Raw genomic sequence first — 72089 nt, forward strand, 5'->3', positions numbered from 1 at the left:
CTTAAAACATTATAAGTCTTTTGTGAATAGTAAAGTCACTCTTATATATGCCTTATATTTTCGCTTGAGTACATAGTGTTCTAACTCTTAGAAATTCTAGATATTTCATAAGTTCCTACTAATTATACTAACTCACACTCTTATTGCTCTAAAATTTTGTGAGCTTAATGTTTTATTTCACACGAATGTTTGCTTTTAACCTGGCGGTATTTCACATGAATGTTTGCTTTTAACTTGGTGGTATTTTATTTCACTATGCAGTAGTTATTATATTTTGCTCGTACAGTCGTGCTGTTGGCATTTAGACTTTACTTTTCTTTGCTAACTTGAAAATTCTAAGTCTTTCTAGACTTAAAACATTATAAGTCTTTTGTGAATAGTAAAGTCACTCTTATATATGCCTTATATTTTCGCTTGAGTACTTAGTGTTCTAACTCTTAGAAATTCTAGATATTTCATAAGTTCCTACTAATTATACTAACTCACACTCTTATTGCTCTAAAATTTTGTGAGCTTAATGTTTTATTTCACACGAATGTTTGCTTTTAACCTGGTGGTATTTCACCTGAATGTTTGCTTTTAACTTGGTGGTATTTTATTTCACTATGCAGTAGTTATTATATTTTGCTCGTACAGTCGAGCTGTTGGCATTTAGACTTTACTTTTCTTTGCTAACTTGAAAATTCTAAGTCTTTCTAGACTTAAAACATTATAAGTCTTTTGTGAATAGTAAAGTCACTCTGATATATGCCTTATATTTTCGCTTGAGTACTTAGTGTTCTAACTCTTAGAAATTCTAGATATTTCATAAGTTCCTACTAATTATACTAACTCACACTCTTATTGCTCTAAAATTTTGTGAGCTTAATGTTTTATTTCACACGAATGTTTGCTTTTAACCTGGCGGTATTTCACATGAATGTTTGCTTTTAACTTGGTGGTATTTTATTTCACTATGCAGTAGTTATTATATTTTGCTCGTACAGTCGTGCTGTTGGCATTTAGACTTTACTTTTCTTTGCTAACTTGAAAATTCTAAGTCTTTCTAGACTTAAAACATTATAAGTCTTTTGTGAATAGTAAAGTCACTCTGATATATGCCTTATATTTTCGCTTGAGTACTTAGTGTTCTAACTCTTAGAAATTCTAGATATTTCATAAGTTCCTACAAATTATACTAACTCACACTCTTATTGCTCTAAAATTTTGTGAGCTTAATGTTTTATTTCACACGAATGTTTGCTTTTAACCTGGAGGTATTTCACATGAATGTTTGCTTTTAACTTGGTGGTATTTTATTTCACTATGCAGTAGTTATTATATTTTTCTCGTACAGTCGAGCTGTTGGCATTTAGACTTTACTTTTCTTTGCTAACTTGAAAATTCTAAGTCTTTCTAGACTTAAAACATTATAAGTCTTTTGTGAATAGTAACGTCACTCTTATATATGCCTTATATTTTCGCTTGAGTACTTAGTGTTCTAACTCTTAGAAATTCTAGATATTTCATAAGTTCCTACTAATTATACTAACTCACACTCTTATTGCTCTAAAATTTTATGAGCTTAATGTTTTATTTCACACGAATGTTCGCTTTTAACCTGGTGGTATTTCACATGAATGTTTGCTTTTAACTTGGGGGTATTTTATTTCACTATGCAGTAGTTATTATATTTTGCTCGTACAGTCGAGCTGTTGGCATTTAGACTTTACTTTTCTTTGCTAACTTGAAAATTCTAAGTCTTTCTAGACTTAAAACATTATAAGTCTTTTGTGAATAGTAAAGTCACTCTGATATATGCCTTATATTTTCCCTTGAGTACTTAGTGTTCTAACTCTTAGAAATTCTAGATATTTCATAAGTTCCTACTAATTATACTAACTCACACTCTTATTGCTCTAAAATTTTGTGAGCTTAATGTTTTATTTCACACGAATGTTTGCTTTTAACCTGGTGGTATTTCACATGAATGTTTGCTTTTAACTTGGTGGTATTTTATTTCACTATGCAGTAGTTATTATATTTTGCTCGTACAGTCGAGCTGTTGGCATTTAGACTTTACTTTTCTTTGCTAACTTGAAAATTCTAAGTCTTTCTAGACTTAAAACATTATAAGTCTTTTGTGAATAGTAAAGTCACTCTTATATATGCCTTATATTTTCGCTTGAGTACTTAGTGTTCTAACTCTTAGAAATTCTAGATATTTCATAAGTTCCTACTAATTATACTAACTCACACTCTTATTGCTCTAAAATTTTGTGAGCTTAATGTTTTATTTCACACGAATGTTTGCTTTTAACCTGGCGGTATTTCACATGAATGTTTGCTTTTAACTTGGTGGTATTTTATTTCACTATGCAGTAGTTATTATATTTTGCTCGTACAGTCGTGCTGTTGGCATTTAGACTTTACTTTTCTTTGCTAACTTGAAAATTCTAAGTCTTTCTAGACTTAAAACATTATAAGTCTTTTGTGAATAGTAAAGTCACTCTGATATATGCCTTATATTTTCGCTTGAGTACTTAGTGTTCTAACTCTTAGAAATTCTAGATATTTCATAAGTTCCTACTAATTATACTAACTCACACTCTTATTGCTCTAAAATTTTGTGAGCTTAATGTTTTATTTCACACGAATGTTTGCTTTTAACCTGGTGGTATTTCACATGAATGTTTGCTTTTAACTTGGTGGTATTTTATTTCACTATGCAGTAGTTATTATATTTTGCTCGTACAGTCGAGCTGTTGGCATTTAGACTTTACTTTTCTTTGCTAACTTGAAAATTCTAAGTCTTTCTAGACTTAAAACATTATAAGTCTTTTGTGAATAGTAAAGTCACTCTTATATATGCCTTATATTTTCGCTTGAGTACTTAGTGTTCTAACTCTTAGAAATTCTAGATATTTCATAAGTTCCTACTAATTATACTAACTCACACTCTTATTGCTCTAAAATTTTGTGAGCTTAATGTTTTATTTCACACGAATGTTTGCTTTTAACCTGGCGGTATTTCACATGAATGTTTGCTTTTAACTTGGTGGTATTTTATTTCACTATGCAGTAGTTATTATATTTTGCTCGTACAGTCGTGCTGTTGGCATTTAGACTTTACTTTTCTTTGCTAACTTGAAAATTCTAAGTCTTTCTAGACTTAAAACATTATAAGTCTTTTGTGAATAGTAAAGTCACTCTGATATATGCCTTATATTTTCGCTTGAGTACTTAGTGTTCTAACTCTTAGAAATTCTAGATATTTCATAAGTTCCTACTAATTATAATAACTCACACTCTTATTGCTCTAAAATTTTGTGAGCTTAATGTTTTATTTCACACGAATGTTTGCTTTTAACCTGGCGGTATTTCACATGAATGTTTGCTTTTAACTTGGTGGTATTTTATTTCACTATGCAGTAGTTATTATATTTTGCTCGTACAGTCGTGCTGTTGGCATTTAGACTTTACTTTTCTTTGCTAACTTGAAAATTCTAAGTCTTTCTAGACTTAAAACATTATAAGTCTTTTGTGAATAGTAAAGTCACTCTTATATATGCCTTATATTTTCGCTTGAGTACTTAGTGTTCTAACTCTTAGAAATTCTAGATATTTCATAAGTTCCTACTAATTATACTAACTCACACTCTTATTGCTCTAAAATTTTGTGAGCTTAATGTTTTATTTCACACGAATGTTTGCTTTTAACCTGGCGGTATTTCACATGAATGTTTGCTTTTAACTTGGTGGTATTTTATTTCACTATGCAGTAGTTATTATATTTTGCTTGTACAGTCGTGCTGTTGGCATTTAGACTTTACTTTTCTTTGCTAACTTGAAAATTCTAAGTCTTTCTAGACTTAAAACATTATAAGTCTTTTGTGAATAGTAAAGTCACTCTGATATATGCCTTATATTTTCGCTTGAGTACTTAGTGTTCTAACTCTTAGAAATTCTAGATATTTCATAAGTTCCTACTAATTATACTAACTCACACTCTTATTGCTCTAAAATTTTGTGAGCTTAATGTTTTATTTCACACGAATGTTTGCTTTTAACCTGGTGGTATTTCACCTGAATGTTTGCTTTTAACTTGGTGGTATTTTATTTCACTATGCAGTAGTTATTATATTTTGCTCGTACAGTCGAGCTGTTGGCATTTAGACTTTACTTTTCTTTGCTAACTTGAAAATTCTAAGTCTTTCTAGACTTAAAACATTATAAGTCTTTTGTGAATAGTAAAGTCACTCTGATATATGCCTTATATTTTCGCTTGAGTACTTAGTGTTCTAACTCTTAGAAATTCTAGATATTTCATAAGTTCCTACTAATTATACTAACTCACACTCTTATTGCTCTAAAATTTTGTGAGCTTAATGTTTTATTTCACACGAATGTTTGCTTTTAACCTGGCGGTATTTCACATGAATGTTTGCTTTTAACTTGGTGGTATTTTATTTCACTATGCAGTAGTTATTATATTTTGCTCGTACAGTCGTGCTGTTGGCATTTAGACTTTACTTTTCTTTGCTGACTTGAAAATTCTAAGTCTTTCTAGACTTACAACATTATAAGTCTTTTGTGAATAGTAAAGTCACTCTGATATATGCCTTATATTTTCGCTTGAGTACTTAGTGTTCTAACTCTTAGAAATTCTAAATATTTCATAAGTTCCTACTAATTATACTAACTCACACTCTTATTGCTCTAAAATTTTGTGAGCTTAATGTTTTATTTCACACGAATGTTTGCTTTTAACCTAGCGGTATTTCACAAGAATGTTTGCTTTTAACTTGGTGGTATTTTATTTCACTATGCAGTAGTTATTATATTTTGCTCGTACAGTCGTGCTGTTGGCATTTAGACTTTACTTTTCTTTGCTAACTTGAAAATTCTAAGTCTTTCTAGACTTAAAACATTATAAGTCTTTTGTGAATAGTAAAGTCACTCTTATATATGCCTTATATTTTCGCTTGAGTACATAGTGTTCTAACTCTTAGAAATTCTAGATATTTCATAAGTTCCTACTAATTATACTAACTCACACTCTTATTGCTCTAAAATTTTGTGAGCTTAATGTTTTATTTCACACGAATGTTTGCTTTTAACCTGGCGGTATTTCACATGAATGTTTGCTTTTAACTTGGTGGTATTTTATTTCACTATGCAGTAGTTATTATATTTTGCTCGTACAGTCGTGCTGTTGGCATTTAGACTTTACTTTTCTTTGCTAACTTGAAAATTCTAAGTCTTTCTAGACTTAAAACATTATAAGTCTTTTGTGAATAGTAAAGTCACTCTGATATATGCCTTATATTTTCGCTTGAGTACTTAGTGTTCTAACTCTTAGAAATTCTAAATATTTCATAAGTTCCTACTAATTATACTAACTCACACTCTTATTGCTCTAAAATTTTGTGAGCTTAATGTTTTATTTCACAGGAATGTTTGCTTTTAACCTGGCGGTATTTCACATGAATGTTTGCTTTTAACTTGGTGGTATTTTATTTCACTATGCAGTAGTTATTATATTTTGCTCGTACAGTCGTGCTGTTGGCATTTAGACTTTACTTTTCTTTGCTAACTTGAAAATTCTAAGTCTTTCTAGACTTAAAACATTATAAGTCTTTTGTGAATAGTAAAGTCACTCTGATATATGCCTTATATTTTCGCTTGAGTACTTAGTGTTCTAACTCTTAGAAATTCTAGATATTTCATAAGTTCCTACTAATTATACTAACTCACACTCTTATTGCTCTAAAATTTTGTGAGCTTAATGTTTTATTTCACACGAATGTTTGCTTTTAACCTGGCGGTATTTCACATGAATGTTTGCTTTTAACTTGGTGGTATTTTATTTCACTATGCAGTAGTTATTATATTTTGCTCGTACAGTCGTGCTGTTGGCATTTAGACTTTACTTTTCTTTGCTAACTTGAAAATTCTAAGTCTTTCTAGACTTAAAACATTATAAGTCTTTTGTGAATAGTAAAGTCACTCTGATATATGCCTTATATTTTCGCTTGAGTACTTAGTGTTCTAACTCTTAGAAATTCTAGATATTTCATAAGTTCCTACAAATTATACTAACTCACACTCTTATTGCTCTAAAATTTTGTGAGCTTAATGTTTTATTTCACACGAATGTTTGCTTTTAACCTGGAGGTATTTCACATGAATGTTTGCTTTTAACTTGGTGGTATTTTATTTCACTATGCAGTAGTTATTATATTTTTCTCGTACAGTCGAGCTGTTGGCATTTAGACTTTACTTTTCTTTGCTAACTTGAAAATTCTAAGTCTTTCTAGACTTAAAACATTATAAGTCTTTTGTGAATAGTAACGTCACTCTTATATATGCCTTATATTTTCGCTTGAGTACTTAGTGTTCTAACTCTTAGAAATTCTAGATATTTCATAAGTTCCTACTAATTATACTAACTCACACTCTTATTGCTCTAAAATTTTGTGAGCTTAATGTTTTATTTCACACGAATGTTTGCTTTTAACCTGGCGGTATTTCACATGAATGTTTGCTTTTAACTTGGTGGTATTTTATTTCACTATGCAGTAGTTATTATATTTTGCTCGTACAGTCGTGCTGTTGGCATTTAGACTTTACTTTTCTTTGCTAACTTGAAAATTCTAAGTCTTTCTAGACTTAAAACATTATAAGTCTTTTGTGAATAGTAAAGTCACTCTGATATATGCCTTATATTTTCGCTTGAGTACTTAGTGTTCTAACTCTTAGAAATTCTAAATATTTCATAAGTTCCTACTAATTATACTAACTCACACTCATATTGCTCTAAAATTTTGTGAGCTTAATGTTTTATTTCACACGAATGTTTGCTTTTAACCTAGCGGTATTTCACAAGAATGTTTGCTTTTAACTTGGTGGTATTTTATTTCACTATGCAGTAGTTATTATATTTTGCTCGTACAGTCGTGCTGTTGGCATTTAGACTTTACTTTTCTTTGCTAACTTGAAAATTCTAAGTCTTTCTAGACTTAAAACATTATAAGTCTTTTGTGAATAGTAAAGTCACTCTTATATATGCCTTATATTTTCGCTTGAGTACTTAGTGTTCTAACTCTTAGAAATTCTAGATATTTCATAAGTTCCTACTAATTATACTAACTCACACTCTTATTGCTCTAAAATTTTGTGAGCTTAATGTTTTATTTCACACGAATGTTTGCTTTTAACCTGGCGGTATTTCACATGAATGTTTGCTTTTAACTTGGTGGTATTTTATTTCACTATGCAGTAGTTATTATATTTTGCTCGTACAGTCGTGCTGTTGGCATTTAGACTTTACTTTTCTTTGCTAACTTGAAAATTCTAAGTCTTTCTAGACTTAAAACATTATAAGTCTTTTGTGAATAGTAAAGTCACTCTTATATATGCCTTATATTTTCGCTTGAGTACTTAGTGTTCTAACTCTTAGAAATTCTAGATATTTCATAAGTTCCTACTAATTATACTAACTCACACTCTTATTGCTCTAAAATTTTGTGAGCTTAATGTTTTATTTCACACGAATGTTTGCTTTTAACCTGGCGGTATTTCACATGAATGTTTGCTTTTAACTTGGTGGTATTTTATTTCACTATGCAGTAGTTATTATATTTTGCTCGTACAGTCGTGCTGTTGGCATTTAGACTTTACTTTTCTTTGCTAACTTGAAAATTCTAAGTCTTTCTAGACTTAAAACATTATAAGTCTTTTGTGAATAGTAAAGTCACTCTGATATATGCCTTATATTTTCGCTTGAGTACTTAGTGTTCTAACTCTTAGAAATTCTAAATATTTCATAAGTTCCTACTAATTATACTAACTCACACTCTTATTGCTCTAAAATTTTGTGAGCTTAATGTTTTATTTCACACGAATGTTTGCTTTTAACCTAGCGGTATTTCACAAGAATGTTTGCTTTTAACTTGGTGGTATTTTATTTCACTATGCAGTAGTTATTATATTTTGCTCGTACAGTCGTGCTGTTGGCATTTAGACTTTACTTTTCTTTGCTAACTTGAAAATTCTAAGTCTTTCTAGACTTAAAACATTATAAGTCTTTTGTGAATAGTAAAGTCACTCTTATATATGCCTTATATTTTCGCTTGAGTACATAGTGTTCTAACTCTTAGAAATTCTAGATATTTCATAAGTTCCTACTAATTATACTAACTCACACTCTTATTGCTCTAAAATTTTGTGAGCTTAATGTTTTATTTCACACGAATGTTTGCTTTTAACCTGGCGGTATTTCACATGAATGTTTGCTTTTAACTTGGTGGTATTTTATTTCACTATGCAGTAGTTATTATATTTTGCTCGTACAGTCGTGCTGTTGGCATTTAGACTTTACTTTTCTTTGCTAACTTGAAAATTCTAAGTCTTTCTAGACTTAAAACATTATAAGTCTTTTGTGAATAGTAAAGTCACTCTGATATATGCCTTATATTTTCGCTTGAGTACTTAGTGTTCTAACTCTTAGAAATTCTAAATATTTCATAAGTTCCTACTAATTATACTAACTCACACTCTTATTGCTCTAAAATTTTGTGAGCTTAATGTTTTATTTCACAGGAATGTTTGCTTTTAACCTGGCGGTATTTCACATGAATGTTTGCTTTTAACTTGGTGGTATTTTATTTCACTATGCAGTAGTTATTATATTTTGCTCGTACAGTCGTGCTGTTGGCATTTAAACTTTACTTTTCTTTGCTAACTTGAAAATTCTAAGTCTTTCTAGACTTAAAACATTATAAGTCTTTTGTGAATAGTAAAGTCACTCTGATATATGCCTTATATTTTCGCTTGAGTACTTAGTGTTCTAACTCTTAGAAATTCTAGATATTTCATAAGTTCCTACTAATTATACTAACTCACACTCTTATTGCTCTAAAATTTTGTGAGCTTAATGTTTTATTTCACACGAATGTTTGCTTTTAACCTGGCGGTATTTCACATGAATGTTTGCTTTTAACTTGGTGGTATTTTATTTCACTATGCAGTAGTTATTATATTTTGCTCGTACAGTCGTGCTGTTGGCATTTAGACTTTACTTTTCTTTGCTAACTTGAAAATTCTAAGTCTTTCTAGACTTAAAACATTATAAGTCTTTTGTGAATAGTAAAGTCACTCTGATATATGCCTTATATTTTCGCTTGAGTACTTAGTGTTCTAACTCTTAGAAATTCTAGATATTTCATAAGTTCCTACTAATTATACTAACTCACACTCTTATTGCTCTAAAATTTTGTGAGCTTAATGTTTTATTTCACACGAATGTTTGCTTTTAACCTGGAGGTATTTCACATGAATGTTTGCTTTTAACTTGGTGGTATTTTATTTCACTATGCAGTAGTTATTATATTTTTCTCGTACAGTCGAGCTGTTGGCATTTAGACTTTACTTTTCTTTGCTAACTTGAAAATTCTAAGTCTTTCTAGACTTAAAACATTATAAGTCTTTTGTGAATAGTAACGTCACTCTTATATATGCCTTATATTTTCGCTTGAGTACTTAGTGTTCTAACTCTTAGAAATTCTAGATATTTCATAAGTTCCTACTAATTATACTAACTCACACTCTTATTGCTCTAAAATTTTGTGAGCTTAATGTTTTATTTCACACGAATGTTTGCTTTTAACCTGGCGGTATTTCACATGAATGTTTGCTTTTAACTTGGTGGTATTTTATTTCACTATGCAGTAGTTATTATATTTTGCTCGTACAGTCGTGCTGTTGGCATTTAGACTTTACTTTTCTTTGCTAACTTGAAAATTCTAAGTCTTTCTAGACTTAAAACATTATAAGTCTTTTGTGAATAGTAAAGTCACTCTGATATATGCCTTATATTTTCGCTTGAGTACTTAGTGTTCTAACTCTTAGAAATTCTAAATATTTCATAAGTTCCTACTAATTATACTAACTCACACTCATATTGCTCTAAAATTTTGTGAGCTTAATGTTTTATTTCACACGAATGTTTGCTTTTAACCTAGCGGTATTTCACAAGAATGTTTGCTTTTAACTTGGTGGTATTTTATTTCACTATGCAGTAGTTATTATATTTTGCTCGTACAGTCGTGCTGTTGGCATTTAGACTTTACTTTTCTTTGCTAACTTGAAAATTCTAAGTCTTTCTAGACTTAAAACATTATAAGTCTTTTGTGAATAGTAAAGTCACTCTTATATATGCCTTATATTTTCGCTTGAGTACTTAGTGTTCTAACTCTTAGAAATTCTAGATATTTCATAAGTTCCTACTAATTATACTAACTCACACTCTTATTGCTCTAAAATTTTGTGAGCTTAATGTTTTATTTCACACGAATGTTTGCTTTTAACCTGGCGGTATTTCACATGAATGTTTGCTTTTAACTTGGTGGTATTTTATTTCACTATGCAGTAGTTATTATATTTTGCTCGTACAGTCGTGCTGTTGGCATTTAGACTTTACTTTTCTTTGCTAACTTGAAAATTCTAAGTCTTTCTAGACTTAAAACATTATAAGTCTTTTGTGAATAGTAAAGTCACTCTTATATATGCCTTATATTTTCGCTTGAGTACTTAGTGTTCTAACTCTAAGAAATTCTAGATATTTCATAAGTTCCTACTAATTATACTAACTCACACTCTTATTGCTCTAAAATTTTGTGAGCTTAATGTTTTATTTCACACGAATGTTTGCTTTTAACCTGGCGGTATTTCACATGAATGTTTGCTTTTAATTTGGTGGTATTTTATTTCACTATGCAGTAGTTATTATATTTTGCTCGTACAGTCGTGCTGTTGGCATTTAGACTTTACTTTTCTTTGCTAACTTGAAAATTCTAAGTCTTTCTAGACTTAAAACATTATAAGTCTTTTGTGAATAGTAAAGTCACTCTGATATATGCCTTATATTTTCGCTTGAGTACTTAGTGTTCTAACTCTTAGAAATTCTAGATATTTCATAAGTTCCTACTAATTATACTAACTCACACTCTTATTGCTCTAAAATTTTGTGAGCTTAATGTTTTATTTCACACGAATGTTTGCTTTTAACCTGGTGGTATTTCACCTGAATGTTTGCTTTTAACTTGGTGGTATTTTATTTCACTATGCAGTAGTTATTATATTTTGCTCGTACAGTCGAGCTGTTGGCATTTAGACTTTACTTTTCTTTGCTAACTTGAAAATTCTAAGTCTTTCTAGACTTAAAACATTATAAGTCTTTTGTGAATAGTAAAGTCACTCTGATATATGCCTTATATTTTCGCTTGAGTACTTAGTGTTCTAACTCTTAGAAATTCTAGATATTTCATAAGTTCCTACTAATTATACTAACTCACACTCTTATTGCTCTAAAATTTTGTGAGCTTAATGTTTTATTTCACACGAATGTTTGCTTTTAACCTGGCGGTATTTCACATGAATGTTTGCTTTTAACTTGGTGGTATTTTATTTCACTATGCAGTAGTTATTATATTTTGCTCGTACAGTCGTGCTGTTGGCATTTAGACTTTACTTTTCTTTGCTAACTTGAAAATTCTAAGTCTTTCTAGACTTAAAACATTATAAGTCTTTTGTGAATAGTAAAGTCACTCTGATATATGCCTTATATTTTCGCTTGAGTACTTAGTGTTCTAACTCTTAGAAATTCTAAATATTTCATAAGTTCCTACTAATTATACTAACTCACACTCTTATTGCTCTAAAATTTTGTGAGCTTAATGTTTTATTTCACACGAATGTTTGCTTTTAACCTAGCGGTATTTCACAAGAATGTTTGCTTTTAACTTGGTGGTATTTTATTTCACTATGCAGTAGTTATTATATTTTGCTCGTACAGTCGTGCTGTTGGCATTTAGACTTTACTTTTCTTTGCTAACTTGAAAATTCTAAGTCTTTCTAGACTTAAAACATTATAAGTCTTTTGTGAATAGTAAAGTCACTCTTATATATGCCTTATATTTTCGCTTGAGTACATAGTGTTCTAACTCTTAGAAATTCTAGATATTTCATAAGTTCCTACTAATTATACTAACTCACACTCTTATTGCTCTAAAATTTTGTGAGCTTAATGTTTTATTTCACACGAATGTTTGCTTTTAACCTGGCGGTATTTCACATGAATGTTTGCTTTTAACTTGGTGGTATTTTATTTCACTATGCAGTAGTTATTATATTTTGCTCGTACAGTCGTGCTGTTGGCATTTAGACTTTACTTTTCTTTGCTAACTTGAAAATTCTAAGTCTTTCTAGACTTAAAACATTATAAGTCTTTTGTGAATAGTAAAGTCACTCTTATATATGCCTTATATTTTCGCTTGAGTACATAGTGTTCTAACTCTTAGAAATTCTAGATATTTCATAAGTTCCTACTAATTATACTAACTCACACTCTTATTGCTCTAAAATTTTGTGAGCTTAATGTTTTATTTCACACGAATGTTTGCTTTTAACCTAGCGGTATTTCACAAGAATGTTTGCTTTTAACTTGGTGGTATTTTATTTCACTATGCAGTAGTTATTATATTTTGCTCGTACAGTCGTGCTGTTGGCATTTAGACTTTACTTTTCTTTGCTAACTTGAAAATTCTAAGTCTTTCTAGACTTAAAACATTATAAGTCTTTTGTGAATAGTAAAGTCACTCTTATATATGCCTTATATTTTCGCTTGAGTACATAGTGTTCTAACTCTTAGAAATTCTAGATATTTCATAAGTTCCTACTAATTATACTAACTCACACTCTTATTGCTCTAAAATTTTGTGAGCTTAATGTTTTATTTCACACGAATGTTTGCTTTTAACCTGGAGGTATTTCACATGAATGTTTGCTTTTAACTTGGTGGTATTTTATTTCACTATGCAGTAGTTATTATATTTTTCTCGTACAGTCGAGCTGTTGGCATTTAGACTTTACTTTTCTTTGCTAACTTGAAAATTCTAAGTCTTTCTAGACTTAAAACATTATAAGTCTTTTGTGAATAGTAAAGTCACTCTTATATATGCCTTATATTTTCGCTTGAGTACATAGTGTTCTAACTCTTAGAAATTCTAGATATTTCATAAGTTCCTACTAATTATACTAACTCACACTCTTATTGCTCTAAAATTTTGTGAGCTTAATGTTTTATTTCACACGAATGTTTGCTTTTAACCTGGTGGTATTTCACCTGAATGTTTGCTTTTAACTTGGTGGTATTTTATTTCACTATGCAGTAGTTATTATATTTTGCTCGTACAGTCGTGCTGTTGGCATTTAGACTTTACTTTTCTTTGCTAACTTGAAAATTCTAAGTCTTTCTAGACTTAAAACATTATAAGTCTTTTGTGAATAGTAAAGTCACTCTTATATATGCCTTATATTTTCGCTTGAGTACTTAGTGTTCTAACTCTTAGAAATTCTAGATATTTCATAAGTTCCTACTAATTATACTAACTCACACTCTTATTGCTCTAAAATTTTGTGAGCTTAATGTTTTATTTCACACGAATGTTTGCTTTTAACCTGGCGGTATTTCACATGAATGTTTGCTTTTAACTTGGTGGTATTTTATTTCACTATGCAGTAGTTATTATATTTTGCTCGTACAGTCGTGCTGTTGGCATTTAGACTTTACTTTTCTTTGCTAACTTGAAAATTCTAAGTCTTTCTAGACTTAAAACATTATAAGTCTTTTGTGAATAGTAAAGTCACTCTTATATATGCCTTATATTTTCGCTTGAGTACTTAGTGTTCTAACTCTAAGAAATTCTAGATATTTCATAAGTTCCTACTAATTATACTAACTCACACTCTTATTGCTCTAAAATTTTGTGAGCTTAATGTTTTATTTCACACGAATGTTTGCTTTTAACCTGGCGGTATTTCACATGAATGTTTGCTTTTAATTTGGTGGTATTTTATTTCACTATGCAGTAGTTATTATATTTTGCTCGTACAGTCGTGCTGTTGGCATTTAGACTTTACTTTTCTTTGCTAACTTGAAAATTCTAAGTCTTTCTAGACTTAAAACATTATAAGTCTTTTGTGAATAGTAAAGTCACTCTGATATATGCCTTATATTTTCGCTTGAGTACTTAGTGTTCTAACTCTTAGAAATTCTAGATATTTCATAAGTTCCTACTAATTATACTAACTCACACTCTTATTGCTCTAAAATTTTGTGAGCTTAATGTTTTATTTCACACGAATGTTTGCTTTTAACCTGGTGGTATTTCACCTGAATGTTTGCTTTTAACTTGGTGGTATTTTATTTCACTATGCAGTAGTTATTATATTTTGCTCGTACAGTCGAGCTGTTGGCATTTAGACTTTACTTTTCTTTGCTAACTTGAAAATTCTAAGTCTTTCTAGACTTAAAACATTATAAGTCTTTTGTGAATAGTAAAGTCACTCTGATATATGCCTTATATTTTCGCTTGAGTACTTAGTGTTCTAACTCTTAGAAATTCTAGATATTTCATAAGTTCCTACTAATTATACTAACTCACACTCTTATTGCTCTAAAATTTTGTGAGCTTAATGTTTTATTTCACACGAATGTTTGCTTTTAACCTGGCGGTATTTCACATGAATGTTTGCTTTTAACTTGGTGGTATTTTATTTCACTATGCAGTAGTTATTATATTTTGCTCGTACAGTCGTGCTGTTGGCATTTAGACTTTACTTTTCTTTGCTAACTTGAAAATTCTAAGTCTTTCTAGACTTAAAACATTATAAGTCTTTTGTGAATAGTAAAGTCACTCTGATATATGCCTTATATTTTCGCTTGAGTACTTAGTGTTCTAACTCTTAGAAATTCTAAATATTTCATAAGTTCCTACTAATTATACTAACTCACACTCTTATTGCTCTAAAATTTTGTGAGCTTAATGTTTTATTTCACACGAATGTTTGCTTTTAACCTAGCGGTATTTCACAAGAATGTTTGCTTTTAACTTGGTGGTATTTTATTTCACTATGCAGTAGTTATTATATTTTGCTCGTACAGTCGTGCTGTTGGCATTTAGACTTTACTTTTCTTTGCTAACTTGAAAATTCTAAGTCTTTCTAGACTTAAAACATTATAAGTCTTTTGTGAATAGTAAAGTCACTCTTATATATGCCTTATATTTTCGCTTGAGTACATAGTGTTCTAACTCTTAGAAATTCTAGATATTTCATAAGTTCCTACTAATTATACTAACTCACACTCTTATTGCTCTAAAATTTTGTGAGCTTAATGTTTTATTTCACACGAATGTTTGCTTTTAACCTGGCGGTATTTCACATGAATGTTTGCTTTTAACTTGGTGGTATTTTATTTCACTATGCAGTAGTTATTATATTTTGCTCGTACAGTCGTGCTGTTGGCATTTAGACTTTACTTTTCTTTGCTAACTTGAAAATTCTAAGTCTTTCTAGACTTAAAACATTATAAGTCTTTTGTGAATAGTAAAGTCACTCTTATATATGCCTTATATTTTCGCTTGAGTACATAGTGTTCTAACTCTTAGAAATTCTAGATATTTCATAAGTTCCTACTAATTATACTAACTCACACTCTTATTGCTCTAAAATTTTGTGAGCTTAATGTTTTATTTCACACGAATGTTTGCTTTTAACCTAGCGGTATTTCACAAGAATGTTTGCTTTTAACTTGGTGGTATTTTATTTCACTATGCAGTAGTTATTATATTTTGCTCGTACAGTCGTGCTGTTGGCATTTAGACTTTACTTTTCTTTGCTAACTTGAAAATTCTAAGTCTTTCTAGACTTAAAACATTATAAGTCTTTTGTGAATAGTAAAGTCACTCTTATATATGCCTTATATTTTCGCTTGAGTACATAGTGTTCTAACTCTTAGAAATTCTAGATATTTCATAAGTTCCTACTAATTATACTAACTCACACTCTTATTGCTCTAAAATTTTGTGAGCTTAATGTTTTATTTCACACGAATGTTTGCTTTTAACCTGGAGGTATTTCACATGAATGTTTGCTTTTAACTTGGTGGTATTTTATTTCACTATGCAGTAGTTATTATATTTTTCTCGTACAGTCGAGCTGTTGGCATTTAGACTTTACTTTTCTTTGCTAACTTGAAAATTCTAAGTCTTTCTAGACTTAAAACATTATAAGCCTTTTGTGAATAGTAACGTCACTCTTATATATGCCTTATATTTTCGCTTGAGTACTTAGTGTTCTAACTCTTAGAAATTCTAGATATTTCATAAGTTCCTACTAATTATACTAACTCACACTCTTATTGCTCTAAAATTTTGTGAGCTTAATGTTTTATTTCACACGAATGTTTGCTTTTAACCTGGCGGTATTTCACATGAATGTTTGCTTTTAACTTGGTGGTATTTTATTTCACTATGCAGTAGTTATTATATTTTGCTCGTACAGTCGTGCTGTTGGCATTTAGACTTTACTTTTCTTTGCTAACTTGAAAATTCTAAGTCTTTCTAGACTTAAAACATTATAAGTCTTTTGTGAATAGTAAAGTCACTCTGATATATGCCTTATATTTTCGCTTGAGTACTTAGTGTTCTAACTCTTAGAAATTCTAAATATTTCATAAGTTCCTACTAATTATACTAACTCACACTCTTATTGCTCTAAAATTTTGTGAGCTTAATGTTTTATTTCACACGAATGTTTGCTTTTAACCTGGCGGTATTTCACATGAATGTTTGCTTTTAACTTGGTGGTATTTTATTTCACTATGCAGTAGTTATTATATTTTGCTCGTACAGTCGTGCTGTTGGCATTTAGACTTTACTTTTCTTTGCTAACTTGAAAATTCTAAGTCTTTCTAGACTTAAAACATTATAAGTCTTTTGTGAATAGTAAAGTCACTCTGATATATGCCTTATATTTTCGCTTGAGTACTTAGTGTTCTAACTCTTAGAAATTCTAGATATTTCATAAGTTCCTACTAATTATACTAACTCACACTCTTATTGCTCTAAAATTTTGTGAGCTTAATGTTTTATTTCACACGAATGTTTGCTTTTAACCTGGCGGTATTTCACATGAATGTTTGCTTTTAACTTGGTGGTATTTTATTTCACTATGCAGTAGTTATTATATTTTGCTCGTACAGTCGTGCTGTTGGCATTTAGACTTTACTTTTCTTTGCTAACTTGAAAATTCTAAGTCTTTCTAGACTTAAAACATTATAAGTCTTTTGTGAATAGTAAAGTCACTCTGATATATGCCTTATATTTTCGCTTGAGTACTTAGTGTTCTAACTCTTAGAAATTCTAAATATTTCATAAGTTCCTACTAATTATACTAACTCACACTCTTATTGCTCTAAAATTTTGTGAGCTTAATGTTTTATTTCACACGAATGTTTGCTTTTAACCTGGCGGTATTTCACATGAATGTTTGCTTTTAACTTGGTGGTATTTTATTTCACTATGCAGTAGTTATTATATTTTGCTCGTACAGTCGTGCTGTTGGCATTTAGACTTTACTTTTCTTTGCTAACTTGAAAATTCTAAGTCTTTCTAGACTTAAAACATTATAAGTCTTTTGTGAATAGTAAAGTCACTCTGATATATGCCTTATATTTTCGCTTGAGTACTTAGTGTTCTAACTCTTAGAAATTCTAAATATTTCATAAGTTCCTACTAATTATACTAACTCACACTCTTATTGCTCTAAAATTTTGTGAGCTTAATGTTTTATTTCACACGAATGTTTGCTTTTAACCTAGCGGTATTTCACAAGAATGTTTGCTTTTAACTTGGTGGTATTTTATTTCACTATGCAGTAGTTATTATATTTTGCTCGTACAGTCGTGCTGTTGGCATTTAGACTTTACTTTTCTTTGCTAACTTGAAAATTCTAAGTCTTTCTAGACTTAAAACAATATAAGTCTTTTGTGAATAGTAAAGTCACTCTTATATATGCCTTATATTTTCGCTTGAGTACTTAGTGTTCTAACTCTTAGAAATTCTAGATATTTCATAAGTTCCTACTAATTATACTAACTCACAGTCTTATTGCTCTAAAATTTTGTGAGCTTAATGTTTTATTTCACACGAATGTTTGCTTTTAACCTGGCGGTATTTCACATGAATGTTTGCTTTTAACTTGGTGGTATTTTATTTCACTATGCAGTAGTTATTATATTTTGCTCGTACAGTCGTGCTGTTGGCATTTAGACTTTACTTTTCTTTGCTAACTTGAAAATTCTAAGTCTTTCTAGACTTAAAACATTATAAGTCTTTTGTGAATAGTAAAGTCACTCTGATATATGCCTTATATTTTCGCTTGAGTACTTAGTGTTCTAACTCTTAGAAATTCTAGATATTTCATAAGTTCCTACGAATTATACTAACTCACACTCTTATTGCTCTAAAATTTTGTGAGCTTAATGTTTTATTTCACACGAATGTTTGCTTTTAACCTGGTGGTATTTCACATGAATGTTTGCTTTTAACTTGGTGGTATTTTATTTCACTATGCAGTAGTTATTATATTTTGCTCGTACAGTCGAGCTGTTGGCATTTAGACTTTACTTTTCTTTGCTAACTTGAAAATTCTAAGTCTTTCTAGACTTAAAACATTATAAGTCTTTTGTGAATAGTAAAGTCACTCTGATATATGCCTTATATTTTCGCTTGAGTACTTAGTGTTCTAACTCTTAGAAATTCTAGATATTTCATAAGTTCCTACTAATTATACTAACTCACACTCTTATTGCTCTAAAATTTTGTGAGCTTAATGTTTTATTTCACACGAATGTTTGCTTTTAACCTGGCGGTATTTCACATGAATGTTTGCTTTTAACTTGGTGGTATTTTATTTCACTATGCAGTAGTTATTATATTTTGCTCGTACAGTCGTGCTGTTGGCATTTAGACTTTACTTTTCTTTGCTAACTTGAAAATTCTAAGTCTTTCTAGACTTAAAACATTATAAGTCTTTTGTGAATAGTAAAGTCACTCTGATATATGCCTTATATTTTCGCTTGAGTACTTAGTGTTCTAACTCTTAGAAATTCTAAATATTTCATAAGTTCCTACTAATTATACTAACTCACACTCTTATTGCTCTAAAATTTTGTGAGCTTAATGTTTTATTTCACACGAATGTTTGCTTTTAACCTAGCGGTATTTCACAAGAATGTTTGCTTTTAACTTGGTGGTATTTTATTTCACTATGCAGTAGTTATTATATTTTGCTCGTACAGTCGTGCTGTTGGCATTTAGACTTTACTTTTCTTTGCTAACTTGAAAATTCTAAGTCTTTCTAGACTTAAAACATTATAAGTCTTTTGTGAATAGTAAAGTCACTCTTATATATGCCTTATATTTTCGCTTGAGTACTTAGTGTTCTAACTCTTAGAAATTCTAGATATTTCATAAGTTCCTACTAATTATACTAACTCACACTCTTATTGCTCTAAAATTTTGTGAGCTTAATGTTTTATTTCACACGAATGTTTGCTTTTAACCTGGCGGTATTTCACATGAATGTTTGCTTTTAACTTGGTGGTATTTTATTTCACTATGCAGTAGTTATTATATTTTGCTCGTACAGTCGTGCTGTTGGCATTTAGACTTTACTTTTCTTTGCTAACTTGAAAATTCTAAGTCTTTCTAGACTTAAAACATTATAAGTCTTTTGTGAATAGTAAAGTCACTCTGATATATGCCTTATATTTTCGCTTGAGTACTTAGTGTTCTAACTCTTAGAAATTCTAGATATTTCATAAGTTCCTACTAATTATACTAACTCACACTCTTATTGCTCTAAAATTTTGTGAGCTTAATGTTTTATTTCACACGAATGTTTGCTTTTAACCTGGTGGTATTTCACATGAATGTTTGCTTTTAACTTGGTGGTATTTTATTTCACTATGCAGTAGTTATTATATTTTGCTCGTACAGTCGAGCTGTTGGCATTTAGACTTTACTTTTCTTTGCTAACTTGAAAATTCTAAGTCTTTCTAGACTTAAAACATTATAAGTCTTTTGTGAATAGTAAAGTCACTCTTATATATGCCTTATATTTTCGCTTGAGTACTTAGTGTTCTAACTCTTAGAAATTCTAGATATTTCATAAGTTCCTACTAATTATACTAACTCACACTCTTATTGCTCTAAAATTTTGTGAGCTTAATGTTTTATTTCACACGAATGTTTGCTTTTAACCTGGCGGTATTTCACATGAATGTTTGCTTTTAACTTGGTGGTATTTTATTTCACTATGCAGTAGTTATTATATTTTGCTCGTACAGTCGTGCTGTTGGCATTTAGACTTTACTTTTCTTTGCTAACTTGAAAATTCTAAGTCTTTCTAGACTTAAAACATTATAAGTCTTTTGTGAATAGTAAAGTCACTCTGATATATGCCTTATATTTTCGCTTGAGTACTTAGTGTTCTAACTCTTAGAAATTCTAAATATTTCATAAGTTCCTACTAATTATACTAACTCACACTCATATTGCTCTAAAATTTTGTGAGCTTAATGTTTTATTTCACACGAATGTTTGCTTTTAACCTAGCGGTATTTCACAAGAATGTTTGCTTTTAACTTGGTGGTATTTTATTTCACTATGCAGTAGTTATTATATTTTGCTCGTACAGTCGTGCTGTTGGCATTTAGACTTTACTTTTCTTTGCTAACTTGAAAATTCTAAGTCTTTCTAGACTTAAAACATTATAAGTCTTTTGTGAATAGTAAAGTCACTCTTATATATGCCTTATATTTTCGCTTGAGTACTTAGTGTTCTAACTCTTAGAAATTCTAGATATTTCATAAGTTCCTACTAATTATACTAACTCACACTCTTATTGCTCTAAAATTTTGTGAGCTTAATGTTTTATTTCACACGAATGTTTGCTTTTAACCTGGCGGTATTTCACATGAATGTTTGCTTTTAACTTGGTGGTATTTTATTTCACTATGCAGTAGTTATTATATTTTGCTCGTACAGTCGTGCTGTTGGCATTTAGACTTTACTTTTCTTTGCTAACTTGAAAATTCTAAGTCTTTCTAGACTTAAAACATTATAAGTCTTTTGTGAATAGTAAAGTCACTCTGATATATGCCTTATATTTTCGCTTGAGTACTTAGTGTTCTAACTCTTAGAAATTCTAGATATTTCATAAGTTCCTACTAATTATACTAACTCACACTCTTATTGCTCTAAAATTTTGTGAGCTTAATGTTTTATTTCACACGAATGTTTGCTTTTAACCTGGTGGTATTTCACCTGAATGTTTGCTTTTAACTTGGTGGTATTTTATTTCACTATGCAGTAGTTATTATATTTTGCTCGTACAGTCGAGCTGTTGGCATTTAGACTTTACTTTTCTTTGCTAACTTGAAAATTCTAAGTCTTTCTAGACTTAAAACATTATAAGTCTTTTGTGAATAGTAAAGTCACTCTGATATATGCCTTATATTTTCGCTTGAGTACTTAGTGTTCTAACTCTTAGAAATTCTAGATATTTCATAAGTTCCTACTAATTATACTAACTCACACTCTTATTGCTCTAAAATTTTGTGAGCTTAATGTTTTATTTCACACGAATGTTTGCTTTTAACCTGGCGGTATTTCACATGAATGTTTGCTTTTAACTTGGTGGTATTTTATTTCACTATGCAGTAGTTATTATATTTTGCTCGTACAGTCGTGCTGTTGGCATTTAGACTTTACTTTTCTTTGCTAACTTGAAAATTCTAAGTCTTTCTAGACTTAAAACATTATAAGTCTTTTGTGAATAGTAAAGTCACTCTGATATATGCCTTATATTTTCGCTTGAGTACTTAGTGTTCTAACTCTTAGAAATTCTAAATATTTCATAAGTTCCTACTAATTATACTAACTCACACTCTTATTGCTCTAAAATTTTGTGAGCTTAATGTTTTATTTCACACGAATGTTTGCTTTTAACCTAGCGGTATTTCACAAGAATGTTTGCTTTTAACTTGGTGGTATTTTATTTCACTATGCAGTAGTTATTATATTTTGCTCGTACAGTCGTGCTGTTGGCATTTAGACTTTACTTTTCTTTGCTAACTTGAAAATTCTAAGTCTTTCTAGACTTAAAACATTATAAGTCTTTTGTGAATAGTAAAGTCACTCTTATATATGCCTTATATTTTCGCTTGAGTACTTAGTGTTCTAACTCTTAGAAATTCTAGATATTTCATAAGTTCCTACTAATTATACTAACTCACACTCTTATTGCTCTAAAATTTTGTGAGCTTAATGTTTTATTTCACACGAATGTTTGCTTTTAACCTGGCGGTATTTCACATGAATGTTTGCTTTTAACTTGGTGGTTTTTTATTTCACTATGCAGTAGTTATTATATTTTGCTCGTACAGTCGTGCTGTTGGCATTTAGACTTTACTTTTCTTTGCTAACTTGAAAATTCTAAGTCTTTCTAGACTTAAAACATTATAAGTCTTTTGTGAATAGTAAAGTCACTCTGATATATGCCTTATATTTTCGCTTGAGTACTTAGTGTTCTAACTCTTAGAAATTCTAGATATTTCATAAGTTCCTACTAATTATACTAACTCACACTCTTATTGCTCTAAAATTTTGTGAGCTTAATGTTTTATTTCACACGAATGTTTGCTTTTAACCTGGTGGTATTTCACATGAATGTTTGCTTTTAACTTGGTGGTATTTTATTTCACTATGCAGTAGTTATTATATTTTGCTCGGACAGTCGAGCTGTTGGCATTTAGACTTTACTTTTCTTTGCTAACTTGAAAATTCTAAGTCTTTCTAGACTTAAAACATTATAAGTCTTTTGTGAATAGTAAAGTCACTCTGATATATGCCTTATATTTTCGCTTGAGTACTTAATGTTCTAACTCTTAGAAATTCTAGACATTTCATAAGTTCCTACTAATTATACTAACTCACACTCTTATTGCTCTAAAATTTTATGAGCTTAATGTTTTATTTCACAGAAATGTTTGCTTTTAACTTGGTGGTATTTTAAAAGATGCCAAGTTACTTAAGCTTTGATAAACAAATTATCTTATTGGCCATTTTCGACATCAAAAACTTACAAGTCAACCTAAAAGCAAATATCTTAATTCATGTTCTCATTGCATGTGTTGAATTAATTACCAGTATACCCTAAGTTATCCCCAAATATTTATAATTGGATAGACACGTGTCAGTTGATAACACATTGTGTTGACTAAAGAAATGAGAAAGGTTGAGACCAAAAATGTTTCATGCCTGACCAAGGATGAAACATGGCCGACCAGAGGTTTGTTCACTACACCAAAATAGGACTACCACAACATTAAATTCTAACAGTAATGAAAAAGTGTTATGCTAAATGTGTTAAAATTATAAGCGGGTTCACTCAAATTTTGGGCGCCATATGTTTCCTTTTTCATTTCTTTTTCTGCCAAGTTTAAAAGATTTATTTATCATTTTATTTAATTTTCTCTACATACTTCATCTTCCTCTGAGACCCATCTCTCTCGGTCTCTCACTCCCCTCCAGGAAAGATAAATCCCATTTAGAATACTTGTAAACAACGATTCAAAGAAATATGAGAAGGCTACAAAGGGACCAAGCCAAAGCAAATCTTCTCATTACGTCAACCATTGCTCCAATCTCTCTCTTCCTGGTACTTTTGACCCTTTTCTCACAAACCCATTTCTCTTCATCCTTCAGGGTCCTCATATTGAACTCTGACCATCCATTCACTCCCGTCCTATCATCAATCTCAGACGTCCACGACCTCCTCCCCAAATTTGGTCTCCCAAAGGGTCTCCTCCCCGATTTCCAATCTTACTCTCTCTCAGGTGATGATAGTTTCGAGGTCGAGCTCAGAAGCCCTTGCTATGTGTACTACGATAAGAAGATTATAGGGAAATTGAGTTATGGGTCAGTTTCTGATGTGACTGGAATTGAAGCCAAGATGCTCCTTTTGTGGGTCTCTGTGACTAAGATTCATACCGATAAGGGCTCAGATAGCATCAGATTCTATGTTGGATCTTTGTCTGAGGATCTTCCAGCCTCAAAATTTGAACATGTTCCTGACTGTAAGAGTAAGGCTTGCAAATCGACCAACCCAAAATCCATTTGAGTCTTGAGGTATATTCATTATTCACACACACACATATATATACTATTGCTTTCTTTTCTAATGATTTCAAGACTATTTCTCTACCAAGTTTGGTAATTTGACTGTGATGATGGGATAACTTTGTTTGATTGGTTCATATTTTGTGTTAGACATTGATTGTCGGTTTACTCAGTAATGAGATTATTTGGTTCCAATATGATAATTATAAGATTATTTCTCTACCAAGTTTAGGAATTTGATAGGGGATTATTTTATTTGGTTTGTCCAGGCACTAAGAACCCAACAGTAGCCACCCATCAATCCCTCCCTCTACACTTTTACTGTCCATCTCTTGAACGTTCCGCTCATTGGCCGTCCATTTCTCCAACACTACCCCTCTCTCAGTCTCGTCCTCTATTTCTCTGGAAACCCAGCAATGACTAACAATCTCTCCTTCCATATATTTCTTAAACCCTCTTTTTTGTTTCAGGTTATTAGTTTTGTATTAATATTTTTGAGTTTATTTTCAATGGTAAATGAATCTATCTTTTTCTCATTTATGATTTTTAATTTATTTCATGAGAGAGTAGTATTTCTCTTCATGTATATGTATTTGTGGCCTCTTATAACCCAATATTTTTATTGAAATTGCTTCAATCTTTTAAATTTCTCTATTCGTCATATTTCAAACTTGCTAGTCAAATTATATTGAATATATAGTTGATTCTTATGAAGCTCACCATTAAGATACAATATCATACAGTATGCATAAAGAGGCATTAATTGTTTAATTGCTCTGGTTTCTTTTCCAAACTATTGCAGTAAACAGGAATTTACTCTCCAAGATAAAGAATCCACAAAATGATACCATTGAAGTTGGGCCTAGAGATTATAAGCTGACCTTTTCGTCTACCTCAGGACAACTAAAACAGATGTACAGTTCTAAAATTGAGGTAAGTTGTTTAATTTCAAAAAGTAACCATGCAAAAATTTCTTAACCCAGTAGTTACATATTATAAAATCAGGCAAGCCAACCATAAATGGGCACCAAAAATGGAATGCTAACTTAAGTTTATATGTAAATTTTACATCTGTAAGGAACTTTTTTATGTCTTTTCTCTAACTTGACAAAAAAAATTGCATGCTAAAATAATGCTCATTTGATTGTCATATATTACAAGGTTGATGTGCTAATACAACAGAGCTATCTCTGGTATGGTTCAAGCACTAGTGATTCTGATTCTCAGGTAAGCACTTCATGTGCTATGGTTGTTGAGTTATTCAAGTCCCAAATTTTTCCAAGCGATGCCTTCAGTACTTAAAATGATCTGTCTTGCAGGCTTCAGGGGCATATATTTTCTGGCCTAATGGGGCACCTCCAATTGTTGTTTCAAGATCAGTATGCACTTTCTTGCAGTTCAATGTATATATATGTTATTATTTATTTTCTATAAAAAAAATTATAAGACCAATTTATGATAATAAGCTTTGAAAACAGCAAATTAACCAAGAGCTTCTAATGGTTTTGACTTCTGATCTATTATATAATTTAATGCATTTTATAGGTTCCACTAAAAGTCATTCGTGGAGCTTCAGTTGATGAGATTCACCAAGAGTTTAATTCATGGATCTATCAGGTTATTAGCATATTTTCGGGTTTAACATTTTAGGCCATAATGTAAGAACCAGAACTTGTTCTCTTATAATAGAATCAAACAAAAATGAAACACAATCAGATTGCAATTTTCTGGTCTTGGGAACTATCAGACCATTCACAAAATATAATTTCATTTTTAAACCTTCATTTGGTAACCATAACTTTTCGGTTTATGTCATATTAGGTTACCAGGCTTTACAAGGACAAAGAACATGCTGAAGTTGAATTCACAGTGAGTACAAACATACCAGACCAAGAAAATATATATAAATAGATCAAACAAATAATGAGACATATAGACTTAGTGTGTGTAGTTCTGACAACTCTTTATTTTGAAAGATTGGTCCAATCCCCGTAGATGATGGTGTTGGGAAAGAGGTCATCACGTGATTGGCAACGAATATGGAAACGAACAAAGTTTTCTACACTGATTCGAATGGAAGGGATTTTCTGAAACGAGTAAGTATTTCTTATAAACATAAGTTATTGGTTTTGCTATCTTGATATATATGATCACTGACAATGGTTTCTCAGGTTCGAGATTATAGAGAAGATTGGTCTCTTTCAGTTACTCAACCTGTAACAGGAAACTATTACCCAGTAAATTTTCTTAACCACTGCTCCATATGATACTAACAAGTATTACCATTTTCTTGAAACAACAAGAACAACTACTAACTTAAATGAACTCTTATATTTCTACTAATAGTAGTAATAATCTTCTATAACCTCTGGCTTTCCACTTTCTTTAGCTTAATCTTGGAATTTTCATGGTGGATAAGAAATCTGAATTATCGGTATTAGTTGATTGTGCCACTGGGGGAGCCAGCATTGCAGATGGACAACTAGAGCTGATGCTGCACAGGTAAAAATTTCCACATATTCATATTCTCAGCAACTAAAGCTGAGGTGTTCACATTATACATATATGGATTAATTATCTATTACTTAATAACACTATTCTAATATCTCTTAGCTTTCCTTATATTGTTTTTTTCTTTTCCTAAAAGACTTTCTTATATTCCTTATCAAGATTTTTTAATTGTTGTTACATATTTTGTTCATAGAATGCAAGGCTTTCTTTTGAGTGTGGTGTTTAATCAATTACTTGGTTATTGATTCAACAGTAACAATTATTTTATTTATGTGCTTGAATGTTGTAGAAACCTCTTACTTGATTATGGATTTTGTGTTTATTTTTATATTTTTCTTTCCTTTTTTGTGATGCAAACCAAGTGTGTGTGAAAATGCCTCAATGGACTAAGATTGTGAAATTTAGTGAATGATTCTTCTATAGGCTAATGTAGTTGTTGCTTATTGTTCTCTAGGCCTTTTTTTTATTTCAGTTTTAAATTTGGTAGTATATATTATGGAATGACCTAAATAGTTGATTCTTTGAAGAGGAATTTTTTAGATAATATTTTTAAACATTTTATTCCTAAAGATGATATGAATCTTAATTTTTATTTTGTTGCTCCTTAATGTTAAATTGAGGCACCTAGCCATTATGAAGGAAAGTATATAGAATAATTTATTGGAGTATTTCATATATATTTCAAATATTTTAACTATGCCAGTGAAGCTTAAAGAGATTGTTTGGGCTTTATATAATTTTATGCAGATAAGTATAGTCTTTTTAGGGGAATAAATGATGTGTTTAAGACATATATTTTTAATAATGTACAATATTGAACAATATTTGATTATGATGGGTATATGTTTTGATTTATTTCTGTATTGATTGATTTGTGAATTAAATCTAATGAAAGAGGAGGCTAGATGAGATAGAGGCCGATGTGGAAGTGCTGATGTATTAGAAGAGTTGGGGATAGTTATCGACCTGGAACTTGAGGTTGGTGCTGTAAATTTATGTTTTAGATGAATAAGCTGGTAGATTAATAAGATGCTAAACCAATTATAAATTTGTCAATGTCTTTGTCAGCAACAGCTTCTCATCTTGTAAGAGTGTAACTGAACTAATTATCATATGGTAAATTTATCTCCTGATAACAGGGAGTTTCAAGCTATGTGAAAGAAGCAGGCATTGGATTTATGATGCCTCCAACATATCATCCAGCAATGAAGGTTGTCCGCTCAGTCGGGAAAAAGCTGAAAGTAAAAACTGTATTTAATATATTGGGTCCTATGTTAAACCCAGCAAGAGTACCATATGCTATTGTGGGGGTCTATGCAGAAGATTTGGTAAGTTTTTTGTCAGATTTTTATAATTTTAAACTTTACTTCTACCTATTTTGTTGAATTGTGGTCTACATATGATGTTCATGGTGACTAGCAAATATGACTTGCATATCTAAGGCTTTTACAATATATATTGAAAATTTCTGGACCTTCCTTTCTATTGAAAATTGTACAATATATATTCTTTCATTTCTATTGAAACTTGTGCATGAATATACTTTTTTTTTATGTTTGCATATTTTAGGACCTTGATCAAGACTCCAAATGCAGCTCACGGATAGGGCTATGGACGGGGTTGGAGGGCTCGAGCTTTCGGAGGGCCGTGGATGGCTCGGTCTCACGAAGAGGTCATGGGTCAAAACTTGAAAAGCAGGAAAACCTCGCTGAACCCATTATTTTCATGTTGCTGGTATGTTCTATAAATTTCTGGCTGTCTTTGTTCGTGTGATGTCTAAATAAACACAAGTGTGAAAAGTACAAAGTATATTTGATTAAATATTTGCACTCTAGTCATGTTGACTGTGATATACGAAATGGGGAGTCTTATGCAGGATTAAATCAATACTTAGAGTTCTCAACTGTAACTTTAATGAAATTTATTTGGAAAAAAAAAAGATGAATTTTTTAGCTGTTGTTTTCAATTTTGATCCACTTAGAGAAAACCTAAATATTGAATTCTTATAACTGTTTGTTGGAGTTTGCATATCATGTTATTACTTTGTATATGATTTTCTCTTTTTATTAAAGTTACTCTCTTGCATCTCTTGTTTATAATCAACTTTTTTTTTATATCTCTCCCCTTAGAACACTGGGCAATATATATAATAATTACTTAGTATGCCTAGTACATTTCTTATAATCCTATTGGACATATATTTAGCCAATAATAATAGGCCTAATTAGTAACTAGTTCTTTTTATTTTTTATGGAATAATTAAACCTCAAAGAAGGCCTAATATTCTTATCATCTGTCTTGTTATAAGTAGTTGTGTGTCACGATAAAACTTTGTTATTGCGCTAGTTCTTTGTCACTCACTGAATTAGCTTACATAACTAACTCTTGAACTCTCTTTAAATAATCTTCACAGTTGCTACTTTATCATTCCATTAATAGAAGATTTATTTAATTCTTCCTGCTGAAAATTACAATGTCCAAGTAGTGCTTGAACTTTGAGAGAGTTGGAGATTTTTCAGCATAAATATCTGTTGTATGAACTTACTTATGTCAATATGATCTTATGCTTTAGTGGCAGCTATGATTATGGCAGTGAAAACATTTGATAACTACTGAATTTAAATTGGATTGATTCTCATATTGAAGATTGCATTCCCCAGTTTTAACCTGTTCCTGAATTTTGGTTTTAGTCTCTCTAGCTCTTAATTTCCATCTCTCAGAACTATAGTACTAAATTTCTAATTCAAATTATTTAGAACCAGTTGTAATGATAGTAGAATTCTTCTATGGTGTATAATTTCATTAAACTTCTGTTGATGAAGAAGTTTATCAAAATTATCCACCATAGAAGTTTAGACTATTAGAAAAGTATTATAATAACTAATCAAATAAAGTCATATGAGTTTGATATGTTCTGACTTTATATGGATTTGTTCTATTTCCTTGTGGACAGCCCTTTGAGTTCCCACTCTGCAATTTAATGAAACTCCTATGCAAAATTCATCTTTTCTTCAATTCAGTTGTTCTTTTGACAGATTTTCACTTAATTAATATTGTAAATTTTTCTTTTTCTCCACATTTAGTGCCACATCAGGGGGTATTCTATACAGAGCTGTTGAAGAAGAGGATAAGAAACATGGAGATATTCTAAGACTGGTAAATTTTATTCTTCTTCTACATTGTACCCTTGGTGCAAAACATTGTCAATTCAGTTTGGTATTTTTTTTTCAATAACTCATAAAGGCAAATATTTACAATGTTGTGAGCAGGACCATTTCAGCTCAAGATCTGTCCCATTTTTCAGGTTTGTATTTTTTTTCTACATTTTTATTTCTGCTCTCTTTGTCTCTCTCAGCTCCCTCTCTCACTCATCTCTTTTTTGCATTTCTTAAATATTTCTACCAGCAAGTTTCAGAATAATACTTAGGGGGGAAGTTGTGGAACATCAAAATATCGCTAATGATCTCAAATTTCCACAATTTATTGTGTATAAACCTCAGAATGAAAGAGCTGTTGAGGTTTGTTATATTGTGTTGTTTCAGTTGTCTTCATCATGTTTCAATGATTTCCAAGATGCTATTAGTTCATAATTTCTGTTGGTACTTGCAGCTCTTTGGTTTAACTTGAACTTCTTTCTCTCATTATTCACGGTCAAATTATAAAAAACTATTGGGTTTCTTAACAACTTCTTTCTGTTGGTACTTGATGCAAAGGTTTTTGATCCTTCTTACCCAAAAATCTCTGACTGAGTTGATGGGAAAGTCTTCTATTTTGCTTATCAATGGAAGCTTGCAAAGGAGAATCCATGGACTAGTGGGTGGCTTCTTTAAATCTCCACAGCTCAAGGCTCAAATCACCAGAGACATGTACAAGTATGTCCAAGAATCTATGAAAAATTGGAGCCATGGCCGATCCATCTACATTTAGGATGAAACCAAAAATGTAAGCTTTCTTTCTCACACATCTTGATCTTGGGGAATGAGTTGTGAGGATATTCTTTAATATTTGAAGTTTAGAAAGGAAAAATAAAAAATAAAGACTATTACTTGGTTCATCTGAGTTTAGTTTTTTTGGGAAGAGTTTAAAGTAGACACAGCAAAAAACAAAAGATGCCTTCTATCTTTAAAGTTTAAACCTTTGGCCTTTTTTGTGTGGTTAAGATATTTTTAGGGGGTGATTTATTTATATTCATAAATATTTATTTGTTTGGGGGGATAAAGAATATGTCTGTGAAACAGTGAAAGTAATAATTATTGATTTTTGAAATACCCCATCTCAGGCTTCTACTCAGGTTTGAAAATGATTTGCTAAATAGAAAAGGTGAACCAGTTGTTATGGGGTTCAAAATAAGTTTGTTTGAATAATTGTCTTTCAAAACAGATTCACAATTATTATGTTTAATGGTACTTTTTAAAAGTTAATAACACATATAAGACTAAACCCCCTTTTGGTCTCTCTCTCAGATTGCATTTCAAGTACTAGTTAAGGAATTGATTAATTTGGATCGTGGTGAGGAAATGGAGTCTCTAAGAAAACAATTTCAAGAATTTATGGCAGGCCTCATGTCATTACCAATAAACATTCTGGGAACTAGGCTTCACAGATCATTACAGGTAAGTTAGTTATTATTAATCTATTAACTCAAGATGTAACTTTGGTTATGGTATTTATTTTTCTTGAATAACTTTTATTCGAGTCCCAATTGTGCCTTGTTGATATTTAAATTTGGTTATGGTATTTATTTTTATTCACAATAGATGTCTGTGCATATGATTGGAGCAGAAAAAACAGGGTACATTTGTTGTTTAGTTTGTGTAGATAACCAACCTTAATGCAATTATAGTGTCTCAAATTACTTGGGATTGCAATATGCATGAATATAACAGCAGTCTGAAATCACATTCCCCGTAAAACCAACCATCTAGGGGACTCAGGAACAAAATGTAGACCAACCAGTAAGACAATGCATGGAACTAGTCCTTCAGATAAAAAAATAAAAAAAAACTCAGAAGTCAGTCCCTTAAATTCTTGTATTGAACTCAAGTGCAATACCAATCTTTCAAAATCCTGATATTTCTATGCAATTTATGGTATTGAACTTGGTTTGGTCACATTTTTAGTCTTACTAAACCATTTTCTCTAGTTCAGACATGATATGGACTAGTCCTTTATGAATGATGAATGGACATTTGACCATATGGTCCCCATGCATTTTTCTGTTGAAATATGTTTTACTGTACATTGGCTTTAAGGTCTGATAACTATTTTTTGCACTTTGGAATTGGCACAAATGGGAATCTTCAATTTGTTGTGTTTTGATTATTTAAAAATTTGCCAAGAGTTTCTTTTCTTGATAGGCTTGTTTGATTTTTCTATAAATTTTTTGGTTTACCTTGTTCTTTCTATTGATATTTTTTTTCTTTATGCTCTAGGCGGTGTGTTTTGCTTTAATGGGCATTGGCAGCCCATTTCATGCTAAAAAAGCTGCTGTGAGTGGGTAATTGGAGAGTCGAGTGTGTAAATATTGTTCTTTTCCTGTGTACTGTGTTATGTTTGGGGTCATTTGGGACATGTTACTTTCTGATTCTTTTGAGATCTGCATGTAAAATCCTCAACTTATCTATTTGCATACATTTGTTGAAAACATCAGGTTCTGGCCTTCGGGTACTGTGTGACTTCAGGCCATCAACTACAGAGGTTAACATAACAATAAAGCTTTTACTTGTGTTGCTTTTCTCGACAATGGAGTTTTGTTGTCTCAGTTCACGTTTTGGTGGCATGATAGACATGGAATCTGTCGAGGATGTGGCTAATATTTCTAATGTGTCTGGGATTACTACCCATTCTTTGCAACTGTACAGTCATTGCTGACCATTGGACCGTCTCCCTGCAACTGTACAGTCATTGCAACTGTTGTTTATTTCTTTGTGTTGAAAGTAGTAACTTTTAACTATGTTGAATATTTAAGACTCCTTGAATACTTAAAGAACATTTTGTTGTTGATGACAGTGTTGAATGTTTTAAACTAATTTGTGGATTGTTAATACAATGTTGAATGTTCAACTATTTGTTATTTGAAAATCAAGTTCATTTGATGATGCTAGTATATATTAGAAAGCTAATTTTAATTATATAAAAAAAATTAAAATATAATAGAATAAATTAGTGTTATATAAATAAAATATATAATGAGAATTTAAACTTATCTAAATATTAAAATAATACAAAAAATTGTGTTATAATATCTATTACAATAACACTTTTTATGCAAAGAATTGTGTTATGCAAACTTCATTATATAACACAAATAATGTGTTATACTAAAGTCTAGTATAACAGAAAAAATGTGTTATACTAAAGTATAGTATAACACAAAAAATGTGTTATACTAAAGTGTAGTATAACACAAATTTATAAGTATTGAAATGTGTTATATAATCGACTATAAATAGCATAATTAAACACTTATCTATATATTAAAATAACACAGAAAATGTGTTATCATTGACAGTATAATAATACATCTGTATAACAATGATAAAGTGTTATGTAAAGTACCCTGACCTACGATAACATAGTCGGTCTTAACACATCAGAAAGTGTTATGATATCTTTTGATAACACATTTTCAGTGTTATTAAAAGCATTTTTTCTTGTAGTGGTTTGCCTTAGCCGACCAGTGTGTTCCATGCCAAACCCTATGCCCATGCCGACCAGAGTATTCCATGCCGACTAGTGACGTTCTTTGGTATGTTTGGCGTTGTCTTAGCCGAACAGTTATCTCAGAAGTTATCACCTAGGTGACTCTTCGGTAAAGCCTCAGTAACAGCTTCAACCCGGATCATTCGCAACTGCAGCGGGAATATCTAAAACATCCCGGAATAATAGCTATATTGATGTAATTTATTTATTATTCATTAATTAAAGTTGTTGAAACAATCAAGGACCCCGTCAAAGCGGGATATTTCTCATGTACGATCCATGAGCCAATAAATAAATGGCTCATGGAATTATTGAAGGGGATTCGATTCTGGGAATATTTTTACTGAAAGTTTCAAGAGAGAAACATTGTATCTTTTCACTTGCACTTGAGAAACTTAGTTGACTCAGGCTCATCTGATCTCAAGTGTAGGCCAAATATATTATAACTCTAAGTGGATTAGGCTATTGCCAACGAATTGGGGCTGAACCACTATAAAATTACTTGTGTTATTTATCTTCTATTCAAGGTTCATCGTAGTTTTTTGCGTCTACTCGTAGTTGGCCAAAATGGTGGTCAACATTTGGATTAATATAGAGAGACATTAATAATTATCTTATTATTATATATTTATCATAAGATATTTATCTATTTAAAACTAATATTTTATGATAAAGTTAATTTTTGAATTAACTGATATTTATTTTGGGGTAAATATATTATCTTAAATATTAATTAAATAAACAAATGAGAAAATTAAGGAAATCCCTACATGTGGCTCACAACACACTCACTGTACAGTGAGTGTGTGTAATATCTGTGGGATTTGAATTTTAAATTTTACATTTATTTGTTTATTTAATTATTATTTTAAAATATGATTTAAATTAAATAATTAAATAAGTTGTAACTAGTCAGTTTTATTTTAAATAAAGTAAAGATTAATTAAATTAGTTAATTATATTTATAAACCTAAAACAAACGATACTTTCAGTAGAAGAAAAAGAAGTTAGTTTTTACTATCAGACTCTCTCAAGATGGAAACAATAGAATTTCCTAAACATCAAATTCTAGAAATTTTTATAGCCTCTCTCTTCTCAATCCTCTCTAGATCTCATGTGTTGAGTACATCTAGAGTCTAAATTAACCTTTAAATCCTACGTGCCCACACACGCCGTTGTGTGTTTGAGGATTGACTTTGAAGGCTAAGCTATGAGCTTTCATAATAAGGATAGGAAGATAGTTGATTTATACAAAATGATTCAAGGATACTTAATAGGCTTCAAGATGTAATCTTTTATCTATTTGTATGTGATTTAATATATCTATATATGTATGATCCTGGTGGTATTAATAAAATTTTAAAAGATCTCATTCGGGTGCATATTTTGATTTTCATATTTAATACCAATAATAGGATATCATCAACGCGCCTGTTGGCATGAGCGTGCTGGCTCCTGAAGTCAGCATTCTCTTGTTCAACCAAACCTATATAAAATAGATTTTCACGATGGCGCCGTGACGATGAACTGTCGGTTTCCTTGTTGTTTCTGGTTTAACTACCTCTTTGAATCTTCTTCACGTGCTGGTCTTCAGTTCTGGGCTGCCACCATGATTGCTGAGAGAGTTTTAGGATGAAAAAGTTGTAAGCCTAATTTTCCTCTCAATGTAAGAACAAATTTGTTGACGCATTTTTTCGGCAACAGTGAATTAAGAAATTTGATATGGAAATTAGGATATATATTTAAACCGTATAATAATAAAGAAAAACACCAAGAACTTTTTTGTGGTTCAGTGGTTAAAATCTACCTAGTCCACAAGTCTTTATTATCTCTTAAGAAATTGTTTATGGCGATTTCGGCAGAGCTTCAGCATACAAGATATCGGTCCCTTGATCTATCAATTCTCCCTCTATTTATAGGGGTTCACTTGACAGATTCGAGAGTCGTTTGATACGTTGTAATGTACAAGTTTGAGTTATTTGTCAAATGTATAATTGTATACACTTTAAGACATAAACTGCCTGTCATTATACGTTTAACACGCAGGAGTTACAAGTCAATAATTAAGTGTTTAAAGTCTTCAGGAATTCAATGGTGTGTATTCCATGCGTTGACAATGAGCTAAATGCATTCTACGCAATCTAAAGATTTCTAAACTTTCACGAGCTCGAACATTAAGAGATGCTCGAGCTCCTTATTATGCGACCTGGAGATCTAGCTGGGTGATCACCTTATTATCTGGTTGGATAGGTCTTGACTCGAGCTAGTGATTTCATGGAACTTGTTTCGTATTTTCGGAGCTATGAATAACTTCATTAAATTCTTGACACCTGTACCATGAACAAGACACGTCAGCTCGTGATTTTCAAGTAAAACAAGAATACTTCGGTACATCAAAGGTACAACAAACTATGGATTGTTTTATTCATCTTCTAACAATTATGAGATAGTTAGATATAGTAATAGCGATAAGAGTTGTGACTTGGATGATAGAAAGAGCACCACTGGATTTGTGTTTTTCATGGGAACAATTGCTTTTACTTGGATGTCAAAGACGCAACCAATCGCCGCACTATCAACTTGTGAAGTTGAATATGTTGCTGCAACTTTATTTGTTTGTCATGCTATTTGGCTAAGAAACTTGTTGAAAGATTTAAATGTGCCACAAGAGGAGCCTATCGAGATTCGTGTTGACAACAAATCACCACTCGCTCTAGTAAAGAATCTTGTCTTTCATGAAAGAAGAAAGCACATTGACACTCGTTATCATTACATACGAGAATGTCTTTGGAAGAAAAGAAGTGAGTTCGGAGTTCGTTAAGTCTCAAGACCAAGCAGCAGACATCTTTACCAAGCCACTCAAGGGAGAAACCTTCGCCAAGTTACGAAGTATTCTTGCAGTCACAAATCAAGTTTAAGGGGGGATGTTGAAATCTTAAAATTTATTTATTATGGTTGTTTCTAGAACTTTCATGAATTTAGAGTTTCTAAAGTTTCCAAGTATTTACTAGAGTTTTTAGTGTCTTCATGTATTTACAAGAGTTTCTAGAATGTTCCACTACAACAAAATAGGCATTTAATGGCTATATGGGGGAGACATTGTAGACATTTAATGTCTCCCCCTAGGGGAGACGTTGTTGCAGGAGCCATCTAAAGTGGCCCTATGACGTCTCCCATGGGGAGACTTTGTAGACTTCCAACGTCTCCCCCTGGGAGACGTTATTGGTTTTTGTAAATTTTTTTAAAAAATAATTAAATAATTATTTTCAGTATATTAATTAATAGAATTAAATATATTAATTTTTTTTGAAATAGAATTAAATATATTAATTAAAAAATCTAAATTATATGCAAATTTAAATTGTGAATTTTCATTAATAAAACCGAAATGTGTATATAATATGTTTTTGCTAGCTAAATATACAAAATTGTAATATTTGTTGTTAAACATACAAAATTAATAAATATTACTTTAGCTAGCTAGACATATGGTAAGAAATAAAATGTAAAAAAAAAACTAATATGTGGGACGATGACTTTGAATTATCGGTAACATATGGTTCGCCCAGTGTTGTCGCAGTTCATTAATCTGTGCTGGTGTATATGGCGTAGTGTTTAGCTACAAAAAAAAATACAAAGTAAAATATATTAGTTAATTATTATTTAATTATATATACTTTAATAATAAATTAATTGTTAACTTTGTATAAATTTATATATACATACCACTTTATTCAAGTAATGTCCAGGTCGTGGATGTTCAATGTAATCCTTCAACGTTCTCATCACATAATATCCAAATGTCACTTGTCTGGTTGGTGTGGACACTAATATTTAACTAAAAATACTTAATATAAAGAATATTAGTAAAATTCAACTATAGATTGTCAAAATAATTGAAATTGTAGTTAGTTACTTTAGGTTGCACAATTTATATATTATTTGGAATCTCGAGATGTTTTGGTAGACTGGTCAGAAAAATGTTGACCCCGTTATTATATTCCACGGATAACCTATTCGTTGACATTCATTTTCTATCCATATCATCTCCTATGTCTATGAAAAATTAAAGTAAAAAAAAATACTAAATAAGCATACGAAAAATTGGGCAGCATTTCCCCTATATTAGTAACCTAACCATCTGTCAATCTAATCAAATCCAATCGAATAAGCACAACACAATACAAATATAATAATAGAATAATAAAATACATAATTCTAGACAAAATCGAGCAGCATTTCCCCTATAATAGTGATCTAACCATCTGTGAACAACAAGTCAAAAAATTCAAATAACACACAATAAGTTTCTTCCTTATAGCTCCGTAGCACACAATTTTTTTTTTCCAGAACCTACTTCACTAAAACACACAGTTCTCAACCTTCTATTATCACCGAAACACACAATTTTAATCTCAGAACCTACTTCACTATGGATGAATATTTAAGATATTTAAACCCCTCTAACAAAAGTTTAATAATACTAAAACAAGGAAGAAGATAATGTATGTACCACTTGCAATTAATAGTCATTGCTAACAAATTTACTTCACTTTGTAAAGAGCGCACTTTGCTATTAAATTCACAACTTACAAAACTAAATTAATTAATAAATAAAATATTAATAAACAAACTTCATTAAATAATTAGATTAACAATAATTTATTATTGAAATTTTAGAAACTTAAAAATCTCAAATGTGTGCTTGAAATCGAAAATTTGAGGCAAAAATCTCAGTTAAAACCACAACTTAAAAATTTAAATTAATTAATTAATAAAAAATTACTAAATCAATAAAATAACATAACTATATATAAATAACCTAGTTAAATTTTAATAAAGATTACAAATATATATAATTTTCTAATTAAATAATAATATAAATTAAAAAAAATTACAAACATTATAAACTCAAATTACTATTTTTTATGTAAAATTAAAATTAAATTATTTTTCTTATTTTAGACAATTATTAAATACATTTTAGCAAAACATATTTACATATATATGCTTAACAAATATTAAAAATTAATTAAAAAATGTATAATTTTCGGATTACATAGTAATAAAAATTTTAAAATAGTAAATAATGTGGTATCATCTTAAAATTAAACAATATAGTATCTCAAATATACATAAAAATTATTTTTCATACTTTAAATTAATATTTCTAATAAAACCCACAAATCATATAAAAAAATCCACAAAAATAATTTTTTCTACCATTATAACTATAATACATTGTTTAATCTTGAAATCCTACCTCAAATATGCTTTAAATCCACTTTGTTGAGCCAAAAATCACCAAAAACCGTAACTCATAAACCCTAAAATCTCAATATCAATTCCTTAATAACTAGAGACAATAAGCATGAAAATTATCCTAACTATTATACAACACTTATAAATAATAAAAACTTACCTTAAATGAGATTTCATAGCCTAAAATCGGCCAAAATCGTCAAAAAATGGCCCTGAAATCGGCCAGAAAATTGCCCTTCTCCGCCTCTGGTTCATGCGCTCGGGGAATAAGAAAGAAAGGCTGAATATATATATTAGGTCAAACATTTAACGTCTCTCCTGGGAAGACGTGCCAAACATCTAACGTCTCCCCTGGGGAGACGTCCCATGTGGCACGTCTCCCCAGGGGAGACGTTAGATGTCTGGCACGTCTTCCCAAGGGAGACATCAGATGCTCTTATATGTCTGATATTTTATAAATAAATAATTTTATATTTATTTTTTTAAATTAACGTCTCCCACCACTTTTAATGACTTACCTTAGTAGTCATCAACAAGAACTTTTAATGATTTACACCATTAGACTTTAAATATCCCTGAATACTTTTAATGACTTACACTATTGTTGTAAGTCATTATAGAGAGTCATTAAAAGTGAAAATTGTTGTAGTGTTCATATATTTACTAGGATTTATTGAGTACTTTAATATTCTAGAACTCTTCTTTATTAGTTAGCAGAGATTAGAATTATCTAGAATAATCTACTAGCTAATAATTTAATTGTATTTCTTTTCTTAGACTCCTATAAATAGAAATGTATTCTAACCATTTTGTATTAAGCGAAAATATAAGTTGAGTTCTATAATAAAAAAAACTTCTTTCATCATAATATTCTCTTCCATATTCACCTTAGTTTTCAACAAAGTCTCAAATTGTCTCCCATATTATCCTTAATTTTCAACATATTCATGTTACATCAAAAAGAAATATTGATGACTTGTTCACCGAACCTCTCTTTCCTTCAAAAATTAAAGAACTGTTGTCCAAGAAGAGAGTCAGCAATTTGTACACCCTCATCTAGAGGGGGAGTTTTAGATATTATTTAGTTAGCCTTGTTTTTTAATACGGTTATTCAGTTATGTTTGTTAGCTGAGCTTCTGTTTATGATTTGTTACTAGCCTCATATATACAAATATATATAATGTTCTTGGCCTCTATTTGTAAAAGCTGGATCATTTTTTACTATTATTAATACAATAGCTTTCTTTCTATATTTCCGAGTACTTGCAAACGTTAGAAAAGGTTAATATATCAACTGTAAAAATTTATTGAAAAAAAAAATGTTGTAGTAGTGTAGTGCATTATTGGGAGTACCCCGAATATGTAAATAAGTTGTAATAGCTCAAAATAATAAGTAAAAGTTACATCCACGACAGATCGTCCCATTGCAATTTCCAAACAAGGTACCAGCTGATCAATGTGTATGACAAGGGGAATTTTTAACAGACATATAATATGTGATCACAATATAGTAACAATGTGGGGAAATATTTTTAATGGTCCCATGCATATAAAAAAATAAATATAATTTGTGACAATAACCAATGATGAAAGAACAAACAAAATAATAATTATCATAATATATAATTGACAAAATTCTCACCCTACCAAAAACATCAATTGAATTGCATGAGCTTTGGAGCAAACCTCAACAGCCTGTCCAATGTATTAGGCAAGAATTTTCTTGCAAACAAATGGCAAACGTCGGTGCGTTTTCCATTGTACTCGCATTTGCCTCCATGCCTCAACCTGTTAAAGAGGTCAGTAGTGACATCTTGTCTTATAAACCTAGTTGGATGGGGTCCACCTCTAGTCCAGTCAACCCAAGTCAACGTCCTATTGGAATTTCTCCTCCAAAATCTGATGCTGACAAATGTGGGCAGGTAGTGTTCATCTGTGTAACATGAGCCATGGCAGAACCTCTTAAAGACTGGGAAATATTTTTGGTCGGCGACCACCTCGAGTGCTAAGGCCCTGTCCATTTGGAACCACTGTGAGCCCTTCCGCCATTGCTGGATCCTAATTTGTGGCCTCATTCGGGTGTTGTAGCGGCCACGGTTCACGGCCCCAGGAAGGTCGTAGGCCTCTACAAAGGTCTTGGTCGAGCCCATGAGATAGTTATACACTGTGGAGAAATTGAATAGAGGAATGCATGACTCGGAGATTAGAACAAATCGTTGGTTTGAAAAGTCAAGCAAGGCATTCGCTAATAAGCGTCTCTCTGCGTCCATCATGTTGGGATCTCCCCATCTCACATTCTGCACCAATGAAAAGAAATTCATTAATATAAATATACTTGGATATGCTCTCTGTATAATATACATGGGCAGTTTCTAATTAAGCTTCTTTCCTATTGTTTTCTTCTTTTTCTGAAGATGCTTTTTTCTAATTTAGAGTAGTGGTAAAAAATACTTTATTTCCCATCCACTTTTGCATTTTTTAATACAAAATATTAAAATATTATACGATTATTCAGTGAAAGAGTGAAAAAATAAGAGTCAGTGCTAGGATTAGGACCCATTAACCCAAAAGCTCCCATTTATCAAATTTTAATTAAATTATATATAAAAAAAATTGTACAATTGTATATAATTAAAAAATTAAAGACCCCTAAATAAAATTTAAGGGGTCTCAGAAAATGTTAGAGCTGGCAACTGTCCACTTGTTAAGTAAATATCTGTCATTTTCATAATTAAGAACAGGTATTATAGGTGGACAAAAAATGGGCCCCTACATATGAGTTGAAATTAAGATCTTAAAATACATTCTTTTATGTTTTTGAGGGTGTAATATTATTTTATCTGTGCTCAAGATTCTAGTTACTGTTTCTAAAAGTGGAACTTTTTCTATTGCTTTCTTTCTTTAGTATTCCGAGAGAGAGAGAGCACGAAGAAAGGAATGAATCAAAGCTTTTCTGGAACGTGAAAAAGGATGACATGAGGAAGAAGAGAGTCATCTTAAAGTTAATTAAAAAAGAGTAGAATCCAAGCAATGCATCACCAGGGATCAATTCCACCTTAAAACTATGTTTGGTACGGAGGAACCAAATTAAGAGAGAAGGAAAAATACGGAGAGAAAGAAAATATAAAGGAAAGAAAAAATATGTTTTTCTTATATGTTGTTTGGTAAACAAGAAGGAAATAATATATTGTGTTATGAAAATTACTATTTTATTTATATAATTTTAATTTTGATAATTATTAGTAAGGGTAATTTGGTATTTCAATAAGATACTTTTTTGTCTTTTCTATTTTCTCTCCACTTTTGGAAAGATAAATTTTGGTGGGTTCTACTACTATTTTTTTCCATTCACTTTTCTTTTCCACCTATTTTTCTCTCGTACCAAACACACTCATTTTAACATTCTCTCCATTTTTCTCTCTTAAATTTTCTCTCCTCTCAATTTTCAACCATACCAAACATATTATAAAAGTCTTTACTACCTTTATTCTCGAGTTACTTCCTTCAAGTTATAAGATAGTTTTTGGATTTTGTGTTATTTGGAGTTTAGGCTTAAATAATTTTTACTTTAAAACTAAGCCAGTTAATTTTCCGTAAAAAGGACAAAAAGACAGCCCTTCAGTATATAAGGGAAAGATATGAATATAAAAGACTTAGTCCAGGTACATCTTTCTCTTTACTGGCTTCAAGAATCTAACTAAATAAAATCTATGAATAATAATTTCCCAGATTTCGAATACATACATATATAATATTATAATCAATATTGACCTGGAATATCAATAGCTTATCTCTAGCTAATCAACCAGACACAATTATATTTACTAATATATAATCTAATAAATAAACAAGTTTTATTGATAATCCACCTACGTGCATGACTTCCAAATTATTGGTTTTAGTATGGTGCAACTAAAGAAACAGACATTTAGATTCTATACAAAGGACTATTTTGCCTGAAATTAAACTCTATTAGATCGAAGGCTTGCTACATGGGAAACAATTTCAACAACAACAATAATAATAATAATAAAAGAAGAAGAAACAGAAGATAAAATTCAAAATCCAATTAATGCTCAATATTGTGTCGCGCTATTTTTGTCATACATGTGCACACATGTATTGATATCCCATACTATCATAAGGTTATCTTTGAACATCAACTCTCCCTTTCAAAACAAAAAAACTCCAATCTTATAAAAAAAATTTAACAAGCAATCAAACTCACATTTAAGTATGACATCAAAAAATATAATAATAATAATACATAACAAAATATATCATAATGTAGTTTTATATGACCAAAAGCACTGATTAATTTGTCACTCTCACTAGCCAAAACATCATGGCCATATATCAAAGTTTTTGACGGTTCAAATTCATGTAGGCAGGTACGGAGGTATGTAGTAATTGAGGAAAGAGATATATACTTCAATACTTGGATTCAACAACATTATTGAAAGTCAAGCTTTAGAAAATGGATGTCGAGTTGCGACATATTCAGTATAACCAATGCACCATGCCACCGGCCCCAGATTGACCCTTGGACTGGTCATATATGATATATATATATTACATATTTTAATGAATATTTAATATGGACAGAGGATTTCTAAGGTTCATACTATACGTGAAGTGTGTACGTGTATTGCTATTTGTATAATTAAGAGAGAGAAATATGAGCTACATGAATCTATATACATAATTTCTCTAATCTCTATTAAGGCCCTTCCACTAGATGAGGCGTATTATATGTGCAGGCGTGGGTCATAATTTTATAATTTTATTCTTCTTTGGTTCGTAAATGATATCTCAACATGTGCACAAAATGAAAAATATATTCCACTCTTCGTAAAAGGTTTATGACCCAAACCTGGAAGGTATATTATATTAAATATATAAATTTGGAATATTTCTTTGGAAAGAAAGGCATTTTAAAATATATACCTTTTTCCGTTTCAAAAAAAGTTAATAATAACCCCTTCAATATGAACCTTATTATATAAAAACTAGTGTTCCGTTAATATTATTGGTGCTAAGAGTACCGTACGTTTCATCACGAATGTGGTGCTATATTGGTTATATTTGAGATTCAGTATCACTCTCATCTTAAAAAATAATTAAGAACGAACCCAAACTACATTAGTTGATATCAATAATATATAATTAATATTTAAAATATATATATATAAGTAAGAGCGCTAGAAACATAGAAAGAGTAGGATATATAATTGGGTGGGTAACCACACTAGGGGGACTAATTCAACCACAAATATCATAGTTTTGAGAGCACATCCGTTTACCAAAATATATATAGTAAAAAACAATAAAAAAATTAAAAAAAGTACAAATAAATCCTTTCCTCTTTTTTTTTTTTTGTATGGAATTTTTTTTATATATTTGCTTTGTGAAATATTTTAACAATTTATTAATATAAAGACACATAGAAGGAAGAAATAATTAAGTTGCAATATGTACTGACCTTACTAGGGATCCATCTCTCATAGAAGGCGGAGTTTTGAGGCACTGTGTCGTTGAAAGAAGGATCGGAATGAACATAAACGGAGTAAATCCCTTCATGTCCTTTAAAGAACGTATCCCAAAAGGGAGCCAGCGCCAAGGCTCCTCTGGTCAAGAACATGAAAGCGATTTTCGGGGTAAAATCGAAAGGAGTTTTGTTCAATTTTTGGACCATGGAAGCTCTCCAAAACAACTCCTTGTCATCCATATCATGCCTCACATTCGGCGGTTTCAAGTACTCCGTCAACCCTATTCGAGTAGTGGTATTACGAGTAGTATTCGAAACTACAGTTTGGTTGGGTAATAGGAGAGATGGTAGTGGAGGAGGCGAAGAAAACAAAGATGACCTTGGTTTTGATAAAGGAGGAGGAGGAGCTGTTGCGATGTTGGAGTGGAGCATGAGTGGTTTTTGGTGTTGGAAATTGATGAGTGGAGAATCCTTGAGGTAGAAACTGAGAGTTATGCCGAGGGCTAAACCGGAACCGAAGATGAGAAAGTGAGAGATGAGTCCGGGAAGGTGCATTTGGAGACTAAAGTGCTTCGGAAATGAGGCTACACTGTAGTCTTTCTGCTTAGTCCACATTTTTTTATGAAAGAATGATAAATGGAGGAAAGAGAAATGGTTGTTAGACACAAACAAATTAATCTAAGGTTATTCCATTTAAAGGGGTTTCTTGAGTTGAAGAAGTATGGAGAGAGAATGTGTGATTCTGACAAAGCTGTCTTCCGGGCTTGTCTTTTCTCTACCCAAAAGATTATTAAATTAATTTATACGTATATTAGTAAACTAGGTTGTATTTATATGATATTCTTCTTGTTAACATATGTGTATAAGGGGCTGCATTAAATATCATACTATGTAAGCACATATAAATACATTTTATAAGGTCTTCTAAATCCTTTTGTTTTTTTTTTCTTTTGCAAAAGTATTCTAAAACTTTTGATCTATAAATATATATGTACATTAATATTAAGTGCCATTTTATATATGTTTTTCAGAAAAAAATTAATGTGACGATATATTAAAAATATATAATATTACACTCATAAGTTTAGTATTATTTTCAAATTATTATTCTTACTATTCCCACAACAAGGCCCTCTACAGAGTACATATACAGCATTCACAAACGCTACAAGATTATGCTGTAGCGATCCACCTCTAATTTTTTTTTTGGGATCCACCTCTAAATTTGTTTATTCTTATACTTATGTTTCTTTGTTTAAAAAAAAAAAGAGAAAAATACAAAAAAAAAAAAAATCATTTAAATTGTTTTTCTACAAAAGGTATTTATTAGTGGTAAACCAAATTGATGAGATATTTTAAAGTTGCTTTTCCAATGTGACTCTTACTGTCCACACGCGTTTCCTTTAATATATATTGAAGCAAATGCAATCATCTAATGGCCTCGTAAGAAAACTTTCCTTAAATGTGAACTTATTACATATATTAACGGTTCCATATGGAATCCAGAAATGCAGGTCAAAATAATTTTTCCCCAGTATACATTCCTTGAATTTATCAGATTTACTATATGTATTTTTTTTATTGAGAATGAACCCGTTCTATGATTTCCATATTATTTTTTTTTACTAATGCATTCTCACAATCATCATCAAAAGTCTAGTAAAGAATACAATAATTTTCAAATGAACTATTTGCCAGTTACAGCAACTCCACCCTCACGAGTAGGGTATTATCTGTTGAATTAAGGTTTACGATAAAGTGAAGGCCAAAGTATACCCAAGTCAAGTATAAGGCGGAGTACAAGTGTATACCCTGCCTACAATCCTATCATATCATGTTGATTATATATTTCTAATTATTTTACATCTATATATTTAATTTAAAATTATAAAATATATTAGAAATTATTTTATACTCATTTATTGGACATGATGACGTGTCAAGGAGTAATGATGATTAGCATCTCACACAAGACCTTTAAGATTGAAGTACGAGGATCTGAATGCCATTTCTTTCAAAGAAATGATGATCACCATTATGACAATGGTCTAAGGAAACAACGTACAAACCCCATTTAAATAGCATTCTTGTTCGCTCATAGCACGTTGCCATATGCCAACAGGCAAGCTTAATTGCCACCTCCTGTTCACTCATAGCAGGTTGGCATATGCGAACAGGCAAGCCTAGTCGCCTATTCATGTTAGTCTAATCTTATTTGTTCATAGCAGGTTACCATACACTAACAGTGAAGATTGCCCGCTATATACATTCAAGGGTAGTCACGGAAGACGGATGTTAGCCTAAGAAAGGCTCTCAAGAGAGGGGCTCGGTTAATGGAATTCACAATTTTTGCAGAAATTTAAAACTCAACTATCTATTTCTAGGAAAGTACGTAGTGAAACTATATGCAGTAATTAAATAGACAATAATGTAAAGTAGAAAGTAAATGATTTTAGGCAAACTCTTGTTTTTACAAGGTTCAGTAGAACTAAAACCAATTAGGTCCTTGGTCTTCAAAGTGACAAGCATTGAGTTCTAATAGCCGACTAGGATAAAGACTTAATCAATCCTTTATAAATGGGGTAGTTTTCCACCAAGGTGTTATCCAAACCTCTTACACAAATTGTTGTTCAGTGCCAATCTCACCAATACTGAGTTGTGTAGAATCCACTGCCAACCTTACTTATGTCGGGTTATTGCATAATCTAGTGCCAACCTCACCTCTTCTATGGATTGTTGAAGTGGTGCCAATCATACCTTTATTGAATTATTGTGGTGTTAATCCCACACTTACCGGATTGGTGAAGTGTCGATCTCACTCTTACTGAGTTGTTGATAAACTATTGCCAATCACACCTTTACCAAATTATTGAAATTCCAATCTCACTTTTACAAAGATCGATGAATAGTTAAAGTACAATGATTTACACTCTCACTAAAGATGATAAAATACAAGGTAAAAACCTATAAAGAGATGCACACACTCACAAATGAATAATCACAAATTTGGCTTAAGTGTGAAAAATATTTAAGAATGATTTACACAAGGTAAGGGCTTAGAATACTTTAGAAGGCTTAATATACTATGATATATAACTCATATTAGGTTAGTAGTAAGCTCAGAAATAAGTCTATATATAGACAAGTGGGAAAAATAGTCGTTTATAGTCATAAGAAGCGCACTAGAAAAATTCACACTTTTATTCTAAGCACAACCGATCGACCCATTAGCGGAAATAATGTTTACATGCACTATAAGAAAAAGACTCTACAGCGACGACATCTATTGCGACGACCCCAGAGTCGTCGCTGTATGTAGTCGAAATCCACGAAAAGTTCTTTTTTCTTAATGTATTAAAAAAAAAAGCTACAGCGACTACATGTCATCGCTATAGGGTAATCAACAACGCATGACCAGAACCTCCAAATTCCTGGTACCCTATGTCATCACTGTAGGGTATCAAGAATTTGGAGGGAACAAGAGGTGAGAACTGACTCTACGGCGACGACACTCCATCGCCATTGGGTCTTTGTAGAAAAGAATAGGGAAATATGTTTGGCTATAGCGACGACATATCGTCACTGTAAGATGGAGAGAGAACTCAACCACCCCGAGTTGGTTGCCTATTTGCACCCCATATAGCGATGACTTGCCATCGCTGTAGAGTCATCGTGGAAAAAAAAGGAGGAAAATATGTTATTCTAAAGCGACGACATGTCGTCGTTGTAGGACAGGGAGGGAACTTAACCGCCAAGAGTTGGTGTCCTATTTTTCACTGTTGTCACTATAGAGTCCGGTTTAATCCACTGGTCAATTATTTTGTATTCTATAGCGACGACATGTCGTCGCATAGGTTCAAAAATAACGTGGGAATGTGAGCGACCAAAAAATTTAAGTCAACTTTTCACTGCCTATGTCGTCGCTATAGGTCACAGCGATATAACCCCCAGGCAGAGGCTTTCTTCCTTATTCTGCTCTGTTTTTAAAAAAAAAAAACAAACAGAGAAACTCTCTATATTTCTCTGCCTCCCAACGTCACCCAACACTGTCCAACCTCGTTTTGGCCAATTTCTCCCAAGTTTTGGTAGTCTAAACCCATTATCTTGCTATTATATCCTTTAATACATATTTTTTTCTTAATATGTGTGTCTATTTTGTATTTGGTGGAAATGAGTTTTGACATTTTTTTGTTTTCTTTTTCAGATTTGGGTATTGGATCATCATCCCAAGCCTTTGCCTTTGGTTAATCCCCCAGCCTGAGCCTTGGGTAATTTTTTTAAAAAATATTGTGTGATTGATTAATTGTTAAATTATGTTTTTAATTGTGTAATTGGTTTTTTTAGATAGTGTTGAATTTTTTTTTTCATTTTAGGAATTTGTATCGTTAATTTAATTATATTTGTGATTTTTAATTTTGTTAATTTTGTTAATTTAATGTAATTAAATGTTCTATTAAAAAAAATGCATGATAGGTTAAATATATATAAGTATATGTATATAAATGTGATTATGTGAATATGTTTATATGTATATAAATGTGAATGTAAAATATATTTTTAAATTGTGTGGTAGGTTAGATTAATATGATTAGATGTTTATTATAATTTTTTGTTTTCAATTGTATATATGTTAGTTTAAATAAAAATTTTGTTTTGAATTATATATAAGTTCTGTTATATAAATAATATGTTGATTTGTGAATATGTTTATAATATGTTTTTGTTGTTTATTTGTGAATTCAAATGATTGTATTAAATTTTATGAATGTTCTGGAATTGATTTATATGTTTTTATGCAGATTTTAAATTTTGGGATAATCTAGATTACAGTCTAATGCTATGGAAATTTTGTACATTTAGAAAAACTAAGTATTACAAAGTAGTTTTAAAACTAGTGTGATTAAAATTTTTAATTAATAAATTTTAAAGCAATTAATAAAAATGAATTAAAAAAATTATAAAGTGTAAATTAAAATAATAATTTTACAAGTATAAAACTTTATTAATATTTTTTTTTAAAATAAGTAGAAATTAAAATAATAATCTTTAATGGTAAATTTATAATTAAATATTTATTTATTTAATTAATTTTATAATATATTCATAAAATTTTATAATATATATAGATAAAATAGGTAATTAAGTTAACTTTAATCTTAAAATTTAGTTAACATTAAAATAATAATTCTAAAATAATACAAAATTATTTTTATTTTTTTTAAATAAAAAGTGAAAATTATATTAAGTATTTGATAATTATTAAATAACATAATAATAATAATAATTATTAAATATTTGATTATATAACGAAACTTTATAATACATTCATAACTAACAATAATATATATTCATAAAATTTGATAATATATATTCATAAAATTTAATAATTTATTCATAAGATCTCACAATTTACTTGCAAAAATTAGTGCTTTGGTGACAAAAAAATTATTAGCCAAAAAGGTAATTTTTTTTTATTATCACATTGTGATTATTTATTTTCCACTTGAATTAGTTATGACGATTAACAATAGTTGAATAACTAATAAACGATGTAACTCTCATGAGTTTTGGAATGGTCTTCGAGAATTTATACAAATGGCTAAGAATTATGTGAATGCTTCGGGAGAAATCAGATGCTCATGCGTTCAGTGTGTCCATATGCTGAATTAGAAACTAGATGTGGTGGAGGCTCACATACACAGATATGGGTTTCTACAACGATACGTAAAGTGGACCTACCATGGTGAAGTTGATATGCCTCCTGTAGTGGACGACGGGGCTCCAGTGACTGATGAGATGATTGACATCATCAATGATGTTATTGGTGAACAAGACACTAACGAAGAAGGTGTAATTGAAGGAATTTCAGATGGTGGTGGCAATAGTGCGGAGAATCAATTTGATGACCTGTTTCAAGAGGTCGAAGCTGAGTTATACCCTGGTTGTACTTGATTGTCTTCCTTGAACTTCTTGGCGAAGATCATGCACATGAAGGTTATGAATAAATGGACAAATAGTTCATTTGATGAACTTTTGAAGTTTATGAAATTTTCATTCCCAAAGGAGAATAACATTCTAGCTTCATTCTATGAGTCTAAGAAAAAAAATAAGGAAGTTAGGGTTAGGGTATTGTAACGCCCTGGCTACCCCAGAACAGTTACGGTGAACGGTGGACTGGAAATTTGACTCACTACCTGAGTCCTTTGGTCAAAAACATGCTCTAAGCGTAATTAACAGGTTAAGGCATAAAACCAATAAAAAGGAAATGGAGATTTTCATTACAAACTGCTCTGCAGAGCTAAACAAAATATTTACAAGTGGTTCTCAGTTCAAATTGGTCATTACAGTTTTAAATTTACAATTCCGCCGACCTAAGCGGCAAAAATAGGGTAAACCCCCTAGTTCCTCTGAGAACTCCTTGGCCGTGGTGATCAAACGGCCGCATATGTACACATCACCACATCAGCTCTCCACTCAAGGCTAGGTGAGCTTTTCTTTCCCTTTACCTGCACCACATAGCACCCATGAGCCAAAGCCCAACAAGAAAACATAATACTTTTCATAAACATTATCAAATGATTATCATTATAATCACACTGAACATAAAGCCTTTAAACAAGTGAGTGAACATCACATAATCTTAGCGGGGGAGAGTGGCTGCTAGGTAAGCAACTAGCCTCCAAGCGCTTATTTCATTCATCGACCCTCAGGGTCGGTCTGGCATTAATGCTCTTTGAGCCATTCAATGCTAATAGTCGATTAGATCTAATCTCTGTTGGCTTGCGTGATCCACGCTAAGGCCGTCCTGACTAATGAGTCAGCGCTATGTGACCAGTGTCCAGTATCACTGCCGAACCTGACTAATAAGTCACAGCTTCACAGCTGATACTAACACCTTTGCCAATTCTGACTGATGAGTCAGTGCAACGTGACCAGTGCCCAGTATCACTGCCGAACCTGACTAGTGAGTCACAGCTTCACAGCTGATACTAGCACCTTTGCCAAACCTGACTAATAAGTCAGTGCCATGCACAAGTGAGCAACATATGCCCAACATTCTATATTTAATCCATGTCCATATTACACAACCAACATGCCTCACGAGTATCCATGCATGTCACACTTGGGGTGCAGTTTTCTTACCTCTGGTTCGAGCTAGAATGATTAAAAGAACGACCCCTGAGAACGATCAACCTTTAAACTCCTTAGTGGTTACCTAATCATAACCAATTAGAAACCATTAATAAAACAAATCAATGAATGGTTTACAAACTAAACCACACTCCCGGGACCAGTCCCTCACTCTCGGGACTCTCAAACTACTCAAAAGGAGCAAAGGAACCAACCCTCGAGCCTTAAAAACCATCCCGAACCCTAAAGTCAACACCTCCTGAAACTGGCCTAGCGCCTAGGCGCCACCCACCAGCGCTGGGGCGCTGTCCCAGAAACAAAGAGGGCTGCTCTCTGCCCTGAGTAGCGCTGGGGCGCCAGCTTCAGACCAGCAGCTGCACTGAAACTCCATTCTTGCGATTCCTCTTGAAACCAACCTTCCAAACACATCCCAAACCTTACCAAAACATCCAATTCAACCCCTAAACCTCACCTACATCACCTCCTCACCAAAACCCAATCACACACACACCAAAAACTCCCCTTGATATCAACTTTCCACATCAAATTCTAGAGCTGAAAACTATAAGAAAAACAGAGTACACCTGAAATTCAAAGACAATTCCTTACCTCCAACTAGTTTTGAATCCTCTTAAGATGATGAACTAAGTCCACAACCTCCAAGCTTTGATTTCCTAACTTGCTACCTCAACTTGGTACCAAAAACCTCAAGGAAAGATAGAGAGAAATGGGTGTACGGGAAAGTGAAGAAGTTGCTCTGTTTTTGCTCTATATCCTTCTACAGCCACTTGAAATATAAATAACCCAAGCAAAATGACCTTCATACCCCTAGGTCACCAAAAGCTTCTAATGTCTCCCTAAGGGTAAAATCGTCATCTTCACCTATTTCGTTAATCATAATTAACGCTCTCCAATTCCCGCTATTCTCAAAATTCCCAAACACCAATAATTCATATCCGTTACCCTTTTTACTCCTGGCAACGTTCTAATCATTAAAACATCCCGAGACTCACCCCGAGCCTCGAACTTAATCCTGTTATGACTAAACCGCTACATTAATACTTAAAGATCGTCTCACGCCAAATAACTCGAGCAAATCCACATTATAATGTGCCCTTAACAATATATCACCAACATGCATCCAAATAAACAATTTACCCTCAACAGGCCAAATTACCATCACACCCCTGTAATTAAAAATATGGACCCACATGCATGCATTCCACATCATATCATAATATAATCAACATATACATGCATTTTATCAATTAATAACACAATTAAGCAAGTATGGCTCTCCCGGCCTACTATTCCCGCCGTTAAACACATCGGAGAATTCGGGGCATTACAGGTATCAATCAATTCATGCTTGCAAGTACGACTTTTGTTTGGTCTGGAAGGAGAATTCCAAAAAACAGAGTTGTCTTGTATATGGTGAGAGCCGATGGGTTAACAAAGACACAAAGGGGAAAAAGGTCGCTCACATAGTGTTGCGGTACTTCCCTTTGACTCCTAGGCTGAAGCGTTTTTTTGGTTCAAGGCATACATCAAATGATATGACCTGGCATAGTACGGGACGGTCGAAAGAAGATGGTGTGATGCACCATCCTGTTGATGGGAGTGCTTGGAAACAATTTGATTCCAAATATTCTAATCTTTCCAAAGAATCCAGAAATATTCGATTGGGTTTGGCTGCTGATGGTTTTAATCAATTTGGGAATATGAGTCTATCTTACAACATGTGGCTGGTAATATTCTACAGGTACAATATGCCTCATTGGTTGTGCATGAAAGAGTCATCATTTCCCAGTCCGAAATCACTTGGGAAGGACACGGATGTCTTTTTGAGGCCTGTGGTAGAAGAATTAAAGGAGTTGTGGGATGAAGGATTTCAAACTAGAGACACTGCAGTGAACAATGTATTTAGAATGCATGCAACACTATTAAGGACTATCAATGATTTTCCGGCCCATAGTAGTTTTTCTGGTTGGAGTGGCCAAGGATATATGGCATGTCCTTCATGCAATGAAGACACTCCTTCATGTCGGGTAATTGGGAAGACAACTTATGTTGGTCATAAAAGATTCTTATCTTCTATGCATAAGTGGAGGAAGAGTCGCTTGTTTGATTGTAATTATAAAAAAGGACGTCCTCCAAGAAATTCAGTAGTCAAGACACACTCAAACAATTAGTTCATGTTCCAGATCGTTTGCCGGGTAAACATGTTAGTTTTAGGGGTGTGAAAAGAAAGCGAGATCCAAAAGTGCTTAATTAGAGTAAAAAGTGTAATTTCTTTGAACTTGATTAGTGGTACAAACTTGAATTGAAGCACAATTTAGATATGACACAAGTAGAGAAAAATGTTTGCGACAGGTTACTCGGTACTTTTCTTATGAATGAGAAATCTAAAGACACCACGAATGCACGAGTAGACTTGAAGAATTGGCGTATCCGAGAAGAGTTGCACTTTAGGGAAGACGGTATGAATTTTATCAAACCACATCCTATGTACTCTTTCACACCGGATGGTAGACGGTTTTTTTGTCAGTTCGTAAAAGGAGTTAGACTTCCTGATGGCTTCAGTTCAAATTTCTCTAAGAAAGTAACTGATGATGATGGCAACATTATTGGGTTGAAATCCCATGATTGTCACATTCTTATGCAACGTCTATTGCGGTAGGAGTTCGGGGCTACTTGGATAAGTCTATTTCAAAGACAGTCATTGAGCTTTACATTTTCTTTAAGCAAATTTGTGCTTTTACATTGGTTGTTAAGGACATGGAGAATGCAGAAGATCAAGTGATACAAATTTTGTGCAAGTTGGAGTTAATTTTTCCTCTAGCCTTTTTTGACATAATGTTCACTTAATTCTTCATTTACCGCAAGATGCTATCCTCAGAGGACCAGTTTCCATGAGGTGGATGTATCCGTTTGAGCGATATATAAAGAAGTTGAAAAATTATGTCAAGAATAAGGCACGCCCTGAAGGTTCTATAGGAAAGGGTTATGTTGCCGATGAAGCTTTGACTTTTTGTTCACAATATCTTCATGGCGTATAGACTAAATTTAATCGTCCGAAAAGAAATGTGGATATTTTTATTCCTAAAAGACAGTTGTCATCTTTTGAATCACATTGTCGTCCAAGTATCAAAAAGAAAATCATATCCCTTTACTATCTTCATCGAAAAGAAGCAGAGTGGTTTGTACTCAACAATTACCCTGAAATCCAGCCATATATGGAGCAAGTAGCTCAACACATATATGAATTCATTAAATCTAATTCATAGCAAACTGTTATCATACCTTAATCCTTGTGCTATACAGTGAATGCCTTCGAGAAAATTCAAACATAAATCTTCATAAATATTTCCCTAGTTGTTTAAATTGAAGATAAAATATCAAAACTGTAGAATTCATACAAAATTCATATCGATTAATACTCTTCTCATTGTGTTTTCTTTTTTTTTTGTGTGTCAAAATCTATAGATTGGTTGTTTGCGACAAGTACTGTCAACTGAGTGTACTAATGAATTATTTGCTTTAGCAAACGAATCCAACCATAATGCATACTCCTACACGGATTGCTTTGTTAACAGTGTGAAGTTTTTGGTCCATAGTCGTGATGAAAGACATACAACTCAAAATAGTGGAGTTTCAGTGCCAGGAACCGATAGTTTCACTTTCTATGGCCAACTTGAGGAGATGGTAGAGTTATGCTATTCCCATGGTTACTCGGTAGTATTTTTTCGATGCAAATGGTTCAACACCGATGCAAGCAAGGGTTGAAATGTGATTGGGAATAACATAACTAGTATCATGATTAATTCTGAATGGTACAAGAACGATCAATTTATTCTCACCACTCAAGCAAAATAAGTTTTCTACTTGGAAGTTCCTTCAAGAAACAAAAATTGGAAGGTAGTAGAAGAAGTCAATCATCGAAAGATCTAGGATCATCCATGTATTGATGATGATAACAAGGCTGAAGTCGTGCATGATAGCACTTCATCAAATTTTGTACTCTCTGTGGAATTATGAGAGTTGGAGATTATGCATTTGGATCGACCTGGTCACACCAACATAATTGGGGAAATATCTCGATCTGTTCCGGATGTGGATGATGATTTCATCAATGATGATGATGAAAAAATTAGTGAAGATGATTTAGAAAGTACAGATGTTGATGTAGGAATCGACATTGATGGGGAATAATATTTTGTTATGCATATTCATATTTGTATGTTTAATGTGTACGTTTTAATTTCAAGACTTTTCAATCAATAAATGACTTTTCTCTACAATGTTTGTTTTTCAATAGTTTCAAATGCATTAAGGAAATTATTTAAGTTATGTAATTAACCTCCAACTATAACTAATTTTATATTAATAATTATTTAAACTGTAAATAAATGTCTGCTACTGTTGCTCGTTTTCATGATGGTGATGGAGCGGATCCTCCTCCTCCAGATACCATGCGAGTTCATTCTTCCTATGAGACAGGTAATACTATAATTAGTCTATCTTTTATCAATAAATGATAAATTGTTATTATTTTATTCAATTTAATTGTATTGTATAATTAACATATGTAGTGGCTCCCACAAAAAGAAGAGGTCGGTCTCGATCCAAAAAATTGCAACAGCTCGTCAATGACAATAAAGATCTGCTGGCTCTACAATTTGATCTAAAGGAGGGAACCTACAAAGCAGTTGGTGATTTTGGGATATTGTTCACCAGACTTATTGGTAAACTTCCCCTTATATTATGACTGGTGGCAGAGTGTTCTGGATGAGCACAAGATAGGATTGATGCAAAAACTTGAGGTAAATTTATTAACTTATTCACATGTAATGTTTTTTTTTCAATTTAAAAGTCTCACCATTTTTTTTTAAGGAATTTTTCTTTCTTCTTCCCTGAGCTCTCTCTAAGTGGCGACTGATAGTGACTGGGATTGAGCGAGATTTTCAGGATTGCTACAAGGATAGAAAAGGTTGCAAGAAAAGACACTTCGATGAACATGGAGGGTATGATGATATAGAGATAGCCAGAAAGAATCCACCGGAGGACATGGACAACGAGAGTTGGCAGAAGTTGGTTGTCTTTTTCACCACTCCACAGTTTATGGCACACTCAAAGGAAAATGCTGCCAATAGAGCAAAACAGAACTATCCAAGTATCCATGGATCAACTTCTTACGCTTCTGCTCGATTTAAGAAGGTAAATAAAAATATATAGATAATTTGAAATATTTTAAGATATCTTAATAATAATTTCAATATTTAACTAAGATTTTGTTAAATTTTATTTTTAAGATGAATCTTCAGACTAAGGAACTGCCCAGCATTATCGATACGTTCCATGACATGCACAATCATCCGACATCTAGATGAGTGAACACGAATGCTAAGGATGCATATGTAAGTAACTTTCTAAGTTTTGTACATATATATATATTATTCAATTATATTATGTATTAATTGTCTTGTTTCTAAACTGTACGATGCCTTGCAGCAAGAAGTCCAAACACAATCTCAATCCCAATCTCAATTTGAATCTTTACCAGGAAGTGCCACTGTCAATGAGACATAAGTCGTCTCAAAGATACTTGGTCAACATCGTGGCCACAATCGAGTTATTGGACGCAAGTTGAAAGGCACTAGTACCTTTGCCTCAAGTGCCACCGGATCCTCTTCACAATTAGAGGCATCATCGTTTCCGTCCACCACTTTTGGCCCTCCAACGGTACAACCTAAGGTTTTCCAGTCCATGATTCAACACTTCAGTCAAGCCTTTATGACCCAGAACAACATCTTCTAGCAAATACAACAATTTTTGTAAGTAACAAATCCGAACATCCATGCTCCACAATTTCAACCTGTCAAATTGGACTTGAATATGATACAGTCCATGATGGCAAGCTTTCAACCACAACAACCACAGCAGCCACAATCCACCGCAGCCACCACAACAGCCTGATGATAGTGACTTTGGAATTGATTTTGATGACTTATTATATTATTATTTTGAATTTATTAATATTTTGTGTTGTTTTTTTTTTATTTTGGAGACAATACTACTTATGTTTTGTTTTTTACATTTTGGAGACTATGGATATTGTTAAATTGAATTTATTATTTAATTAATAAATTAGTTTTATTATTTAATTAAATAAGTTGGTTTTATTTATATATTTAATTAATATTTAATATTTGATGGTGATGGAGCGGATCCTCCTCCTCCAGATACCATGCGAGTTCATTCTTCCTATGAGACAGGTAATACTATAATTAGTCTATCTTTTATCAATAAATGATAAATTGTTATTATTTTATTCAATTTAATTGTATTGTATAATTAACATATGTAGTGGCTCCCACAAAAAGAAGAGGTCGGTCTCGATCCAAAAAATTGCAACAGCTCGTCAATGACAATAAAGATCTGCTGGCTCTACAATTTGATCTAAAGGAGGGAACCTACAAAGCAGTTGGTGATTTTGGGATATTGTTCACCAGACTTATTGGTAAACTTCCCCTTATATTATGACTGGTGGCAGAGTGTTCTGGATGAGCACAAGATAGGATTGATGCAAAAACTTGAGGTAAATTTATTAACTTATTCACATGTAATGTTTTTTTTTCAATTTAAAAGTCTCACCATTTTTTTTTAAGGAATTTTTCTTTCTTCTTCCCTGAGCTCTCTCTAAGTGGCGACTGATAGTGACTGGGATTGAGCGAGATTTTCAGGATTGCTACAAGGATAGAAAAGGTTGCAAGAAAAGACACTTCGATGAACATGGAGGGTATGATGATATAGAGATAGCCAGAAAGAATCCACCGGAGGACATGGACAACGAGAGTTGGCAGAAGTTGGTTGTCTTTTTCACCACTCCACAGTTTATGGCACACTCAAAGGAAAATGCTGCCAATAGAGCAAAACAGAACTATCCAAGTATCCATGGATCAACTTCTTACGCTTCTGCTCGATTTAAGAAGGTAAATAAAAATATATAGATAATTTGAAATATTTTAAGATATCTTAATAATAATTTCAATATTTAACTAAGATTTTGTTAAATTTTATTTTTAAGATGAATCTTCAGACTAAGGAACTGCCCAGCATTATCGATACGTTCCATGACATGCACAATCATCCGACATCTAGATGAGTGAACACGAATGCTAAGGATGCATATGTAAGTAACTTTCTAAGTTTTGTACATATATATATATTATTCAATTATATTATGTATTAATTGTCTTGTTTCTAAACTGTACGATGCCTTGCAGCAAGAAGTCCAAACACAATCTCAATCCCAATCTCAATTTGAATCTTTACCAGGAAGTGCCACTGTCAATGAGACATAAGTCGTCTCAAAGATACTTGGTCAACATCGTGGCCACAATCGAGTTATTGGACGCAAGTTGAAAGGCACTAGTACCTTTGCCTCAAGTGCCACCGGATCCTCTTCACAATTAGAGGCATCATCGTTTCCGTCCACCACTTTTGGCCCTCCAACGGTACAACCTAAGGTTTTCCAGTCCATGATTCAACACTTCAGTCAAGCCTTTATGACCCAGAACAACATCTTCTAGCAAATACAACAATTTTTGTAAGTAACAAATCCGAACATCCATGCTCCACAATTTCAACCTGTCAAATTGGACTTGAATATGATACAGTCCATGATGGCAAGCTTTCAACCACAACAACCACAGCAGCCACAATCCACCGCAGCCACCACAACAGCCTGATGATAGTGACTTTGGAATTGATTTTGATGACTTATTATATTATTATTTTGAATTTATTAATATTTTGTGTTGTTTTTTTTTTATTTTGGAGACAATACTACTTATGTTTTGTTTTTTACATTTTGGAGACTATGGATATTGTTAAATTGAATTTATTATTTAATTAATAAATTAGTTTTATTATTTAATTAAATAAGTTGGTTTTATTTATATATTTAATTAATATTTAATATTTGATTAAGTAAATGTTAATCAATATAATTAATTAATTATTTTTTAAATTGTATACCTATGGCGACGACATGTCATCGCCATAGGGTGCTCGCTGAACACGAAAAATTTGAGTTTTTGTAACACTACGACGACGACATGTCATCGCTGAAGGCATATAAACCCACACACTCTCCAGCAATGATATATCATCGTTGTCGATGGAACGATCGACGGACCTAAAACGACAACATGTGGTCGCTATAGGATTTTTTGAAATTCAAATTTCGCAACCACCGACAGTGACGACATGTTGTCCCAATATCCCAGTCCAACTGAAAAAAAAAGATTCCCTACTACGACCGACATGTCATCGGTGTAGTAAAACACTACTATGACGACTGTGTTTTTTCGTCGCTGTAGGTTTCTACACATACGCACCTCTAGCGACGTCGTTTTGGCGACAACAGGTCATCAATGTACAACTACAGTCATTGTAGAGTCTTTTTCTTATAGCGATGGTTCAAAGTGTAGAACCTTTAAGTACATGTTATAGTACATATATAAATTTTATGTTTTAGATAAAATCTATTTCTTTGAAATAACTTGTTGCTCAGATTAGTGAGTCAATTATGTGATTAATTCAAATTCGATGCATGCAAATCAATTCACAAGACCATAAACAATAATTAAACCTTAAGTACACTAATCTTAGAATCTTTGGCTCTTTGATGTCATATTGGAATTCATTTGATTGCCTTGAAGCTTTAATTCCATCATCTTGATTTATGCTTTTGCTTAACAAACAAGATAAATGCTTTGCTACAAAATCAAAAATGGTTATTGACATCATGATCAAATATTTTATATCGTCAAAACAAGAGTGATGATCACATTATGTTAACGATCTACCTCTTTTTTATGGTAGCAAATATTTGATTAGTTAAAAGGAAATAAAAAAAAAAGTTATACAATTAAGCATAAAACCCCCTTCAATTTATACACATAAATATTTTTTTTCTTTTATACTCTCCCTCTTAATCATATAATAAACAGTCTTCCCCTTACAACAATGTGATTCAGTATGTGTAAATAATATATACCTTTTTCTCCCCCTTTGATATTATCACTACAAGAAAAACTACTTTTAATAAGACCGAAAAAGTATTATCAAATACATACTATAACACTTTTCGATGTTGTTTACCCAAAAGCGGCTGCTTATGACGTGGCAAGTATTTCTCACATGTGGATGACACGTGGCAGAGTCAAAATAAGGCGGTGCTGTTCGATTATCAACCAGCTATACATTGCTTCATCAAGCCTGACTATTAGATACGACCAGGCTGGTCGTATGATTCGGTTTATTTCCTTATAAGATTGTGATCTTGTAATAATTACGTGGATTATTTCATCTTTATTGCCTTGATACACGGATATTAAGGAGAGTTAAGGCCCAATGGCCCATGTAACCTCCCTTGAGCCTATAAATATGCATGAAATAGCTCAAGGAGGGGGCTTTTGATCTTTGAAGCTTTTTTCTGAATATTGAAAAGAGAGAGCATATAGTGCAATTATCTATCATCTTGTTGTAATTCTCCCAAAGTTTGTGAAACTCAAGAACCTTAGTTCTTTTATCATGACATTGGGATCCAATATTAATAATAGCACTAAGTGGACATAGGTCATTACCATTCATTGGGGTCAAACCAGTATAAATTGTTGGTGTTTCTTCTTTACCATTAGATTAAACTCTTGATTGTCATCTCATTTCCTGTCGTATTTTTGACTCCGTGTCACTGGCCAAATCTAGGGTCAACATTCTGGTGCTTTCATTGAGAGATTAATAAAAAAAAAAACTGTAAGAAAATCTAATGGCGAAGACATCCAAGAGAGCTGGACAGACCGCTGGCACCGCATCATCCCAACCTCCTCCCCCAAATGTGGCTGAGAATGAACCACATTTAGAGTTGGAAGAGGAGGAGTTAGATTCAGAAACGCTAAAGGCAACACTGGGGGTGTTGCAGGACGAGTTGGCTAATCTGAGGGCCAATGAGGAAAATGTTGCGGAGACAATGGCGCTGCAGCAGAGAGAAATTGAATGCCAGCGCCAGGAGCTGAGTGAGTGGCAAGCGGACATGGACCGTCGGTAGAGGGATGCCATTGCCGCTCTCGAAGCAGCCATCCAATTGGCTTGGAGTCAGGCTATGCCAGCCTCTCATCCAGATCAGCCACTGAGTGCGCCGCCTCAGAGAGCTCCCAATCCTAGTCCTCTGCTCCAGCCAGCAAGCTCTCAAAGGACAGAGCATCCACTTGTGGCTCAGGATGATGTCCCAGCTAGGGTCCTGAGCAGCAGCCTCCATCTCAGGCTAGTCGAGGCAATCCCTAGCGCTCGAGGCAGAATAGGGCTGGGCAGCCGCCCCGCAGCCCTAGACGCCCAGGGGACGGAGAGCCGAATCCACCGAGCAGGGGACAACGTACTTCTGCCAATAGAAGGAACATTGAGTCAGGCTCTGCAGTCAGGGGCCCCCCATGGCATAACAATGCATGGGGAGCCAATGACCAACGCAGGCCTCCCCCTGACGCTCAGGAAATTCCAGTCCAAGGAGGAAATAGCGTGAATAGTCGGTCATGCCATAGCCGACCCCAGTTTAGAGACGGCTATGATTACAATGAAGATGACTCTGGCAGAGGAAATGCTAGTCGGAGGAACGAGGAAAGATGCGGAGGCAGAAGCCCCCCACCTAGGGAAAATAGGCCAGCTAGCCATAACGCTGGGGGGCAACCCAGGCAGCAGAACGTCTTTGATCGGTTAGGAGTTAGCGAGCAGAGATGCAGGGATGACGATTAAAGGGACGTACTCAACGATCATCATGAAAGGCATGATGAGTACGCTCCCCCAGCACATGTCGCCCCTGTAGTCCCAGAAGCAGTTCAAGCTTAGATTGATGCTCTGAACCAGGCAATACAACAGCTGGTCAGGGGATGAAAGTCCCACATAGAGTACGATAGGAGGAGGGGCACTCCATTTGTACAGAGGATTTCTGCGGCTGAAACCCACAGTAAATTCAAGATGCCGACACTGCCAAACTTTGATGGGTACGGAGACCCAGTATGTCATGTAAACAAATTTGAGATACAAATGGATATACAGAAAGTGTCAGAAGATGCCCGCTGTAGGATCTTCCCCGCGACACTATCTGACACCGCCCAGGAGTGGTTCTTTAAGTCCCCTCCTGCTATTATAGTATCTTGGGAGATGTTCGTAAAGGAATTTTAAGGAAAATTCTATGCGGGTCGCGTACACCCCACAAAGGCCAACTAGCTGGTTGAGATACACCAGAAGGAGGGAGAGCCCTTAAAGGAATATGTCCAGCATTTCATGCGAGCAGCAGCTGGAGCCAAGAAAGTGGGTGATGAAGGCAAGATGATGGCCCTAACTACTGGGGTTAGGCGCCATTCACCCCTCTGAAGTAGCCTAAGAAAGAATAGGGTAAGAAGTACCCAGGAGTTTTTGGATCGGGCTGATTGATATATCAAGCTCAAGGACACGATTGCCAATGAGGGGAAATCTCTAACGAAAGACAAGGGGCCAAAGGAAGAGCCCGCCATGGCCGCCAATGGGTCAGAGAAACCCAATGGCAACGGCAAAGGCAATGGGAATGGCAATGGTAGGAATGGTGGAAAATGGGCAAGCAATGAGCCCTCAGCTTCTGAGAATAAACGCCCCAAAGGCAATTGATATGAGCCGAGATTCACCAACTACACGGCACTTGTCGAAAGTCGAGCGGAAGTGTACCAAGAAACGAGCTCTAACGTGCCTTATAAACGACCCGCACCTATAAGAAAGGATATCTCTAAGACAGATACGACGAAATTATGTCATTTTCCCAACGACTACAGGCACGACACTAACGAATGCAACCAGTTGAAAGATGAAATTGAGTTTTTGATTAGGCAGGGACATCTAAGAAGGTATGTGCGAGCCGTAGGAGGGTCTCAGCGAGAGGCTCAAGGTGGAAACGAGCAGACACCTGTACGCCAATGCTCGCCACCTTTACAGCTAGCTCCTGTGGTAGGCACTTTACTCACCATCTGTGGCAGCCCACACCTTGCAGGGGATAGTGGGAAGGCAAGGGAATGATACGCTCGAACCCTACGCCACGACCAGGACATCGAGATGATGAGTGCGGAGGATCGAGCATCAAAGAAGGCTCGAATAGAGGAGGAATTGATAACCTTACTCTGAAGACGATGCCCAGCACGTGTGATTCCCACACTCCGATCCGCTGGTCGTGGACGTGTAAATTGCCAACATGATGGTGAAGAGGGTGTTGGTTGACACAGGAAGTTTGGTCAACATCCTATACAAGTCTTCATTGGAGAGAATAAGGCTATCCATCAAGGACATGGAGCCATCACTACACCAAATACCCCTTTCCATAACACATGAATATAATACTAATAAAAAAGTATTATGCTAGAGTACTATATTGGGGCCACTTTATGAAAAAAGGGCGGTAATAATTACACCATCCCGCCACTTAGCATTTTTTTCATTTGTGAGACCTGAAAATTTGTGAGACCCGAGAGACCCAATTCCTTTCCTTCAATTCTTTCTCCTTTTTCCTCATCATTCTCTCTTCTCTCTCTCGGATCTCTTTCTCCCACCAAACCTCTCTCCTTCACTCTTTCTCTCTCACCTTTGTCTTTGTGGAGACCGACCACTACCTTCCCCTACACGCGCCGGCTAGGGATCTTCAGAGGCCGTCGAAGCTTTGACCATGCGGACCCAAGCCCTCACACGTCACCAGAGGCGAACGATGACACTAGAGGCCAGCTCTTCTTCTCCTCTTCCCTGTGTGCGGCCAAGCCTTCTTCTTCCCTGCGTGAGACCAACTAGCTCTGGTCAGTTCAGCAACGACGGTTTTGGTCTAAGAACATTGAGGCATTGCCTTGTGGTAAATTGCAGGTGACCTAGGATTACCTTTTCTGTTAGTAGTTTTCTTTTTATTCCAAATTTTAGTGTTTAATGATTCCATTTTAATCGATTTGGTTTGTGATTTTAATTGTGAAGGTATTGCCCTGTGCTCGAAATGTGGGGAACTTGGGTAGGGATAAGAGGAAGAAGTGGTGCCATTGATGTCAGAGAAGCGGCTCTCGAATTCTAATCAAATGTTCGAGTTGCCAAAAACACTTTTTTTTATTGCATAAAAGAACGGTTCATTTTCTTTCAATTCATGATAAAAAATGTTTTCATTATGCTTCTATATCCGCTTCTGGTCTTCTAAATCGTACTGCAAGGTTTCCAAAGGATATCCAGAAGCGTGACCTAGGTCCATGTGTTTATATCTCATATGGCTACATCGCGCAACTTGTACAGGCTGATTCTGTCTTAAAACTGTGTTATGATTCCTATGACATGGTATGTTTATTTCTTTTCTCTTTTTGTGGTTCAAATGACTAATCTTTTGAAGTCTTGATTTATAAATAAAGCTTCTCATTTATTTCAGTCAAGGGAATTTCAGTATTGGTTGAAGACAAGTAACAATTAGGTGTGTGCATGTTTTTTATTAGATAGTTTTAGTTCAAAGTACTCACAGTGATACCTCTGTTTCAAGCCAATTTGCAATATCATGTTCATCTATGCCTTTGACCTGCGCTTTAGTAGATCTTGTCTTGTATTAGTGGACAACCTAGAGTTTTTAAAACTCGTATATTGTTAATGAAGAACGTAATCCATACATTTTCTGTGAACCTTTGAATATTTTCTAACCTTTTACTCGTTCATTCTAATCAACATTTGTTATTTCTTATCCCTTTTATATCAGATGCCCTGTACCATTATGAGGTTTTAGGAATATGAGTGATTGGTGTTGTATCTTTGGTTTGTTTTACCCCAGGTTTTAGGAAAATTGCTCGGGTATCGTGTTCCTCTGCTGCCACTCACGAATCATGGGATAGAAATCTCAAAGAGAGTAATTTATCCCTTGATGCTGAATCTGATTCTGATTCTAAAACTTTGCTACCTTCTTGTGAGAGTATACATGGCTCAGAAACATCAGAAGACAGGAAAAGTTTCAAGGGTAACAATTAAAGCTCCAATCATGATGGGAAGAAATCACTAGCAGTGTCAGACAGTGCCCAGTGGGATGTTTGTCGCAGACAAGATGTTCCCAAGCTTATAGATTATCTCAAAAGGCATTCTAATGAGTTTGCTTGCCATAAGCGGGTTAGTGTAAAAGCTAAAATATTGCCATCTTTTCCTGTCAAATAATTTCTCTTAAACTTTTAACTTGCCTGCCTTAGGTTGATCATCCAATTCTCGATCAGAGTTTCTGTCTTGACACCACTCACAAAATGAGGCTTAAGGAGGAGTTTGGTAAGTAGTTCGTGAGTTTCATCATTTGTGGTAATCTGAAATAACTGAATCTAACCCATCTTTATTTTTACCAGAGATTGAACCTTGGACTTTCATGCAACACGTAGGAGAAGCTGTTATCATTCCTGCTGGATGTCCCTACCAGATTAAGAGCCCTAAGGTCATTTTTGCAATAGTATTGACAGTCTGAATTAAGAAAGATATATGAAACATTACTTTTATTCTCCATGAGTAAAAGTTATATCTTAAAAGTTCCTTCCTGCTGCTTATAACTGACTAATATTTCCCCATTAAATGAGAGAATATGATTTGGATTTTCTATTTTATATATTAATCTGCCTCAAGTTGGCTTGAATTATCTATAATATTTATGCATTCTTGTTCTGATTCTTTGACATGCAGTTCTGGTGTAGTATAACACAAATTTATAAGTATTGAAATGTGTTATATAATCGACTATAAATAATATAATTAAACACTTATCTATTTATTAAAATAACACAGAAAGCGTGTTATCATTGACAGTATAATAACACATCTGTATAACAATGATAAAGTGTTATGTAAAGTACCCTGACCTACGATAACATAGTCGGTCTTAACACATCAAAAAGTGTTATGGTATGTTTTGAAAACACATTTTTGGTGTTATTAAAAGCATTTTTTCTTGTAGTGCATGCAACCAAACCATCTATGGTTTTTCCGGCGAAGGGCTCGCCCTAACTGGGTCGATTAGGCTTCCAATTACAGCAGGTACTGCACCTGCTAACAGGACATTACTCACTACTTTCATAGTAGTTGATTGTCCTTCGGTATATAATGTTGTAATTGGGAGGCCAATTCTGGTCGACCTATGAGCCGTCACTTCAATATGGCACCTTGCCATGAAATTCCCAACAGACGCTGGGATAGGATTCGTTTTGGGAAATTAGTGGGAAGCAAGGGAGTGGTACAACGCCTCGATAACTAAAGCGAAGAAAGGTGTGTCGAGGGAGGTTCCCAGAAAAGAGTTGCAAATGGTAGTGGATGAACAGGCCCAATTGGGTGATATTGTCACCAAATAGGGCATTGCCCAAAGTGATGATAAAGACTTAGATCCTCACTTTGGGGATTTTGAGGAAGAGAATGGACCCATCGAGGACCTTGAAGAGGTCTAACTCGATGAAGAAAATCCGACTAGGGTTGTGAAAATCAGTAAAAACATAGAGACAACAACAAAACAAGCGCTGGTGGAATTTTTGAAGAAAAACCAGGAGATCATTGCCTGGTCGAATAAAGACATGGTCAGAATAGACCCTGTAGTCATTGGCCATGTCCTTTATATATACAAAAAATTTCCACCAGTACAACAAAAAAGGAGGCTCCTCGAAAAACATAGATCAAAGGCCTTAAAAGAAGAAGTTGAGATGCTCAAGGAGAATGGATTCATTAGGGTAGCGTTTTATCCATCGTGTGTCTCAAATCCCATGTTAGTTCCCAAGACGAATGGAAAATGGTGAACATGCATGGATTTCTGTAACGCCCCAACTCCAGGGACCGCTACAATGCACATTGCAAACAATGATAAACTCGCTAATCGAGTCATTTGGCCATAAATGTGTAACTAAGAATGATTAGCGGTTTAGGGATTAAAAATTGTGGTTAAGATATAACGTTTCACTAGAACGTTTACTATATACATTGGGATCCCAAAAATATAATTTCAGAGTCTATTACAAGAGAATAATTACAACAAGCCGTTCTAAGCGGCAAAACAGGGTTTAACCCTAGTTCATCTTTCAAACCTCGCCCAAGCATTGGTCGAGCAGCTGCATATGTACACGTCATCACCTAAGCTCTCCAACTCAAGGATGGTCCAGCTTCCTTTTGCCTTTACTTGCAACACAAGCACCCGTGAGCCGAAGCCCAGCAAGAAAACTCATATGCCCATGAACATTCATATCATGATATCAAATCATATCTGGCATGCCTAGCAAACATAGCTTTATTAAAGCATGAAAACGAATTCAAACCAATGCTGGGGTATCTAGGATAAGAAATCCTGCCCTTCTGATTGGAGGACTATCAAGTCAATCTAAATCAGATGAGTGTCTCAACACTTGAGGTTCTGGTAAACCATGCTGAGTGACCAAGAAGCAAGTAACCACGGGGCCGGTGCCCATAGCCATGCATATGATGATCAAAATGATCATAGAGAGCTCATAGCTCTGATCAGATGAGTGAATATCACTTGAGGTTCTGGTAAACCATACTGAGTGACTGACAAACAAGTCACTGGGGCCTTAGTGCCCATAGCCGTGTAACGACACTGTTACCTGGGCTTTCCTGCAATGGCTCTTATCAGATGAGTGACTAACAAGCATGTCACTGTGGGGCCGGTGCCCATAGCCATGCGACATAACAGCCACGGGGCTCGCTAGCCCTGGCTCTAAATGGCTAGCCCTTGGCTAGACAAGCGCTTTTTAGTATTCATCGACCTTGAGGTCGGTCTAGCATTAATGCTCATTTGAGTCATTCAATGCAGAAAGTCGATTAGATCTAATCTTTGTTGGCTTGCGTGGAACACGCTAAGGCCATCCTGACTAATGAGTCAGCGCAATGTGACCAGTGCCCAGTACCACTGCCGAACCTGACTAATGAGTCACACCTTCACAGTTGATACTAACACCTTTGCCAACTCTAACTAATGAGTCAGTACCATGCACAAGTAAGCATTGCTACCAAACATATATCATATGTCAAACATCCAAAGATGGGCATTCAACATGCTTACTTAACAATTGCGAGCATAATAATGATCATGCACAAACATAGAGACTCAAGCTCTGGCCAATCTCATATTCCTCATTCATGGCATGCCCTAATCACATGTTCCTCGTGCATCACATGCATCACTCTTAATCTTCCAGCATGCCTCAGTAATAATCATATGCAAATGGGAAAAATTGCCAAGCATTCATTATGCTATCAATGTTTACATTTAAACATCCAACATGCATCAATAATAGCCATGCACGTCACACATGGGGTGCAGTTTTCTTACCTTCGGTCCAAGCACAGGTTACCAACAAATGAGCCACAAGCACGATCCCGATTCCAAGCCTCTAGTGAAAACATAGTCACAACAACAAATGGTGATCCAATGAGTTCAAGTTCTAAAACCAATCCTTGAACTAAACCTTAGCCTCCAAGACATCAATCCTCACTAATCCGAGTAGTAGGAATGATCCCGAGGCCTAAAACCATGTTCCCGGGGTCAAAACACACAAACGGGCTCAAAAGCCTGCCTGAGCCGCGGCCCCCATCACAACAAGAGGCAAGCGCCGCGGCGCCCAACACCAAGGGCCGCGGCGCCCAGCAAGAGCAAAACAGGGCACCTGCTTCATCGAGCAAGGGCCGCGGCCCAACTTCGGGGTAGCCATTTTTCTTCGTTTTTAACCTTTTAAAACCTCCCAAAAACATGTCTAAACATTCCCAATCATCAAATAAAAGTTCCCAAACTCCCCAATGGTCCAAAACCACCAAAACCTGAGGCTCAAACGAACTAAAAACTCAACGATTCACAAAATCTAATTCAAGCTTAAAAACTTTTAAAAACATAAAACTTAAACTTGAATTACCTTCGATTGAGTTGTTTCCAACTAAATCCTCCAGCTAATAAGCTTCTAATTCTCCTTAGGATTGATATGCCTCGATCCTCGCTTGAATCCGAGTCCTAGAACTCAAGTTACCTTCAAAAACACGATCGGGAAACGAAAAGGGAACTTTTAGGGAGAGAGAACGTACAGAACGTTCTTCTTATTTTCTTAAAAGGTTACTTCAAGCCTAATGCTCGGGGTCCCGAAAGCACCCCCGGGGACATTATAGTCAAAACTTCCAGAATTTCCCCCTGGTCTTAATAACTCCCAATTTATAACCAAATATTAATTCCCATTACCCGATAACCCGATAATGCTCTAAATACCCCTTGACTTACTCCAAGTCAAGCTTAAATCACGTTGTGACTTTCCCACTAGCTTACCTCCTAGGATTGCCTTGTGCTGGGTAACCCTGGCATAACCAAGTAATAACAAAGCACCACGCCCATTTCACATATATGCCAGAAATGCCCGAAATGGCAAAAATATGAAAATCGCCCAATTAATCACAAATGGGTTAACATGCATATTTAATACACCTAAATATGCATATTATCATTAAATAGCATAATAAAGCAATTATGGCCATCCCGGCCTCCTAATCAAGGTCCTAAACCTTATTTGGAAATTTGGGGCATTACAACTATCCCCTCCTTACAGAAGTTTCGTCCTCGAAATTTATCTGAACCGTCGGAATATCAATTCCGCACAACTGATTCTAGTTCCTAGGTCGTTCCCTCGACCTCACTGTTTCCACAACATACCTTAAATCAAGGTATACTTTTTTCCTCAGAATCCCATAACTCAATTCATGAGTTCTTTCAACCCATGTCCACTGCATGGAAATACATAACACAATGTACAACCGTCAGAGCCAAAGCTATGGCCCAACAAAAGGTAATCTGACCAGTCCTATCCAGGACTCAAACTGTCATACTAATCTAGGCTCAACTTGCCTTTACTCATCACCCCTTTCCTTGGTGATTCTTTATGAAGACACAACTTCCTACCTGGAACTCCATGTTCCTGCTTTTCAATTCAGTAACACTTTTCAATTTATTCTAAGAAGTGAGCATCCAAGCTCTAACCTCTAATAATCTCAATGGTCTCCTGAACCATCTCATGATCCAGATATAACATCTCACCCATCTCACTCCAATGAAAGGTTGACAACACGTTCTACCATACCTTATCTTATAAGGTACCTTCTCAACTCTGGACAATTCTCCCTCTGACTATGATCAGCCTGAGAACAATGAACTGTACTGAATTCCATCTATATAACCATCGCCTTCCCTTCACCCTTCCATAACCTGGAAGTAACAATAAAGTCTTCATCTAATATGATAGACCTTAAATTCTCATGAAGGCACACTATCTCTTTCACAACACTGGTCCACAATAGCCCAAGTCAATCATGCCGACCCACTTCCTGAGTAGCCCTACCGTGAAACCCATCGCAATGCTTTCTTATTTCTATTACAAAATACTCAAAGGTTGCAATGACCTTACAGATTCCTAATACCTTGTTTTGTCCTGCTAACAGGTTAAGAACTTTATCACGCATTCCATTGTGCCCCTCTCCATCTCAGGCCATCACCATAAAGCTTTCATACTTTGGTACACTGACATGATGCCTAAATGAAGAGAAAAAGAAAGTAGCATGAGATTCATCCAGAATCTCCCATTAATCCCAGTGTCCATCAGACCCCAAGTCTTATCCTTATATCACAATAAATTCACACTTGACATTGTAACACCCTTAGCTAACCCAGCTAAGACCTCCATTCAATCTTCCTTATCATTGATTCACTTAGTCATCTATCCTTTTAACCAACATGTTACACAATCAATCATTTCTCTGTATCACAGAGGTGTCATAACAACCTGTCAATTGATTCTGACCTGTAAAAAGAAACTCAGAACTCTTTCCACAAAACACATATAATACCATGCCCATCCAAGGACACTCCCACCTTCTAAGGTATCCCTTGAACGCTCTGTTCATCTGATTCATAAACACTTAGCATTAAATAAATTCTCAAAATACAATCCAGCACTTCCTAGTGCTTTTACTTGATAAAAACACAACCTTTTGCTTATTCTTTTCCCCTGATCCCTAACTGGTACTAATCAGATCACATATCAACTTTTGAGAATTCCATCTCATTCAATACCTAAGCCTCGAGTTCTCACAAATCTACTAAGTCATTCAATACAATGCCCGTAATTCAATTCTATCCCTGGCACTAATCAAACCACCATTTTATCTCTTCATTTTACATAAATCCTGTCTAATCCCCTGGAAACACATCCAGGAACTCACAGACTAGTCCAGCCTGTCCTGATCCCACTGGCGCAAACTAAGTGGTATACATCACATTAGCTAGGAGTTCTATGCATCTCCCCGCCATAAAACTCTAGCTCTCAAGCTCAAGAGATGCTATTCTTTCCTTACCATTTAGCATTGCCAGTCGAAACCAGCTTTATCAAAATCACTGATGAGTCATTTCCATAACCCAACTTATTTCTTAAATCATCAACACAGTATCATATTCCCATCACAACATGACCATGTGATCAACATATCAACTTTATGCCTCTCTATATGCAGCAAACAAAAGAACAGCATGGCACCAAAACCAATCAGCATAACACAAAATTCAGAAGTAGAAAACTGACCTGCCACTCCTGAGGAGTTAGTCTCAGTCCCAGACTCTGACTACTCTAGAATAAACACTCGAGTTGGAATCGAGCTGTCTATCCTCCTTTTCTCAAGCTCTCTTAGCCTTGGGCAATACTTTTTGAGATGCCCAACCATGCCACAAGCGAAACATGACCTTGCTCGGCATTCTCCCAGATGATGCCTCTTACACCGAGCACACTCTGGGTAAGGCTTCCAGCTTTTCTTCTTGCTTGCTCCACTAAATGGAGATATCACTA

The 72089-nt window shown here is 33.5% G+C and overlaps 2 protein-coding genes across 2 annotated transcripts; one reads left to right on the forward strand and one right to left on the reverse strand.

Annotated features, from left to right (window-relative positions):
* The first annotated feature begins 23252 nt into the window (after nt 1-23252).
* LOC133829246 (uncharacterized) lies at nt 23253-24074 on the forward strand. Its single transcript, XM_062259085.1, has one exon. It carries the CDS (start codon nt 23533-23535, stop codon nt 24070-24072), a length of 540 nt encoding a protein of 179 aa, XP_062115069.1. The 5' UTR covers nt 23253-23532; the 3' UTR covers nt 24073-24074.
* Nucleotides 24075-39866: 15792 nt separating this feature from the next.
* On the reverse strand, nt 39867-44681 carry LOC133829247 (glycosyltransferase BC10-like). The gene is made up of 2 exons (XM_062259086.1): nt 44029-44681; nt 39867-40843 (listed from the first exon to the last, which is right to left on the reverse strand). The coding sequence occupies exons 1-2, from the start codon at nt 44647-44649 to the stop codon at nt 40202-40204; spliced, it is 1263 nt and encodes a 420-aa protein (XP_062115070.1). The 5' UTR covers nt 44650-44681; the 3' UTR covers nt 39867-40201.
* Between the last annotated feature and the right edge of the window lie 27408 nt (nt 44682-72089).

Source organism: Humulus lupulus, chromosome 4 (assembly GCF_963169125.1).
Source record: "Humulus lupulus chromosome 4, drHumLupu1.1, whole genome shotgun sequence".
Taxonomy (NCBI): Eukaryota; Viridiplantae; Streptophyta; class Magnoliopsida; order Rosales; family Cannabaceae; genus Humulus; species Humulus lupulus.

Coding starts and splice junctions, on each gene's coding strand:
- LOC133829247 (XM_062259086.1), bottom strand. CDS start 44,649: ATGTGGACTAAGCAGAAAGACTACAGTGTAGCCTCATTTCCGAAGCAC. Junction 40,844..44,028: donor AGAGATGGATCCCTAGTAAG/GTCAGTACATAT, acceptor TCATTGGTGCAG/AATGTGAGATGGGGAGATCC.
- LOC133829246 (XM_062259085.1), top strand. CDS start 23,533: ATGAGAAGGCTACAAAGGGACCAAGCCAAAGCAAATCTTCTCATTACG.